Source organism: Opisthocomus hoazin, chromosome Z (assembly GCF_030867145.1).
Source record: "Opisthocomus hoazin isolate bOpiHoa1 chromosome Z, bOpiHoa1.hap1, whole genome shotgun sequence".
NCBI lineage: Eukaryota > Metazoa > Chordata > Aves > Opisthocomiformes > Opisthocomidae > Opisthocomus > Opisthocomus hoazin.
In genome coordinates, this window is record NC_134454.1 from 35,936,511 (window position 1) to 36,008,599 (window position 72,089).

The 72,089-nt window shown below is 42.5% G+C and overlaps 1 protein-coding gene across 6 annotated transcripts; it reads right to left on the minus strand.

The window, feature by feature from the left end:
• Positions 1-17,171: 17,171 nt before the first annotated feature.
• Positions 17,172-34,164, minus strand: C9orf72 (C9orf72-SMCR8 complex subunit). 6 transcript variants are annotated; one of them, XM_075411247.1, is made up of 12 exons: positions 34,083-34,164; positions 32,336-32,821; positions 29,264-29,323; positions 28,261-28,356; positions 27,538-27,602; positions 25,354-25,426; positions 21,894-22,010; positions 20,920-21,155; positions 20,351-20,408; positions 19,701-19,810; positions 19,506-19,618; positions 17,172-17,869 (listed from the first exon to the last, which is right to left on the minus strand). In XM_075411247.1, the coding sequence occupies exons 2-12, from the start codon at positions 32,795-32,797 to the stop codon at positions 17,790-17,792; spliced, it is 1,470 nt and encodes a 489-aa protein (XP_075267362.1). In that variant the 5' UTR covers positions 32,798-32,821; positions 34,083-34,164; the 3' UTR covers positions 17,172-17,789. The 6 variants fall into 6 exon arrangements, with proteins under 6 accessions (XP_075267362.1, XP_075267364.1, XP_075267366.1 ...); XM_075411249.1 differs by lacking the exon at positions 34,083-34,164 and adding an exon at positions 33,503-34,056; XM_075411251.1 differs by lacking the exon at positions 29,264-29,323.
• Positions 34,165-72,089: the final 37,925 nt, after the last annotated feature.

Consider the following 72,089-nt stretch of genomic DNA (forward strand, 5'->3'; position numbering starts at 1 on the left):
AATTGATCTTGGGACAGTGAGAAGGATAGAAGCATGTATGTAACTGCAATGCTATCATAAACTCCATTTTCTTGGGAAAGCAGGATAAAATTAGAGCCTGCGTCATTCTCTTTCCTTTTTCAAGTGGCCAGCTTATGGCTTTGGTCTACAAGAAATTGCTGTGGCTGTGTTAAACCCCGTTTAAACTCGGAGATAGTTTTTACTCCATCCTGTATGGAACTTACTGATTTACTTGTATGTCAAGGCCCTGTATCAGCTTAAACGAAGCCAAACAAAGCCATTGCTAAATAACGGCTGGTGGAGTCAGCTGAGACATTTAAGAAGTTAGTGCCACAGCAGCTTGTTTCTTCCCATTTTGTGGTGATTAACAGTCCCAAAGCTGAGTCCACTTCACTAAAAAACAATTCATCTTCCTTTAGCTCAGCCACCGTCAATGTCAGTTCAGACCAGCTGATTTTTCACCGAAATAGGTTATAGCAGGGTCTCGTGTCAGGGGCTGTAGGCATGTGAAACTTCAAAATAGTGTGACTAAAGTGAACTTGGAAATGTAACTTAAATAACTCAATCTGTTTTTGAAGTACGTCTTACTCTTTACCAGTACCCAATTCTTGTGTATTAGGACTGGCCTTACCAATGACTATAAGTTACAGAGCTTTACTAAAACCACAGGACTATGCCATGCTGTGCCCTCTGAGTGTGTAGCCAGTGACATGTAGCTAAGCTGCTGTCAGCAGTATTGTGTTTGAAAGATCTCTTACAGGTTAAATAAAAACCACTTTTTTTTTAAAGTAGTTTTTTCCAGCTATTTAAACAAATACACAGCATACAATGGGTGCCTTGTGATGTGAGGAAGGAAGGAGGAGAGATGACAGCAAAGTACCATAATAGAATGTGCCTACCTTTTTACCATTTTTGTCTCACTGACTTGGATGTGTTTATGCAGCAGAATTTCTTGAAAGAAGGAAAAGAACACTATGCACCCCTCACGTCTCTAGAGGAGATCTTTCTCCATGGTCACCTTTAAAGGAGTTTTCCTCTTTTCTAATCACCAGCATGACTTGAGTCCCCTGTGCCATCCACAGAAAAATAATACAGCAAAAAAAATTGAAAACAGGAAAACAAACAAAAAAAATTAACACACACAGAGAATCAATCAGTGAAATTCTGAATAGGTTAAAGACACAGTGCATGCCAAATTAAATATACCTTTTTATATTTTTATATCTCCCTGCACACCTTTCAGTTGCTAGCCCACAGGGTACTGCATGCCAGTATCCATCATGACTGGCTCATTATTTTAACAGCTCTTCATTTTTTGCAGCATAACTGCGCTCTACACAGTACCAAGCATTAAGTTCTGACTTAAACCCCGAATTACTGCACAGTAAAGGCCTGCTGCCATAAAGACAATGTCAACACAGTAATCTTCTTTCACACCGTACCATCCCATTAAAACTCCCATGTATGGCACAGACCTAGCGCAGTTGCTTCTCAAATAGTTCTGGCGACACAAAGAGTATTCGCTGACCTAGGGGAAGCCACAGCAGGCTTCAGTGGCTTGGGCTGCAAAGAGCTGCGGCTGCAGCGCTGTGATGCTTGCGCCTGCGTGGAAGGCGAGTAGATGCTGAGGGAGACTCTGAAGGGCAGCGAGGCCAGGGCTGCTCTCAGGAGCGGGTGCTAGCACTGTGTGGCTTGCACCTGCTGCCACAAACAAATGCGTCTCTTCCACACATTCATCCCTAGCTTTATTTCTGTTCCCTCGCCACCTGCTTTACAGGGCCAGAACAACTCAGACCCAGAAGTGTGGTCTCCACCCTGCTCCCATGCAAGACGGATAGACAATTTACCCTCCCCACCATACACATATGCACCTGTGATTACAAATAGGAAGAGGCTGTTTCTTACCCATAAAAAACAAGATGCAGATTTTTTTTTATGTGGCAATATATCTAATATGCTCCCAGATGCTGTAAATATTCTGAATAGAAAGTCTAAATACTCTACTTCAAAGTCCCTAGACTCACATGTTACTGTGCGTTTTTTAAAATATGGTGAACATACATTGAATTTGTTGGCATTAAGCACAAATATTACAGCAGTAGATCTGCTCTCTGTTCTATTTAGGAACTCTGCCACCAGGCCTGATTTTTCACTTGTTCCAAAGCATCACACCCTGGGAATCTCCCACTGATATACCTAGTAGAAGAACTTGGTTTGGCAGGGGGGATTTCAAACTCTGTCGTTGCCATTATGAGTGGACACAGAATCAGCTTTTTGATATATTGATTTATTTTCAATATTTTCTTTTTTTTTTTTTTTTTAACTTAATATGGCTTTATGCAATTTGGAGATGTTCCAGTATATGCAGTATGCTGGCAAGCAGCAGCAGTGAATACAGTGATATAAAACGCATTGTAAGACTAGCTTTGCCATTCTTACGAGTGGCTCTCACAGCATCCACAACCAGCTCCTGCATAATGGCTGCTAGTTGCAACCAGAGCTTGCTGTTCCCAGACCTGTCAAGAAGCAGGACACGAGAAGGAAAGATACCAGAACTCTGAATAAAGCCATTGGATGGCCACACAAGAGCTTCATTAGGGCTGGAATCCTTTTTTATTGATTTTGGCCAGAGATTATGATGATCCTGTCAAAAGCCTATTTTCTGGTTCAATGATTCAGAAAGACAGCTATTCCCTCTGCTGATCGTCCTGATAATTATAAGTGCCCATAGAAAATTCATTTCCAGCAGCTGAATGGCATCAGCAAGAACATTTGGTGGCCTCTGTGCAGTGATAGAGGCCTGAGCACATTTTGGCCTGCCTTTACTCCAACTCTGTCATAACTGTCTCAAAAGCATGGTACCTGGGCTGAACGTTTGGTGAGGGGGGAAAAGAATAACCCATATTTTACCGATACTTAGCTGAGGTCTGACACCAGTGACAACCTGAGGGTAGGATACTCAGATGCAGTTATTGCTGTGAAAAACCACAGCACTGTCTTGCAGAAGAAGACCTGTTTTGCCTGGAGAGCAGCTGAACACCAGTGGACTATATTTGCTAGTGGTTTCAGGAGTGAAAGAGAAACAGTGCTGAGGTCAAGCGACCTGCATGAACCATCTTGTTTGCCTCTGCTCCCTGCCTGTTACTGCTCACCTGTGGGGTTTTCTCACAGGTTTCTGTGGCTGATGGCTGATGGGGAGAGGCAGGGACTTGTGTATTTCTACAATAATGCAATCTCTTTGATGTTCACTAGGCGGTGTGAGTGATGCCAAAGTTAAGGAGGAAACACAGTACCTAGAGGGAAAAGGCAGCATGTGGCCAAATTATTAGCCTTGTTTCTGCGTTAAGAAAACTTTTCTAGAATCCTCCAATGCAAAATATAACCCTTCTGCTGGCATTAGGTAATGCCTTCCAGATTTCATCTTGAAGTGCATGGAAACAAGTTTTTCCCAGTCTTAGTGGCATAAACCAAGAAAATCTTCCTCTTCTAGCAATGAGAGGATTATACATTTGTATGAAGGTGACCAAGAGTGGAACTTAGTGCCCTTTGTCCCTTTGAGATTAGAGTATTGTTTGCCATTCCTAGCCAGCAAAAAGTAAACAGCAAAATCCAATTACCAGTTCCTCTAACTCAAACACTGCTCAAGGCTTCTCTCAGGACAATGCTTGTATTCAGGCTGCTCTCTGAACTTAATTGTGCTCTTATAATTGCGATATCTCTTTAGGATTTATTTGCCAAAAATGTGTGGATCAGAAAGTGCTATAATCTTACTGCATTTTGACAAAACGGAAGTCCCCTCCTTTTATTTTTTTGAATCCTTGCTTCCTCTCCCCTTCCCATCCAACACAGAAGATATAATTTCAGCTCAGGATTAAAATAGCAAATTACTCGTTGTATCAGAATCTGTCAGAAGACACAAAAATTAGCCTTCAAATGCCAAGCTTTTCAGCCAACCTGACCACCTAAATGGTTAAGATTGCTTGAGGAATAGCAGCAGAAACAATGCTTTGCTTGAACTAGTGGCAAATTTATATCTCCTCCTGGGATTGCTAGAACATTAATGTAACATGAAGGCACTCTGTCAGGTCCGCAAAGCACACATTTGCTCAGCTTCCAGCTCCATTAAGAGCTATTTGGTTGAGGATTTTGTTTTCAGCTACTCAAGTCACATTACAGAAAAGGCATGGCCAAAACCAGTTTTCCCCAGTGGTGTCTTATAGCTGAAGGATAGAATCGTGATCTCTCCATTACAGCCTTCAGAGCACCAGACGAGACTGGCTGGATGCTGGTTAACCTGAGGATGTCAGCTGCACTAATGAACCAAGCCCTGCAGAGTGAAGCCCCCTCTTTCAGCCCTTGCTGGCAGTGTTTTATGTGAGAGGACAAAATCCACACCAGCGTTTTCAGGAGGGGAAGCAAGGAGATCTCCAATTAACATCAACCATCAGACAAGCTTATATGCCCACCTAGGCCCAACCTACCCACCAGCATTTGCTATGGTAGGAAATGAGAAAGACAAGTTTTCTGTTTACCACAGGACACACAGAGATATAGCTGCAATGCTATGGAAAGAGGCAAGAGGAGCATCCCTCATGCTCAGAATCCAGCCTGGCTCCTTCCTGGTGTACAAGAGCTACTTAAAATACTTCCCTATGCATGGCTGCCACTAGATCTGTCTCCAAGTTTTTTCATTATTTATTTCCCTCTACTCTTAGAGGTTTCCCATGGAACTTCTCAGCTCCTGCTTAAAGCTACCATGAACCTTCCTCCACCTGTGCTTAGAGCAGATCATCAAAGGACTGTATGCAAAGTTCTGCAAATTGCCCTCTTTGCCCCTGTTCCCAGTTATCCCAGTATTTATCAGAGAATTTATACCCCTTTTTGAACAGACTCTGAATTTTGTGCAAAACCCAGTAAATCTATGCTGTATTATCTAGGCCAGCCATTATGGGGCAAATACCATAGGAAAAAAAGAAAAAAATGGAAATTGTGCAGAGTTTCACTACTCTTTAAACATGTCAGCCACAATTTGAAGGGACACCCACTGTGAACCAATGTCTGACATGCTTTGTCACTAAACACTTGAAAACATACATGGGATGTAGAAAAGGTCATGCTATGTCTTGGATACCATGTGTTATAAATGACACATCAGAACAGTTTGTGTATGAACACACACATTAAAAGACCCATAAAAAGATAATGATAAATATTTTTGCTTGGAGCTTAATCTTACCTGTTCAGTGTTGACATAGCACTTTAGCACTTTTCAGAAAGATGTATATGCAACTGGAAAAGCTGTGGATTAATGTTTGAGGCTGGCCTATTCCCTGTCTAGCCCTAATCTTTCCTTCTATTTAATGACACCATTTGGACGCCAAAGCTAATTTGGAACCTGGCAGCCCACTTACTAAGTGGGACTTTATGTCAGGAGGACATTACGCTGCTGCTCAGACAGCTGCACTGGCTGCCTGGAAGTCTCTGGGGAAAATTCAAAGCTTTCAAAGCTCTAATTGTTTTGGATCTGGGTTATTTTATCAGCAGAAGAGGCACTCAACTTGGAGAAGCCTTGATATAAAAGCAAAATGGGTGGCAAGGGCACTTGGGTATTCAGGTCTGTTTCTCCCCAGATTGAACTCCCAGATGTGTTATTAAGCCCTATTTTCCAGTCTGACAACTGGGAGAGGGAAGGTTAGGAGCAGCTCTTTGCAGCATACAATTTGTTTAGGTGCTGAGTGCAGTAGCATCAGCTGGTGGGATATCTAGATGATGAAATTCTGTTATTTTGAACATTGTTATAAATTAGGAAGACTATTCGATCCTTGGAAAGACATTTCTGGTGTTTATGTCTTGTAAAACACACCTAAATAAAACATGCTCTTGGGAGTTATTTTCTGACAGCCCAACAAATCCAGAACACTAAGCAGTTTAAATCTGAATTCAGAGTTTTTTGACAAGACAAACCATGGAGCACACTGTCATGTGTTTCCTCAAAAAAAAAAAAAAAATTACTATACCCTTAATTTACTCTTCTATCTAAAGATAACGCTACCATCTTCCATACAAGGAAGGTTACCTTACAGGCCAAAGCACGCACAAAGGGCTTGTTTGGTGAAAGAGATGCACTTGCTTGAACAGCAGGCACCAACTCAAATGGGCTGATGCCTCCAAGAAAGGCTCAGACCTGTGCATGCTGCACTGGGTGCAGAAAGTCATAAAGTTGATTCTTCGCCTGTCACCTGATTCTCTCACCCTGAAGGCTGCAGCCTCAGTGAATTTCAGCTTTCCACAAGGATGTGTTGGCTAACCTTATGTGCTCTGGCTAGCAGGGATGAGTAATTTTTTTCTGTTTGCACTCTGTTTCTCTGAGTGGATCTACAGGAACATCCAGAAGAGCACAATAACTCTAAATTGCACATACAGCAATATCACAGGGATCCTACAAGTTTTTCAAAGTTATTGCTACCACAGCAGCTGAAGGAAAGGCAAGGGCCTGTACTGTCTTCAAAAGTACTCAAGATACTCCTTCACTAAAGGAATGAGGTAAATACAGCTCCAAATCACAGTTAAACCATCAGGCTTACATTTTCCGAGGTGACTGTGCCCTTCAAACAACATCAAGGACTCACTTGATAGTAAAGGCAGTATTTGTAGTCTAAAATCTCATATTAAAGCACGTGACTTCCTTTTTTAAATTAAGTTACTGGCTTAAGTAATAGTCCCATCTCTCAGAGAACCAATTTCATAACCATAGGTAAAATATGATGTACTTATTCATTAAAGAGCAGGTAGCAGCACACCTCTTCATTTCCCTGAGATAAGGAAATGTGGGCTAATCCATCACAAGATAAGATAGTGCATTCCAGCTGGTGAAAAGGACTGATGGAAGGGAGTGCAGATTGCATTTCAAAATATAAAGCTAGTCTAGACATCCATGTGGATTGTCTGCAATGGTACAATTTACCTAGGAAATGTAATTCTCTAAGGAAAAGCAGAGAGGTTTGAATAAATTAAATAAAATGTGCATAAGCGGGCCCTGCCTGCATGCAGAAATCTTGGTGTAACCCCAGCGGGATTCTACAAACCTGAGTGTGGAGCCCTGTCCAGACACTTTAATTTGGTTTCAGGGTGGCTAAATTACCAATATTTATGTAAATGCATTCTCAGACTACATAAACTAATCACTGGTTATCCATATCCAGATGGCCAAACAACCGTTTACATCAGTCTAATGTGAAGGACTTCAAATCACACTGAACATGAAAGGAAGGTGAAGAACAAAAGTCAAGTTGCTGTTCCCAGTGCCATTTTTGCATCTTAACTGAAAAAGCTCCATCCACACTACTTTGTCCTTGCTGACTGTGCAGTACAGGCACAGTAAGGTAGAGAATGTGGTAATGCTTTAATTCTTTCTATCTATAGGCACATGACACACAAAAGATGGTCCTTTCTGGTGCTGAAAACCCGCAACGGCCTCTGAGCCAGAGACTTTATACTCTAGAAAAAAGATCTGAAACTGAAGAGAAAAAACGCTGCGTCAGCCCCAAAGTCTTCTTTCTATAAATTCCATATGCATTTTTAATCACACATACATGTATCACCATTAGTTACTAAACCGATGCAAGATGTTCCTGTTCCTCTCATCATGGATTACAATCTCACAGTTTTAGTTTCTGGGAAGCCACTATGGGACCACAGTTTTTGCTCACCGAGTTCTATCATGATCTTCAAATTCATGCATATTCCCCTGAGCCTCTGTGAATCTGCTGCATACAAAGATATGTGTCTTTTAAATCCAATCAAACCATGAATCTAGTGAGGTCTTCATTGTCTAATGAAGATCTTGAGGTTAGCTAGCTCATAACAAAATGTTCTTTACAGGGACCTCCAAAGTAAAGAGACAAAAGAGGTATCTGAAACACCCTGAAAGTGATGTCCATCCACAAACTAGGATCCAGACTGTGAAATCCCAAATCCACCTCCTACAGAGAAGGAAGAACCACAAGAAGAGCTGAATCCTAGTCTGAAAATGTTGGAGTTGACTCTTGTATTACATCAGAAACAAAGTTTTCTTGGCTGTTTTGCCAGGTGTATGTCATTCTGTGGTGTTTCTGTTTTTATATTCACTATATAACTTTCATGAATAACTTGAACTGGGAGATGGTTCCATCAGGACTGCTCCAGTTCAATTAGTTCTGTGATCTGGGGTCTAAGGGTATAGTAAAATGCATGCAGAAACACACAAGGATTCAGAATGCCAGAGATTAAAGAGCAGAGAAATTTCAGTTTGTCAGTTTGGCCCTTTGCAAGTGAGACTGCCACTTCTACAGGCCATAACACTCCTTGTAGAAATCAGACATCACAGAGTGTCAAAAATGTCCTTGCATGCACATTTGAAATGAAAGAGTAAAAAGCTTGAAAGAAGTTACTTCCATTACAACTTTCACAGCTCAGCACTTGCTGGGTAGACAATGAAGGGCAAATGAAGTAATCTCAACTGAAACAGCTCTTACAGAGAATTGTTCATCTGGTTTTCAGGCAACTGAATCAATCAAAAAAAAATCAGAAATCTGTCATATTTGTTTTCTTTTTGTTCATAGGTTGACTTTTTTTTTTTGGCTAGTAATTGTTTTACAAAAACTGTTACAATGATTTACAATTCTCATCTCACTGTTTCTGAATGCCTTAATGAAAACCAGTCATACAGCAGGTTTCCAGGAAGGTAATTAGTAAAAGCCTTGTTTACTTTCTCCTTTACCTTTTGCATCTACTTCTGCTTCTATTTCCCCTTCCTTTCCTCCTGAAAACAACTATGGCTGGAAAAGGGAGCAGGGAAGCTGAGTATCAGCAACATACATGCCACCTCACGTCAGAAAGATTCAAGAGTGACTGTGTGTCGTGGTTTCGGCATTAGCACTTTTGCTATGCAGCCAGCAAGGCTCTGTGCTGAACAGAGCAGCTTATCTGCAAGGGAGAAGAACAGAGAAGGACTCAGGCTGGTCCCTTTTGTCCCTACTAACTGAATAAAGATCAGCATTCTGGAAACACCATAGGGTTTCATTGCTGGCTTTGGGTGTCCAAATGAGTGACCCTGTCATTAGCTGACCATTAATGCCATGTTTGCATCATCAAGGCTATGAAATACTGTGCTGTAGATATGCCATCTAGAGCAAAGCCTGGCTTTCTTACTGACAAGCCATGACTTGGGTCAAACCGACTTTGGGACACGTCTGCACTTGGGACAAAAAACAGCTGTTGTGTTAACTAAAATTTTCTACTTTCAAGAGCTTTCTCTGCCACACTTTTGATAGAGGGGATTGTAAGAAACGTGAAACTATAACAAAAAAGCCTTAAAATTTTTTAGATTTTAGTAGTCTTTAGTACTGTAACTTGTATTTCTGCATGCATAGTGATCTGACGATGTAACTGTTACACTAATCCCTGTTTTCTCATTAAGGAATGTAGTGGAAGGACATGAGCACAAACTATCAGTCGTTAGACAAAATAATTAAGTGAAACAAAAATGGTCTTGGTTCTCAGCAAATAATTGGGATAATTGTGGGATAAAAGAGACTCCTAAGTAATTCCACTCCACACAGCTCGGCCTTGGGAGGGCAAATGTGCCAAGCTATAGAGATAAGGAGGCACCAAGAGAGCAACAAGACTAGAGCCAAACAACCTGAAGGACATGATATACGTGATGCTAGAACTGAGTTTGCACAAATGTGAATCAGTGAACAGCGTGATGAAGAGGTTGGGCCTTCATCTTGGGACCCCCGAAGACCACCCAAAGATGCTAACAGACATGCGTGAAAGATATTTACATATGCTAATTAGTTCATAGAAATACAATGAATATTTACATGTGTTATTGTATTTAACCTGAAGCAACAGGGTGTCTGGTGCGCACATTTGGAGGAGAGATCCCCCGTGTGCCCAGCGCCGCAATAAAGAATACCTGCGTAACAGTATACATTGTACTGTTAGGTTTTTTCCTACCAGATCTTCGAATCACTTTAGCCCAGAACACTATTAGGAGCAGTTATCCTACAGATGTAGCAGACCTTGAATAATTCCTGTTCTGGACCATCTTTAGCTGGCTTCAGGTGACTCACCACAATCACTTAACACTGATTAATGAGGTATAAACCTCATCACTCTATCGCTGCAGCCACCTGCTTGTAGAGTCATTTGTACTCATCAGAGCAATCTCTTAACAAGAAAAATAAGGCTAACAACCCGGAACATGAAAAAGCTGTCTAAAAACCACACTATCCAGATGACTGTACAGTCACCAGAGCCGTTTTTTCCAGTAACCCCAGCACACCAAGCTGAAACCCTGAGATGCTACCACAATGTCAGCAAAGTCCTTCCAGCTTGTGGTGGATGGCATTTAGCTCTCTGCTGCCTCAGGAATCATGGAAACACGTGGATCTTGCCCACGGTTCTCCTTCCTCCCCTCACCTACAGTGTCCCCCCCCCGACCGGAGCCAAGCAGATTTCACTAAAAATATCCTGGTTCTGAAGTCTGTGCTTCAGTCAGCAAAGTCTGCACTGCTTAGCCTGATAGACGTGGTCTCACACAGTATAAGAACCTTATGGGTCTTGCTTTTGTCGGAAAAAAATAACAGTGCTGTTTTTAACAATGGCTTTATTTTTCTCCAGCCATTGGCAAGATTTGACATGCAGAATAGTCAGCATTCTACAATTTCTGCCCACAAGCAAGCGTGAGATGGCTCCAAGATGCCTTGCTTCTCTGTACTGCAGGAGTTTTCTAATGAGAAGCCAAACTTCTGAAAATGGGAGATGCTGCAGCACAAAAAGCCCTTGGAGAAGAAGCCTGTAAAACTAAGTGGAAGTGGAACTAAATCAGGCTCCATTGGAAATGCAGGAACCTACAGCAATGAACGTAGTAATCTGTCCCCTTCTGTAGACTGTTTCAAACAAATTGTGAAAAACTTAAACTTACGAAGTTTTTCCACAACCTCATTCTATGGCTGACATGAATAGAGGTTTTTCAGTCCACTTCAATAACCTCTAATCAAGCCGTATGTCTTTACAAGCTTTTAGATGCATTACAATAGTTTTAAAAATTCTTCTCATGGTAAAGCACATACAGAAATATTTGCTGAGACATGTTTCTGCCTGTTTATTTTGATGCATGGTGCATTAATTTTTTGCTAGAAATAAAAACGCTGCCTGCATTCACTGATTAGCTGGGAGGGAGCAGAAGGGAGGAAGGAATCGTATAATGCATTTCAACAATATTCTACCAGTAGAGAGAAAAGTATAGTAATCCGAACCAGATGTGGTAAAAAAAAATAGAGGCACATAAATACAATCATTCTAATATCTGTTTGGTTTCTGCCATTCAGATTTTTTTGAATGCTGAAAATTCAAATGTGTTTATGACAAAAACAGAACATTTTTCTAACCAGAGGCACAGACCTCAAAATAGGTTAACTTCTGCCCCATGCCATGCTACCTTTGAACAGAAAGGCCTGTATTCCTTTCTCCTCTTCTTTCAGAGCTTCCTGGATGATTTACCCTTTCCTTTTTGCTCTTTTTGTTTTCCCATTTTCTGCTGTCTGTTGTCCTTCTACGCTTTTAGTTTCATTTGCACATTACTTGTGACCAGCTGCCTGGCCAGAGGGCACATCTGCAGCAGTGTTTCAGTTCACAGTGGGAACACTCTCCTGAAATCATTTACCTGGTCACCCATCCCTCCTCACTGTGGTTTGGCTCACCTAACGGACTGCATAGAATGGGTGGCATCCCATTAAACTGAGCAGGAAGAGGCACTCTAGCAGCTGGTGAGCAGTCAGTGTGTCGGATGGAACCAAAGCTCATCTGCTGAAACATGTACAGTGCGAAATTCAGGTCCTCAGCACCAACTATTTTGCTTTATGAAACTGCTCCTACAGCGTTTCGCAAAATGCTAATGCAATGTCACAAAGCAACAGGCGTGCATTTGTGTAAGCACACACCCTCTAAGGCTGTTCCATGTCCTGTGAATGCACCCGCTGGTTTTCATCTCAGTGCTGTGGTTGTCACACTTGGCTTTGACATTCTCAGCCTCCCTTTGCACCTTTCAATCGCTGGGCTTACTAGCACACCCGTGATGGTCTCTCCCCTGCCCTCCCCAGCATCCTTTCATTCTTGGTCCTCCCCTACCAAGGAGGCTTTGGCTCAGTTTCCCTGACCTCCACGGATGGATCTTTATTTTTTTTACCTTCCCACTTGGGAAGAATTTCGTGCCTAACCACTCCAAGTCCTCCTCCTTTCACCCAAATCTTTGCGCTGGAGTAAATGCTGCGCTTTCAGCACAGCCATAACCACGCAGCTTGCTTTTGCTGTGTCATTGCACTGTTCTTCCCAGCTTCTTCCTCCAAAGACGCTGTGAATTCTCTTTGGAAACAGAGAGCATTTGAAATCCCACCGGCTGCTCCTTGATTGGTTGGGCCGCAGGCTCCAGCAACTGCAGCAGAGCTGTTTCCAGCAGCCGCCCGCAGACAGACAGGAGGTCTCTATGCGCGGAGCCGGGCAGGGGATGGCCTTCTGACCTCTGGCACCCAAGTTGTCTAAAAGCCTCCTTTTCACAGCCCGAAGAATCGATCTTTCACTGCACAGCAGAATAACACTGGCTTGTGTTTCAGGAAAGAAGTAGCCTTGTTTGGTTTTAAAAGCAAAAATGTTTTCAGTCTCTGCACAATCAGGATCTTTGGAGTTCAAACAAACAGCCTCAGGTGAAAATTACTTAATTCTTCACCATTTAAACTGTTGCGAGGCCATGGGGACATTTCCCCCGCTCTGTAGGAAAACCTCTCCCTCCCTCACTGAGCTGTAGAGCCAAAAGGTAGTAGAGTTCAAACAACAGCGACTGGAGGGGGGCGAGCTGGGTTCCCGTCCTGCTTCTCTTCCTCAGCTAAGCCACCTTTGGGCTGGGGCTCACAACACCAAACTGTTGCCTCTTGGTTGCTTTCTTCATCCTCCTGCAAAATTACTTAATCTCTCTTCCTCTGTGCCAGACTCCAGCATCTTTTTTATTTTTTTCTTTTACCTCATTTTATAGTCTTGCCTGGAACCAGGAGCAGGCATAGGAAGCTCAGCAAACAGCTGAGAGCACCAAGCGCACCTGCCTCCTTGCACAGAGTGGGGCTGGCCTGCAGCCTTCAGAACAGGGGCGAAGCTCGGTTTCAAAACCGTTGCTATCATCAGGTTTCTCTTTGTAGCCTGTGGTTCCAGCATCACTCTGTTAGCCCTTGGCTGACCAAGGCTAGCCTCAAAATTGCTGCGACTGCCAAATATTAACCTTTGCAGAAGGGCTGTGTTTAATCCAACACTCACAATTTTTGGCATCTATCCCAATGCATTGATTTTGTAGTATGTGTCAATACTAAGCATCAGAAATTAACGAAAACAAGGGGACTAAAAAACGAAAGTTTTTAGAAAAACGAAAGGCACCGATGGTATTCAGTTTGTGAATTTGCACTCTCAGATAAAATTAGCAGCAAACATCACAAAGCCACATAAAATTCTGGAACATTTAATGCAGTCCCCACCAACATAACCATCTGCTCAAGCATGGCACAATTTTTTATGCGTACACACTCTTGATTAACAAAACTCCGTAATCAAAAGACTAGATGTACTCTGTGACACTAATGTGTAAAAGCAGTCCTATAGATTTGTCTGCTTTCTCTGTAATAAGCACATTTGCAAGCTGGCATTTCTCTAGAAGTAATTAAAGACATCACATTGTCACTATATCCATAAGACCTGTCAAACACATTTCTTTTTACATGTGACAGGGTTTATTCACAAATGGACAAAGAAATCTATTGAAATATGCAAAGCTGGGAACGAAAACTGGGTGATTAATTTGAAAATAGATATTCTGAAAGTTAATGGAATCTATTAGCTGTGAATTTTTTCATGTTCATTTTTTTTCTTAAATGCATTAGGTGACTGGAATGTTTTATTATATTATTGTCACATCTTCATAGTTTACATTTTATTTGTATATGTTTTATATCTATGTGAAACTTTTGCCTGAAATACAGATAGGAATGTAGCTCCGCCAGACACTACAATCCTGTGGGGTGCAACTATTCTAAAAAACATTCTGCAATATAGCTGCCTTTTTGTGGAGAACTTGAGGGATGGTGAAAGGGTCTAAAGAACAATTCACATTTTATGAAGCCACCGTGGCAGCTCCCAGCTGGCACCAAAGAGCATCTTTATTTGATGAATTCACCAGAAACCAAGCATCTTGAGCGCACTGCAGCTGGGACATGCTAGCGCCATGGAGCCCTGAACCACAACCACAAGCTCATTTCGTGAGGTGCTGTGCCGCTACCCCATGCTCCCGCAACCTGTAAGGAGCCTTGCGAGCGCCTCTCTGTTTCCCCATCCTGGAGGTCCTAGCACTGAAAGGTGCCTCGTGGCTTCGTTCGGTCGCCTTCCTGCACGCTCCGGAGCTCACACGGCCCTCGGCCTCGGCACACCAGAGGGCTGGTGGGGCACGTGGCCCTGCAGCAACCAAGGTCCTACAGGGACTCGCAGCAGCCCACGGCAGAAGTGTGAAAAACAAGTCGCTGTGCTGGTATGCAAACCGTCGATGCGTGTGGTAAGAACCTGTTCATGCTCAGTAGAAGGAATGGAGGCTAAAGTAAAGTAATGATATCTAGGAACTGAGAAAGTCCAACCAGGCTGGAGTGAACAAGGGGAGCCTTGGAGTGCAAAGCCACTCACACCGAGCTTTGCTGCAGGTAAAGCCACATTTGCCTAGTATTGCCTAAGTCACAGTGTCAGAAATACCACATTGATGTGCAGATGTAGCAAAACTAGGACCAATGGGGAAAAGCAATCAGGTGTGGGAAGCTGAGAGGTGTTTGGTGGGGGATGGAAGATGCAAGGATGGCAAAAAAATCAGCTTAAAATACGAAAAAATCGGGAGTAAAGTATGAAACAAGGCAGAGAAAAAAGGGAAGTGGCTCCTCCCACAGCGGGAGCATGAATGCCTGCAGACAGCAGCACTGGTGCCCAGGTGGCCAAGAAGGCCAAGAGCATCCCGGTTTGTATCAGGAATAGTGTGGCCAGCAGGAGGAGGGAGGTGATCGTGCCCCTGTACTCGACCTTGGTGAGGCTGCACCTCGAGTACTGTGTTCAGTTTTGGGCCCCTCACTACAAGAAAGACACTGAGGTGCTGGAGCGTGTCCAGAGAAGGGCAATGCAGCTGGTCTAGAGAACAAGTCTTACGAGGAGCGACTGAGGGAGCTGGGGCTGTTTAGTCTGGAGGAGGCTGAGGGGGGACCTTATCACTCTCTACAACTACCTGAAAGGAGGTTGTAGTGAGGCAGGTGTTGGTCTCTTCTCCCAAGTAACTAGTGAGCGCACAAGAGGCAATGGCCTCAAGCTGCATCAGGGGAGGTTTAGATTAGATATTAGGAAAAATTTTCTTACTGAAAGAGTGGTCAGACATTGGAATAGGCTGCCCAGGGAGGTGGTGGAGTCACCATCCCTGGTGGTATTCAAAAAACGTGTAGATACGGCACTTCAGGATATGGTTTAGTAGGAATTGTGGTCTTGGGTGGATAGTTGGACTTGATGATCTTAGAGGACTTCTCCAACCTATGATTCTATGATTCTATGATGCTGACCCACATGCTGCAGCCCACTAGTGTGCCTGAGGGACCCTCCTGGGACGACCTGCCATCAGGTCTGTGTCCCTCAGGTTTGGTGTGGTGGGAAATGGATTTGCACTTCTACACCAACAATTGTAATTTGATTGTGATTACGTGTTTATGTGTTTCGCTGGACTTCAAACCTGTAATTAACAGTTTCATAGTCAAGCCTAATACTCTGCATTGTTAATTACAAGTTGGTATATCTGATTGCCTAGATCACTTTTTGTTGTCCTACCCATTTCCTTCTGGTGTGATCACTAATCAACAAAGATGCTAATCAGTTTTCACCAGCTACCTCTCCAGTCTCCAACCTGAAGGGGAAGTGTCAGACCCTGACAGTAACGGTGCTAAAAGCAGACTGAACCCAAAACATTCCTCAGCCTGCCAGTGCCCAATTCTCTGCCAAAAATTTGTATGAAGTTGATAACTCATTACTTCTTGTCCAGGTGCTTTGTATTCTGTGTGGTTTGTCTGTGCAGCTGCCCTTGGCTATTAAAATCACCCCTGATGCCAGAAGCTCCTTCCTCCAGAATCTAGATTATCAAACGTTACTTCCAAATACTGCTGCCACAGAGACAGGGCAGGGAATGCCAGCAGGAGACAAAGTGATGCATGATTATTCTCCAGCGAAGAGGCAGCCTGAGACAGACATCTCAGCACGGAGAAACTGCTTTGCATCACTGTGGGTGAGTGCAGAAGGCTGAAACTGCAGTCTCATCAGTCAGCCACACTACCGAACATCTTGGCAGACATACTGAATTGCTGTATGTACGGGCTGCAGTACTAAATTTCAGTATTCCCTGACCTGTAATTTCTTACGTTGCTGCTTCTAGTGCAAACCAAAAGTTTGGCAACCGTTAGTCACATTTAACTGAATCTGGAAAAGACACTCTGTTGTACTATAACGAGACAATTTTTTAAATGGAAGAGAAGCTGGCATTGAACTTAAAGTTTCACAAATTAGCTTTTGGCTGTTGTATATTTTCAAACATTTTGGTTTATTGTTAGATACAGGTTAGGGGTGAAGCTTCAGACTTTGCCTTTGAGATATCACCGCTTCACAGCCTCAAGCTTTTACTTTGACACTCAGCCAAAAACATCTTGAGTGATTTTACCTAATTACCCTTGCCTGTATGTTTACATTCTTCTCTTAAAATTCTTTGCTTCCTTGCTACAGATAGAGGTTTCTACAAAAGGTCCTGATTAGCCCTCACATTTCAGTAAAGGATATGCTGCCATTAATTTTAACACATGTGCTAGTCCCTACAGATACCATATTCCGGATACCTAAACTTCTCTCTCCGGGATTCATGTGTTAGTGCACCTACAGTTTCACAGGTGAACCCAGGGCCACCTTCAAGCTTAGCAAGAAGGAAAAAGGTTTCTGCTTTATTTCAAAGGAAAAAAGATAATGATTCTCTCAAATAAAGAACAGAAATTCAATGGAAAAAATCAGCAGCTGCTGAAGTCAAAAATTGTGCATAAATTTTATTAGAATATTTTGTTTCTTGAGCAAGATTTACAATGCAACATGCAGATGTGTTTAATAATTTACTTCACTATACATTCTGGACTTGTTACAGTGCACTTGTGACAGCTGTGCAACAAAAGTAGCAATTGAGAAAGTTTCCAGCTTTTAGTAATTTCAAAGTGACAGCATTTTCAGTAAACAAACAGTAAACTACTGTTAGTAGTGTCAATGTTAAGTTTCCAATGCCTATCAAGCTTAAGTGATTAATTTCAGCAGCACAATTAAAGCTCTTTAGACTTCAACACAACTTCTACACTAGAAGTTTCAGCAGTGTTTATTACATTTTTTCCCAATCTTAGACACGATGGTAAAAACTTTGCACAATCTGGCTCTTTTCTAATGGATCAGTTGATTAAAAGCACATAGGAAATGATAACGGTATGAAGACAGAGTCTCAGCACAAGTCACTTATGTCAGCATAGTTCTGACAAGTTCTTCTGATGAAGGGCTGAGCTCATGGCAAGAGTCCTACATACAGTTAAAAAAAAGGGTTCCACAAAACATAATTACTTATGCAACCAGGTAATGCTGATGACGCTCATTCACAAAAATGGTGTGGCAGCTGGGGCTCAATCCACATCTTTCAGAAGCTCTGAATATTTAATTGTGAATCTTTGTCTTTCAGGAAATGTAAGGGAATTCTGGTCATCTAAATAAAGGACAGTATTCCTTTTAAAATCTGAGTATTGGACATTTCAGCAAAAGTTACGATTCTTTATTAACTTTTATGCCTCGCTGCATGAAAGAGACACTAAAACCTATCTTGAAAACAGAAACCTGTTCACCAAGCAGTGTTGTAAACAATTTAAGCAATAAAGCCACCATGGCTTCTCCAATCACAAGTACAGCTCTTTCATAATGAATATTGATTTATGAGGTTACGCTAAAATGTGACACAAATAAATTCCTGTGTTTGTCCAAAAAGAGAAGAAATACAACATCATGCAGTACAGATGTACCACTGATTTCAATGTAACACACACCAACCATGTGTCAAAACTCAAAAAAATGGGTCTGGATTAACCTGACACCACACCGCTCTACATGCTACTGAGAAAGAAAGGTTGAGGCACAGACATAGAAAAAGTGTCATTTCCAAGCAAAGCAAAGTTGGAGATACGCTAAGACGAACTAAGAAGACTGTGAAGATTATTGACTAGAATTCACTTACTAAATTGCTAATCACATTAGTTCATAGCTGTGCTCATCGCTGAATTAAGGATTACTAAACATATTAATGGCAATGTAAAAAAAAAAATTACTTTTATCTTTTGGTTTGGCTGTCACCTTGGTGTTCTTTGGGAAGGTCTAATACTTTAATCTAAACCTTATTCCAGCTGACAATGGAAAAAACAGTAGCAGTTTACAGAGAGAAAGACTGACAACCGCTGCTGAATGACACAAGTTTTCTGTTTTGAAAGAGCTCAGTTATGCTGGATCACTGAACGCTTCACCGCAGGAAGACCCAACAGTCTGTGACAGAGTATCCTGGTTGGCACTTACATACACAAATCTGCTTAAATAATGACCCAGTTCCCACGTGCAGCGTGCTGCTATTTAAGCTGCCAACAGTCAACAGTTTGCACACAAGAACAGCACTTTGTAGTATATTAACAATCCCACACAACTTTAAATACTCTAAATGAAGGAGCCAGTAGTGTTAAAAAGGGAGATGAGGGATGACATATTTCACATTTGTACCACATACGTAAGAACAAACACTTTTAAAAACTCATTGAAACTCTTGGAAGGCCCCTGTTCCACAATTGCCACAATTACAGAAGACGTATGTGTTGTTTGCTGTGGAAACACTAAAACTACTAACACAGCAGACAGAACAGGGAATACCTGACAGACACCTGAAGGAAGTCTCTGGGAAAGAAAATTAAAATGCTTCCCTTTATTGTACAACAAAACATGTTCAAATTTATCTATTAAGCCCAAAAGGCAAACAGACCTCTGGTAACATTTACTTTACTGTTAAAAAAAGCACACAGAAGATATGGATTCATTAAAATCATGCTTGTCTAGCTAAGCTGACATTCGCTCTAACAAGACTCCCTCCTGCTTTGGACAGGCTGTAGTGTTACTGCGCTCCTAAGGCTCCACCCTTGGTCAAGTCAATGACAGTCACGAGTGCGGCTGTCACACGGACAGACTTCTTTTCATGCCATGCAAGACTACAACATTACACGTTGGCAGTGGAGAACTTTAAAACGTCATGAGCATATCACGTTCTTGTACACTAGTGTAGAACGGCCTCCCAAAGATAAAGGAATGCAGACCTGGTTTAATCTTCTCAGCCAAAGCCATTATTATGTTCAGATCGCCCTCTGCTGTTAAGTCAAGATCTATCTTTAAGCTACGAAGAGACTTAAATGGTTTTTTTCCTTTTTGCCTGCAAGAAAATTAAAAAGCATGTCGTAAAAAAAAACAGAGGAAGTTTCTCAAAGTCTGCTTTCTATTATGAGTTCACTTACGTGTCATCCTCTATGTATTTTATTAAAGTTAAGGCTTTTCTGTGAAGAACTAGCATAAATTGTGCAAGGAAAGTACTCCTTAGAGACAAGCCAGGCTTCAGATGAAAAATCTGTTAAAAATTATACCAGAAAATTAGGTAGACATGGAAATTCAAGAATCATTTTAAGAATGTGGAATATAAAGAAACACTGCATACACATGTAACATACCCTTAACTATAGCAAAGCAGGCACATTAACAGCAGATTTGTAGATATGCTCAACATTTTTTCATAGTTTTCTAGCTGCTCAAATGCACTAAATTAAGCTGGTTTACAATTCTGTTTGGATAAAGTATTATCTTCCTTTTTAGAACGATCTAAAATTAAGCCCAGTCAGGTAGCTTTCTCAGTACTGTAATTGTAGACATTGTCACACAGCAACAGAAAATGTGCAATTGTTTTTCATACATAAGAAGGGGTTTCACTATTATTCTAACACTACGAATTACACAAGTTTTTTTTCTGTCTAGTTATGCAGAGAAGAATCATAGCACTCGTATGAAAAGAGCTACCAAGCCAACAAATTATCTATACATGTCAAATTATCTGTTGCTAGGGCTCAAAATACTGAACTTCAGCTCCTGTTCTTTCTGAAAAAGCAAGGATTACCTGATCCAGGAAGGCTTTTACTAATGTATCTTGATGCAGGATATCTTGAAAGACATTTCTATAGAAAAGAAAGCAAAGAAACATGTGAGGTAATGCCATGAAGGGACACTAGCTGTCCAGCAGTTGTATACAGCAACAACACTACTATTTACAGTCTAGCAGAAATTAAAAGTGAATTCAAAATTTTAGTGAATTACAATCCAGCTATTTTTAAAGCTAACACAGAATCTTAAAGCAAAACCTTCAGATGAAATGAACTGAACCCAGGAAAGCCATTGGGCCCCTGCAAATTTACTTAGTTTTTTTTATACCGCTATTTAAAACAGGCAACAAAATTAACATAACATGGTCATAAGTATCACTGAAAATGAATTGCAGTAATATTTAATGCAACAAAACTACTGACGGAACTGGTAAATTCCTCCAAAATAAATGCACCTACTGCAGCTGAAGGAGCTTCTTAAAAGCAGAAAAACCTCATGTACTTTATTAGAAAGTACACTTCGTACCACTTCACTCTCTTGTCCTAAATCAAGTAACTTCAAGAAATGTGAGAGAGGAGTACATACAGGTCAGGTGTGAAACTCTCATCTGTGTGGATAACACCATCTTGACACATTTCTTCATCTGAATTAGCTCTCCAAAACGCTGTCAGCTCGGATCTCATATATCGTCGTTGGTTATAGATGTGTTCATGACACGGGGGCATCTGCTTCACTGTATTGACATCTACATCTATATGTGTAGTAGGATATGGGGCATACATTATTTGACGGAAGGGCAACACAAAGCTTCCTGTTGCATCCTGTTTTAGTGAAAAAAAATACTCTTCTAGTTACTTTTTTTTAAAAAAAAAAGCTACATTGGAACAAAACAATATTAAAGAATCATGCCTAAATTTTAAATCCCATTTGTTTAGACATGTTTTGCTTAAGAGAGCTGTTGGTTGTATCCCAATTAAAGTCCTTCATAAAGTCCTTCATACTGGATGACTGCCTTAAAAAATAACAGTGAAAACAGGTACTGAGGTAACCTATGTACTACAGTATTGCATCATCTGCATTGTGAGCTCAGTAACATTACAGTATCATATTTATCTGGTAGGTTTAGACTGCTCATTAGAGGAAGCAGCATTTATTTTTCTATTCATCTTCACCCATGGCTACAGCCTTTTTAAAATACTTCGAAACTGTAGTACTGATGGATTGTTCTTTTATTGTTTTGGTACAACACAAAAACTTACTGTCTTTTGGGATTCTAGCCTCAAGTAGGCAAAAGGGTATTATTATTATACCTCAAAGCACAGGAACAATTCTGGACAATACTCAAGAAACAGATGTGTCAGAGAAAAGACTCGTTTGGAATTTTAATGTGCAAAATGCTACAAGGAAAGCTAAGCACCAGAAAGGAATCAAAGGAAGATTATATATGTCTTTAAACACGGATGTGTGTATGTGTGTGCATATCGTATGCACACAAATACACATACATTGAAAAATGCTCTTGAACTACAGAAGAATAGAACTCTCCTAAGTGCACTTACTTTGAGTAAGCCTTGAACAAAAAGTCCTGACTCGTATCTGAAAGAAGACTCAGTTCTACAAAGTCTGGAACACTTCCGCTCTGATGGCGTAAGAAACAGACACAACGTTCTCACAATCTGCATTAAAAAACACAGTTTTGAAAAACATGAAAACGTAAGGAATAAACTGATCTTCAGATGCAATTTCTGACTAGAATGTACTTGGCATTTCAAATGGTGAACAAAGAAGTTCATCATGCTTATTAGAAAAGCCAAAACTACTAAGGTCACAGAACAGTGAGATGCTTAAAATACTAAGCTGCAGCCACTTTAGTCCAACTTCTTGTCAAATGAAGAAAAAATCCAACACTTCTTGGCAAAGTTTGTTTTTTAGCCACTTATGTAGAACAAGTCTCTTTTGCCATCTGCTACCTCTTCCTATTACATAAAGATGAGTTACTGTGATTACTTTCCTAGCCTTTTAAGCCTCTTATTCATTCCGTATTGAAACATCAGCTATTGTCTCCAATCAGGCACAGTCAATTTCATAAACAAGTATCATGCTTATTTCCTCAGTAATTTCCTCAAAATCTCTATTAAAAGCACCAAAGGTACTTCATTATCCCTTGTCAAACTCCTGTGCTGCAACACCTACAGGTAATCATCTCTAAATACAAACATGTATTCCGTTCTGCTAATCTTTCATTCTTAACCTGTGGTGTCCTATCTGTGTCTAAGGTCTAAGGTGTTTGAGAAGGCTCTACCCTTGCACAATGTGTTTATGCAGTACCTAAAATTAATGACAACCTAGTTTCTGACTAATGCTTTTTGCCATTTCAGCAAGATGCAACAGTTGCTTTTTTACTTTAAGGAAAGCTAAAGTGTGCCATAAAGAAACCAACTTCACTTGCACCGTGACACAAACAGCACACCACTGATAAGAACCTGTGTAGAATTTATTAAATTTATGCTGCATGTGTCTTGAGACTTACATGCTTTTAGATTTTTTTTTTCATGAAGTGTCTAGCTTACCCATACATTATTTTACATACTCATAACCATTTAGACCTTAAAGCCTTTTAATGAGTTACTTCATGCACTATAAACTTTACCCTTTTTACAACCACTTAAGCCTTTAACATCTCCTCCATTGCACTAACATAATCATGTGCAAATCTCACACTCCTGAAACAATACTTATTAACTGTGATTAGCTGTCTTCAGCTAAGGACTGGGAATTTTCTTTTCTCTGGTTCCCCTGTTGCTCATGATTATTTTTGAGTATCGGCATTTACTGTTCATCTCATCAGAGGTGCTCTACTAACACTACCAACACATAGAAACCAATGTGTTTTCCCCCACAAATTTTTATAAAGCATCACAAGCTGCTTATTTCAAAACACAGGTTTACCAAAGGTGCCTTGAATTTTTTAAAAGACTATTATATTTCACTGCAGCAAAGAGCCCTACACGTAAAAAACTACATCATATATAATATGTATAGTCTATAATTAATATGTAATATATTCAGTGGGCCCACTGTTCTGAATTTTTATTTCACAGTGAAGTGATACACACAGATACATATCTATCTATCTCTCTATATATATCTCAAAAAGGGCATCAACTTGAAGAACTAAAAGGAGTTTTCCTCAAAGGAAATTTTCAGTCTTACAAAATAAACCACAATTCAATAATTAGTATGCCACAATTAAAAACATAATCAGACAGAAAAGCCCAATATACAAAAACATTCCCCATCAGAAAATTAAGTTATCTGAATATACTGCTTCTCCACATGTACCACTGTAGGAACTTTGTCATGGTCTCAGGACACAGGACAATTGTTATTGCACTGCCCAGAGGACCCAGTGTAAATTGAAAACTTACCATGCTACACAACTACACAGAACCTTACCCTCACAGAAGTATTGATATACTCGTTAAGTGCAGTGGCGCCTAATACCTGAAGGCTCTAGGACTGCACACTTTTATGAAGCCCTTCTTTTTATTCTCAGTTGCAGGGATATTCCAAATCAAAGAGGTTTATTAAAGGACTCAGCCATGAATGTAGAGAGGCAACTGACTTAGTGAAACACATTTTCTCAGAAAGAAAACATTTTCTTCATGATTTGTCTCTGAATATCCTAACTGAAAATTAACTTCAGTGTTTTATTAGGAGGGATGGAGAAACACCCTAATTAAATACAAGTTAAAGGGAAATCTCTCTGAACAAAATGCTGATACATTGCAATACACTAAAAATAAATATGTTTTAAGAAATATTTCAATGGACAGTAAACACAAGGGTACCTCTTCCAGGAATTGCTTTCAATTTATCCAAAACTATCATTTTGGTATAGTCAAAAAGCTGTATACAGAAAAAGTAGTTGGAGAATTCCGAATAAGGAGAAAATCCTCATTTGACTTTTCTTTCACATACTGGGTAAGCTTAAAATAAGCATCAGGAAACTCACAATTTACACCAAAATATTAGAGGAAAAGCAGTGCAGTTGATAATTTCATATTGGTTCAAAGAAGTATTTCATAAGCGTAGGAAAAAAATGCCTACCACAAAAATGTAATTATTTTCTTGTTCTGAACTGACAGCTTCCAAGAGAGACCCTTTTTCCTCCCAAATAGACCACCATGATGTACACACCCTTGCCCATTAAAAGGTACAGCTAATGCTGCTTATTGTTTCTAGACCTGAAAGCTCCTAAACATCATCCCTACTGATGTGCTCCAGCAAGTACGACACACTGAGTGTTTTGTTGTTACAGCACTCAGTTTTAGGGGTTTATATCCGTACTTTGCCTCTTTCTGATTCTTCTGCAAAGCTCTGTCAAACCTAATTTAAGATCTTCCAGTTAAATTTTACACTTATTTACCAATTAAGTTTTAAACACACTAAAGATGAATTCAACACAACACAGCTACGAAGAAAAAAATGCTGGAATTGCTGGAATGATTTAAGACCCTACTAAGACTGCCTGTTCAACGCGTGTGTGTGACCACAGATTCAACAGCTTTTGAGTTTCCATGAAATACAAGCAGTTCATGATACAGAAGTACATTTATTCCCCAGCATAAGTGAAATTACGCAGATACTAGGTTCTTAAGAGTACACAGACAATACCCACTGACACAGCTGAATTGGGCAAGTCAGTACAGACTTCTTCAATTTGTACATTTTAGCTAACTAACTTGATTTTAAAAGCTCAGACTAATTTGCTACTAGTTTATAGACAGTATCAATTAAAATGAATACATTAGTTTTCTTATATATATATAACTGATAAGGCAATTTTCACGCAGAATTATCAACTGCTAGACCAATCAGCTGAAGTAAGATAACCAGACAACAGTACTCCTTCCTTCTTCAGCCTCAAGTATGTTTATAGGCAAACCTTGCTCCAAATAACACACAAATATTCCCAATAATCAGCATTTAAGTTTGGTACATTAGAAAAACCATTACCTTATTAACTTTTTCTGCGCTGCTTCCTACAACTACAGAACAACCACAGGTCTGCAGGTGTGAACTAATTGCGCTGCAAATAGAAAGAAACATAGGTTAATACATTTAATCAGACTTTTCAAATAAAACAATTCTCATCTTCACAAGAAGAATGAAGTGATCCCAGTATAAATATAGGCCCATACCTATAGGCTTATACCTACAGGACCTCACACAGCTGTGTAGGTTACTGGTGAAATTCAGAAGTTTGACAGTATCTACATTTTCATTTTGATGTATAAAAAGACTGTCACTCAGAACTTCCAAACACCAGTTTTAGAGCAAACAAAAACTGTCTGCTGCTACTGTCTAACTGTATTACAGCATCTGTATACAATAATTCATCTAAAGTAACAGAAGACATATTAATAATGATGGATTTGAGAACATCTTGAAAGAAGATCTCTTCCATGATTGTCCTCATTTTCTGAAACTGTGGATCAGAAGCCAGTTTTGGGAGACTTGGCAGGCAAACTGTTCTGCTTTTGGTAACTACATGCTCAAGATCACGTCACAAGCTTGAGTCCCTTGGAATACACACAGGCATGCTGGCAGTTGCGTGATCTTGTCTTGTGAGTTGCCAGCAGCACAGATCTGATTTAGTTTATCTGAAGTTTGGAGGCTGCAGCAAATATACCTGAACTAACCTTGACAACTATGAACTTGTCCCTAAGAATCTTCTGTTGAGGGTTCTTATCCTCCCTTTCCCCCTACACTTTCTCAAACCAAACACCTGACCCACAGCTTCAAAAAGTCTAGAAACCCTAGAAAGTCTTGATACTATTAAAAATTTTTCTGCAATGTCTGTGAACACACGAAAGTACATTTATGCTGTCTTACTGGAGGATGCATTGAATGTGATTAACCAGTTCTAAAAGACACCCCTAATTGATAAGGACTATAATAGTTAGATTCCAACTCTGAAATTCTACAGGTGGATGTTCTAGTACACCTGCTACTATTTACCTTATCAAGTATATTCTGAGAGTTAAATTTCAGGCCATCTGAATACTTATGAATTCTTCCTTTGGGGCAGAAATAGATGTTCAGTTTGATTTAGAAGTTACTGAGAAAGCATGGCTGCTTTTCTTACTGGTTGGTATTGTTGATACATTTATTTAGTTCAACCCAACTTTTATTCAATTACATATATAAATCCACGCAACACTGTATTTAAGACTTGAAATCTGAACCTAGATCAACTGGTAATCTCTGCAGATAAGCTAAAAAGCAGACATTTGGACCCTTCACACAAATGGCCAAGTTATTCTTTTCTTTTCAGGACAAAATTTCCAGGGAGAAAAAGTAGCAAGAAGAGATAACTGACACCCTACAGTCTACTACCTGCCCAATAAATCTCCAGCTGGTATGAGAATAGCTCATTATTGTAGGATCAATGGCTCTAGTTGTTTGCAATAATCCAGTCCATGGTATGCGCTTCATTGTTTCCCAAATTCTCTGTGGAACTAAATACTACGTTATTGTGAAGAATTAGTTAATTTAACACATGCATTTCTGTAGTACTGAAAGCATCTGTGACAATGTATAAATAGATGGCACTAAGCACTACATAAATAAATGCAGTTACACCAGATATGTTCTGAAAGGTACCAGAACATCAGTTAAAATCTATGAATTATACTTTCCCACAGGAAGAGACCACGTTGCTTTCCAGTGCAACTACTTCTACTTGTACATTAAAAACAGGGGAAAAAAAGAGAAATGCACAATTTAATAATAATTGTTCTATATGGACGGCATACCATTAATGACTCTTATTTATGCAGTAAACACAACCAAACATTTTTGGTATTTCATAAAAATCTAAGACTTCGACTTATACTCTCATAAAATTAAATGTATCAAAGAAAAATTGATAGCAATTCTGTTTTCAAGCAAATGGCTGTGACCACAGTCTATAGAGATCCAGCTATTAGCCCAGACCTGCTGTTCTAAAAATACAGCAACTTCTACAGCATTGTATAGACAAAAATCTCAAAAAGTCAAATACATGTCATCCTTCCCCCTCCTATAAAAAAACCTAATCCAATACATGCTCACATGCACATACAGATAGAGAGAGATATATGCACACACAAGTCTAAGCCATTTTACTACAGCGTAAGTCAAAACTGAAATTCATACTTGAGGAGAAAGCCTTCATGGCAACTATCCCCAATGTCATCATCATTTAGCACTGTGTCACTTATCTGAAATGCAAGCAAATACAAACAAAGGTTAGACAAGTATCTGCAACACCTTCCAATTAACAGATTTTTGTTTTTAAGGATAGGTGGGAACCATTTCGGAACTATTTATGCTAAGTTCTAAGACTGCCCAAAAAAGCACCACCTTTAAAAGACCTTCTGACTTCAGCCAAAGGATATTGAAGATGAGAAAGTCACTCGATTATTAAATGTTCTTCACCAGTCACAAGTCAGATTCCTTCCAGTGATTTTTTCTATAACCTTATCCAGAATACTGGAATAAATTAGTGCACCTGTCATCACTTCTTCCATAAGAGCACTAACCCAAGCTGAAACAGGTATCAACATTAAAACCATTTACCTCCCCATCCATTTTGTTTTGCATCAAATAGCCTTGCCACTCCACTCTTAAAAATGGTATCCTACGCAGTCGATGTTGCTAAGCGCTGACCATAAAACCCGCTGTCAGTACTGTTATATTCACCAAACTTAACCAGTTACGTTAAACCATTCCCTACACGACTTCGGAGAACTTGATGTAAAACTACTGAAGCATGAAAGAATTTATGCTAGCTGTGGGGTTTTGTCTGCTGAAGAGAGTACCAAAGCAGAGAACCAGAGACACTTTTTTATTCAGAATGCAAAGAGCACCAGAACTTACATCTATTTCTTCCGGAACACTGTGTGATTTCATAGATGAAAGGAGCTCCATTACAGGAATGACTTCTCCTGTCAGCATTGGAATGATGCTCTGACCCTGTGCAATAAATAAAGTGCTTGAAGTAAAAGCACATTATGAAGTGTTTGAAGTTAGCATTACTATGAACTTGTAATATTACATGCAAAACAACTTTGACTTCCTATTGTTTAGAAGTGTGGCATGAGCAGAAATTCATGTACAGACTTCTTGGGCTTTGCTCATCAATTATTATAAACTGGAAACATACATTTTGCGTCTCGACATCATGTCTAAAATTTATCTTTGGGGTCCTATGCTAATTTTCACCATTGGTTTGATCGGCCTAGACAAGAAATATTTGGAGTGAGATAATTTCATCATACTGTATTACGTGCAACTACTGTTAAGCATTTTAGATCCAAGTCTGCTGTTTTAAGAATGACAGGAAACCAAAACCAGGCATATCAGTTATTAACACACAAAATTACTTCTCTATCTATCACAAGAAACTGAAGCCACAATTTCATATTTACAGTTTCAGAAATCAAATTCTTGTCACAGTCTTATCCATTAGGTCTCCGACCACATTGCAACGTGACAGACTCCGTACATCTCTATAACTCGAAAAGGTAATGACCTAGCAAAAAACCATCCTCGATAGGAGGCCAGCATGAATCTATGGAAGCTACTACCTTTACAGAGCTTCAAGTTCAAGTCAATGCCTTTCCTTTTCTGAAAGGTAATATTCTTCACAGATTTCCACTTTACCCATAAAATGATGAAACATATTTTCCTTCAACTTGTTCACAGCTTCCATCATGCTGTCTTCAGAAACTTTGCCTCCTGTGCATGGCAGGACATCAGCCAGTCCAAAGTATCTTCCTGGATCCCAAAAATAAGAAGCAGCACCAACTTCTACAGTCACCGGATGCAGCCAAATAGGTTTGTGATGGCATGCCACAAGCATCAACCAGATGACCCTTACCTGATCCTCCATTCTCTCTGTGCCTTCCAAGACAATCTTCTGGAAATGTTCTTGCCTCTCCTGAGCAAGAGAAGCAGTTAAATATAAAAGCTCTGGTATTTGTCTATATATGTATGCACACAACAGTCAAATGGTACAGTGTCTTCCCTGCGGAGTCACGCTTCTTGGATTCAAATTTCGATGTTCAAGTCTTTTTTCTTTTACAGAGTTGACAGCAGGAAGTGACGTCATTCTAAACAGATCAGTGCTCCCTGCTCTGCCCCCCACCAAACCTCTCACGCGCTTGGGCAGGAGTAGCAGGGAAGTGAGGGTGTGATGACAATGACAAAACATTAAGTTTCTTCATTACAGATCACGAAAATGCCACATGATCAGATTATAGTGCAGAATTCCACTTTATGTATGGATTTTTATTTTCAAATGGATAAGGTATGAACTGATGGTTCCTGATGCAAGAGAAAAATGAGATCTCCAGAATGAGAAAAATTATTTGTTTGGGGAGGGTAAGACTTTTTTTTTTCCGCACATCTTGAGACACTGACAAGTCTTCAAAACACTGTTTTATACCCAAGTACAGGAGACATGAAACCTCAAAATACACAAAACACAATGTACAAGAGACTAGACAAAGTTCTCACAACAGACTCATCACCAGCTGAATAGCAAACTTACAATGGAATCAAGTTATTATTCACAAAGAGGATTCGGCATTAATCACTGAAACAATCGATATAACACGCAAAAAATAGATGATGCTGTGAAAACTAATGGTATCTTTTGCGAGATGCTGACAGGTGATTGCATTCTTATTGGTTACTCATTAGTTTCCCGTGACTGAACTACTCAAAAGTTGATCAAGTGGGAAAAGAGTTTACGTAACTTCGAGCAGATGAACAGCGAACAAGCTACAGTAACTTGCCCTAAAACAGTAATAAAAATTGTCTAACCATCTAAAAGAAGCATCTGTGAAAAACAGCACTGGAATGAGGCAGATTCCTTAAGGCTACCTTCATCCTTGAGTTCAGCGTCAGTGAAGTCAGACATGCATGACAATGAAGTTCCTTTAAAAGAAGCCAATCTTCATGAAGATAATGCCAAACAAATGGTGTAAACCACTTCTTTTTGGAAATATAACTGCTCAGAATTATCAGACAAACATCTGGAACCTGAAATTGAAGTAGATAAAAGGGGTTTCTAATCCCATGTGGATGATTTGCTTGGAGTCGCTTGGCTTTCTTTGCCAGTCTGAACACTGTTCCATTTTTCTCCTAGTCCTCGAGTTCAGGTTTCTTCTCTTTTAAAGTCTAGCTGGAACTGTTGTCCAACTCTGCACAGAACTCATGAGAGCTGATAACCACAACCATTAGAAATTCCAGATCAGATACACAGTTCTTTTCAGATATGACTCCAACACTTCTTGTTCCGTTGTTGCCATAGTTGCTGAACTGTTTCAATGCGCAAACTACAAAATGCGTGTGTTTTAATTTTATATTATAATTCTACAACTTATGCCTAACTTTTAATCTACATTTTCAAAGCAACTCTCTCTCTTATAGGTAAGGGTGCAGAACTGCAGATATATGCTGGGATCTTTGATCTTCCTCAAAAAGAAAAAAAAAAAAAGAAAGAAGAAAAGGAAGACAATAAATGTCTATTTCAGAATGTGTCACTGTCTCAGCTAACCCAGCTGGCCTATCTGCTTCAAGAACATCTGAAAAAGAATGAAGAATTTAATGACTAATTTCTAAGGAAACTAGTAGAAAGTGTTTCTTTGTCATTCTCAATGCCACTTGAAGACTATTTCTGGTGTGGAAACATACTGATATGGATCAACGTCCAGAAAGAGAGAAGATGTACTACAGGTAAGAACGATGGACAAGTCATATTTGACGACTCACGTTAAAAGTCAGTACAAAGGGCACTAAATGACAGAGAAGCAATGTAATCAAGGACATGAGATAGCATTCACTTACGTCAAAAGTACTAATGTCCAGCAGGCTTTTAGTGGACTAGATTTGGAATGAAACATTTGTGTTGCTACTATACTGAAAACAAAGGTTTATGTCCTATCATTCCTCTGAAAAACAAACCCCAGAAGTATCAAATGCCAAGGTGACAGAAAACACTGCCATCCATCATCAGGCAATGCAGCAAAAATCAGTGGAGTTTGTTCATGTAACAAAAACTAAACACCACCACAAAAATTAACATTGGCTCATTGTTTCTGGAATCTTAATTCATTCAGATAAGAGCACTCAAAAAGGGAAGTTTAACATATGTTGAGGAGAGGTCTACAAACAGAAGAGGAACAAAAACTTTATCAGACAAACATGCATCACACACATTACAGCTGACATGCAATCTACTGCTCTAAGACAACTTGTACTCCATGAAGACGACAGAGATTTTAATCTTTATTATTAGAAAGTCAAACAATACATGACAATTTTCACTTAATAAGGAAATATCCATAATGTACCCAAAGGTAAGAGCTGCAATTCTTCAGAAAAACTTAGCATGTTTTCCTTTTTGAATTTCAAAAGTAGAAATACTTGGACTAAAGTACATGTATTTTCATGGCTCTCTCCTTAGTTTTAGACAAATTTAACACCTGCCAAATTGTTTGTTGATACCCTTTTTTTTGAAAAATAAACAACAACATTAATTACATCAGTTCCCTTTTCTGGGACCTCAATAGTAAAAACAATGATTTGAAACACAGTAGATTTACAATTCTACCTAGTTTAAACACACTAATTAATGGTTAAAAGCAACAATGTATATCGAATTCAGAGAGATGAAAAACTGTACAGGATACCTATTTCACCTAGGTAGCCTGGTGCAGGTTATATACTATTACCGGGATAAATCACGTGGCTAAAAACCTCAGCCCTGAATTTGCTGACATATTGATAACTTTTAACCTTCAAAACTGTATACCTGTAGAGAGGTCAGCCTCCTCTTGAGTTTTTGTGTCTGGATTGCTACATAACAGGTGTCACAGAATCTTAATTCTTGCTTTTGCTCAAGACAACTTGGACAACTGTTTTTAGTAATGAACAATAAACCTACCTTATGCATCCATATTCTTCCTTTCCTTATAATATGTGTTAACCTATCCACGCACACTCTGTGAAGCGGGAGGTAGAAGCCAAGTTCACTTTGTGGAAGTATAATTGATAGTCCGTATGTGCTCCTGTCTCCATTCCAGTTTCCATCAAAGATTAACGACACAATAATTACCCTTTTTTCTGCTAAGACGAAGAATTTCACATCTATTGCACCACTTTCTGCATTCCGAAGTATTTCTCCATTCAGGGTGTGATTAGCAAGAAAAGTTATTTCACCATCACTGAGAAGTACCTGTTCCGTCTTTGGGGCCCAGATATGTCGCACTCGGGGGCCAAGAATGTTGTCCCAGTAAGCGAAAGTGGCAGCTAATAAAGGTGACTCGCCATTCAAAGAGATCTCTGTTTTAGCAACTGCAGGAGATGGTGGTGGACAAAGAGCTGACATGCCTACTTCCTCTCTCATGTGCAACTGAAATGCTTACATTACCTAAAATAGAGTTTTCATAGAAAAAAAAAAATTAGAGCAGCACTCATTATCTTGTTTCCAAATAAGACTTCAAGAGACAAGCCGATTTCTGCACGTGACATTTCATTGTAGACTTCATTCCGGAAGGAAGTGTATATGCACACGCCCCACATAATGAAGTGGTATGCTTTACAAATGTTAGTCAGTCAGACCTCAAATACCCTCTGCTCACTATACAAGTATGACGAGCCTTCACAACATTCAACTTGTGTCAGAAAACTGACATACAATAAATATACCCTTTACATCATGGTGACATGCAGGGTGCTGCGGTACAAGACAAATGCTTGGCACTTTACAGAATGCGCTGATGGAAAATTCTTCATATTGTGTAGACACAAACCCTTAAACATTTTCCCTAGCAGTTTCCAACAACCCTACAGCTTCCCCATTTTGATGGTGCTGCAGCAGACAACAGGAAGTTTCACCTTCCCTAAAAGTCATGCTAGAGTCACAGGAACACATTAAATAAAAAAGTTTTATGAACTCCGCCCAGGATGGAAAAGCTAAAACAGATCTATCTCGACAAGATAGATCACGACCAGAGCTCCGCTTTAGCCCCGCCGCCTGCAGCACCCCGCGTGAAGGCAGAGGAGCAGCAGCACCCGTCCGTCTCACCGACACAGCTGCAAGCGCACGCACCTCTGGCACCCTTCCGTTTCACGCATCTCAACTTTTTTCTTTCCATGTGAGCGTCCCTAGTAAGCCTGCCCAGGAGAGTGTCCTCACAGCAACAGGGTATAAAAGCGCCTTTCTCTCCGGCTGCTTCCCCGGCCCGACCGACCGACGCTCGGCCGTCCCCCGCCAGCCGGCCACCAGCCCGGAGGCCGACGATCTCTGAGACTCCACAGGCGACTTCGCGGTTTCCAGGGAAGGCGAGAGAGCTCGCCAGTCCCACCCCCCGCCTCCTCACGCTGACGGGCTGACGAGAGGCGTCCTCTCACCGCAGTCCTTCCACCAACGCCAGCCGCCGCCACCCGAGGCAGCCGTGGCACACCACGACCGCCCGGAGGCTGCGCCCCCGCCTTCCCAGCCCGGATCAGGCCCGTTTCGCAGCCTCCAGGTCTGGTCCCAACTTCGGAAAGGACCCCACACCCCGGTGAGACGAGCTACGAGGAGCCCCGGCCCCCTTCCTCCGCCACCAAGAGGGGCCGAGAGCAGCCCCCGGGGCGGACAGCGCTACGCTCCCCTCGGCCCCGCCGCGGCCCCGCGCCCGCCTCACCTGCGCACCGCCCATCGCCCCGCGCATGCGCTCGCCCCCTAACCGCTGCCCACACAGCGGCGGGCCTCAGCGGTGCTCCCGCGCAGGCGCGGCACCGCCCCTCGGCGGTGCGTGGCTGGTGGCGGGGGCAGCGGGGGGCGGTGCTCCCTCACGCGTGGCGGAGGAGGGGAAATGGCGGCCGCGGCGGAGCCTGCGGGGAAGCGCTTCGGTGCTGCGGTCGCTGCCGGGGCCGCGGCGGCGGGGCGAGCGGCGCGGGTGTGCCCTGGGACGAGTAGCCCGCGTAAGCCAGGTCACGGCCCCAAACCAGCCCGAAAACCCCGCTTAGTCCTGGAGGGGGGCCCGCCGAATGCGCAGCCGCCTGTAGCCGTGGAAGCATCGTGGCACGGAGGGGCTTTTATGCTTACAACAGGGAGTTGATAATGGCGGAATTAGGTTGGTACCCAAACACACTGTATGCAGGGCAGTGGAGGAGTTCGTCTTCGAGCTTCATTTAGTTTTACAGGTACACGGTGAGTACCTTTACATCCTATTACTTCTTTAATCCGTCCTGGAGAAAAATCACCGTAGTCACACGTAAGAGGCATTTATTTAGTTAGAGCCTAAAAAGGAGTAAGACCGCTCTGATGTAACGACACAGCTGTAGTCATGCAAGCTCCCTCACCTCTGCCGTGCTGTGGAGAGCCCTGTCTCCAGCAGCTTGAACAGGCCCATGCAGGAGGTCTTAACCGGGCACAGCAGACCTGAAGTGTGGTTTTGTGGCTCATACCCTCCCAGTTTAACCACAGAAATTGCCCTTCTCGAAATGCCTTTGGTGTTAGGCAGTGAATAGCTTCACATCGAAAAATATACTCTTCAGCCAGCTAAAATTTGTCTGTTAGATTGCTTTTATTAATGATTTTTAAACAAACACTGAACATAAAAATGTTTTATGTCTGTGTATTGGATTGTAGTTATACTTCTGAGAAGCAGAGCTCCGACAAAAGTAAATGACCACACAAAATGTATGTAATGATTGTACAAGAGCTTGGAGAAACAGCAATTAAACTCTAGTTTTGAGTTTCATTTGCTGAATTTAAAGTTTAGTCATCAAACTCAGTGGAATTTCACTACCTATCTCTTGTCTAAATGTAAATCTCTGCAGCTGATACAGAAACGGGTTTTGTTCATTTAGTTTGTGTTTGAACAGTGTAGATGAATGTAAACTGCTTCTCATGTAGACACTAAACTCTATGGTAAGAAAAGTGTATTGATATTGAGTAATGGTGTAGCAAAAGCGGGCCTCAGGGGTTGGGAACTAGAGTTTATATTGCCACTGAATTGTCATGTAGTCTTACATAAGACACTTGGTATTGCTGCATTAATTTTTCCATTAGAAACTGCTTTGAGAATTTTACGTTAAAAGTGAATCACCATGTTATATGCAAAGAAATGTTAGCACCGATTACAAAGACTTTCTTTTTTTCTTGAAGTAATATGTGAGTCTCCGTAATTGCCTCAGTGGTATTAGTGGCAGAGTACATTTTCTGCCTGTTGTAGCAACATTGATAGTTGTCTTTTTTTTTCCTCCCTTTTTCATGCTTTCTTCAGGCAGAGGAGAGAGTAACAATCTCATTGCATATGGTTTGAAGAGACTGACAGCATTTCTGCAGGTGCCTTTTGTGGACACATCAGAGAAGTGGTGACAGACTGCAGTGTAAGCAGATTTTTTTCCCCTGACGGAGAATATGTCTGGCTATGAAGCCTAATGCTGCATATCTGCAAAGAAATTAGAGAGTGAGAAATGGAGAGGATGAAAATAAGCTCATGGTCTGAGCTCAAGCAAAAAACACATTTCAGTTTTACTTATTTATGTTTCTAGTGTGGCATCCTGAATCATCATCATGACTGATGTCATGCTTTAAAATAAGGGAGTACATAGGCAGAAAAGGAAAGGGATGAAACAAAATGTAATGGAATTCAGCTGCTCAGCCTGGTGGAGAAAGAGCATGGAAACACCAAGGCTTACCTAACTGCCCTGCTGCACTGAAACCATGCACGCACTCAGGCCAGTGTAAGTTTGCACCATGGCAAAAAACTGATCTTGAAGAATATGAAGTTCACAGTAATAAAATCAATGTTTTCCAACCAGATCAGATTGCCACAGAATTAAAACACAAGGTTAAATAAGACCAAATGGGAAGTATTGGTTGGGGTTGTGAGAAGCAGGAATGCTTGGTGGTGGTGTAGAAATCAGTGCCAAGATTACGCCTTGTGCACATATGAGCAACATAAAGCTAGATTTAGGCTCTAAAAGTTTGCACTCTGCTATCCCAAATTCTTCATTGCTAAAACAGGGGATAGATGGGACTTTCCACAGAATCTCTGATTGATAGTCTAAGGCTGTAGTTTCACTTCTGTGTTAAAACCAGTGAGGTATGCTTGCACTGTGATGTTTATGGAGTATCCTGTTACTAGTTTTAACTTGTTCTTAAAAACACTGGCTTTAGTAAGTGCTAGGGACCTTGCAAATTTCAGATTGACCTGTGAATATAAATTAATTTCACACAACTTCTGGTATTGATTCTAGCTGCATGCCAGCAGTTTGTGTCTGAGTGGTGCTATCCCAGGCTGCTGTCATTATTGTGTTAATAGTTCACAGATCATTAAATGCACAGACATGGCAATGTAGGGACCCATTAATTACTGTGACAGAAAGCACCCTGCAGTTCTCGAGCCACTGGGTGGAAGTTAACAATTTTCAAATGGAAGTTAAGGATCCAGAATTTTTGAGCACTGGGGAATTTTTTTCTAAGAGGACTCCCATGGCTTTTCTTTTTTTTTCATGATCCTCTTACACATGGAAAGGGTGATTTTATCTCTTAAAGAAAAGTATTATATCTCTTCAAGCCCATGAGACAATGGTAAAATTACAACAAAATAGCTATGTAAATAAATGATAGGAGGCAGAATATACGTGACTAAAGAGCTTTCAGATAGTAGCTGCTTTGGAGCTTGGAGAGCACTGGCTTCCTCTGTCTGGACAGATGCCCCTAAGTTTTACACTACAGCAATTCAGTTTTGTACAGGTTGGATAGACAGACTGGATTTAGGCAGTAAAGGTAATTAACTCTTGCTTGGCTGCCGAAATCACACTGTCAGTTCCTCCTAAGCTGCCACAAATTTAAAAAGTGGAAAACCAACTTCAGTGTCTTTAAAGATGCCTAGCATTGATTAGAAATACTTATAATGAAAAATTTCCCAAGGTATTGCTGTTTTATTTATGGTGGAGTAGTGGTCACATGAGCTCCGAGTTTTTTGTTGATTCCAGAGTTGTTTTCCAAACACAGCAAGATAGCATCTGCTATAATAAGCACCAGAGTTGTTTTGACTTGTCAAAATGGTAGGAATCTGGAGTCCACACCAGATTGCTGCAGTATCAGTTAAAACTAAATAAATTATGAATCTCAAGAAAAGGAGAATCCACTGCTGAGGTATATCCAGCTCTGTTGTTTTGTTCTAACACCACTGAAGGAGAATGCTGTCTCAGTAAGATAATAAGTGATGTTAAAGCAAACATAAAATAATCCATGTAGACTTTGGCTGGAGTGTGGAGATAGACATGTCACTTTCGATAAATAACAGGCAGTGTTCTGTGATTTGTATCTGTCTCAGATGTGCTTTGTAAAACAATGTTTCCCATAGCTGTAAGAGCTTAGCTAAGGCAAGTTTCCATCATCTACCTTACTGTGCTAGTTGTGTTTGCCTGATGTCTTTCTAAGACTCAAAGGCATTGTTCAGGTGCAGTTACACAAAACAGCTGTTGAAAACAGTTGGTCAAGTCTGGCCTCTCCTCTCTTCCCAAACCCAGGTGAGTGTTCCCACTTTTCTTTTCCTGCTTGTATTAACATTTGTGTGGGTGAGATAACCTAGCTGTACAACAGATTAGACTCATCTGTCTGAAAACCTGTTTCTTTTTTTGTTTGGCTAGGTAGGCAGGCAAACCTAACTTTGGGAATAGTGTTCTACAGAAGCAAGCATGTATCATGATGTCATATTAAGCTTTATAACAATAAAACAAAATTAGTCGTAACCCAAGACCATGTTTTAAAATAGGAGATGTATATATTGGGAAATTTTCAAGTCTGAAAGTTGCTGGAAGAACAACGGAAAGCTGTCTTCAATACATGTTACAAATGGAAAAGGCAGGAGAAACTGTAGCAGTACCTCTTGTTAGGACCATTACATAAAGAACTTCTTCCTCAAGTTTCATTTCTTCCACTAAGTTTTACTTCACTTATTGGGGAGGGCTGTGAGAGGTATTGATGAAAATTGGTGGCAACATGCTGTTTTTAAAAGCTGTAGATAGCCCTTGTAGTTTAGCATGGTCGTGCTTGCTGCTGGAGGTCAAGACATCTTGAAGGAGTTTCCAGCAGAGGAAATCTTGTCCTTTCCTCCAAGGCTTATGAAAATGGCCCAGGACTACTCTGGTAGGACAGGCAGGTTTGGGAAATGTTTAAAGTTGAATCTTCTGTAAGAGTGCGTTAGGAGTTATCTGCTAACGGGCAGAAGAGTGTAAAGTTCTCTTATGGACCGTCCACTTTTAATGAAAGGCATTCTTGAACTTTGGATAACAAAACAGACGAGGTGCCTGCCATCACCGAGCAGACAGTGCTAAGGAATTGCATTCTCCCCACAGCCAGGTATGGCTGAACGGGGTTAGTCAGGAAGTGCGATGCTTGATGGACACTCCTGTACCCGACTGTTTGTTCACATGCTAGTACTTTTATTCGCTGGAGAAGGGACATCAGGAAAGCCAGCAAAGACAATTTATGATTCTTTTTTGTTGTTGTTGTTTTTTGATGTCCAAAGATTTTCATACTAAAAGTGAAAATGGAGACTTCAGTTTGTTCAAGTTTTGAATCACATTGTTTGCAGTGTCTCGCCCAGCTGTTTTCATGGATATACAGCATTTTCATGAGCCCTGACATAAAAACTTTTGACACACAGTATTCTGTACTTGAAGTTCTTTCTTCTTCCACTTTTAACAGAATATTAAAGTACACACTTTTAAAAAACATTGCTTTTCTACTTCGTTATTTCTAATATCAATTCCGCTTGAAAAAAGGCAACTGATTTTAAAGACATCTGCCTTACTCTGTCAGAAATGTTACTGATGGGTTTGCGTGGCAAGGTTTTGGTAGCGGGGCAGCTATAAGGGTGTCTTCTGTGAGAAGCTGCAAGAAGCTTCCCCCATGTATGGTAAAGCCAGTGCCAGCCGGCTCTAAGATGGACCCACCGCTGGCCAAGGCCAAGCCAATCAGCAACAGTGGTGGTAGCACCTCTGCGATAACATATTTAAGAAGGGGAAGAAAAGAAACCTCTGTGGTGAAAAGGCAGGGTAGAGAGAGAGGAGTGAGACGGTGAGAGAAACAACTCTGCAGACACCAAGATCGGTGAAGAAGGAGGGGGAGGAGGTGCCCAAAATGTTGGAGCAGAGAGCCTTCCCTTGCAGCGCGTGATGAAGACCATGATGACGCAGGTTGTCCCCCTGCGGTCCATGGAGGTCCGCGGTGGAGCAGATCTCCACCTGGAGCCCGTGGAAGGGACCCCATGCCAGAGCAGGTGGATGCCTGAAGGAGGCTGTGACCATGTGGGCACCCCACGCTGGAGCAGTTTTGCTGGCAGGGCTTGTGACCCCATGGGGGACCCACACTGGAGCAGCCTGTTCCTGAAGGATCGTGCCCTATGGAAGGGGCCCACACTGGGGCAATTAGTGAAGAGCTGCAGCCCGTGGGAAGGATTCACTCTGGAGAAGTTTTTGGAGAACTGTCTCCTGTGAGAGGAGCTTTCACACTGGAGCAGGGGAAGAGTGTGAGGAGGAAGGAGCAGCAGAGACAACATGTGGTGAACTGACCACAGCCCCCATTCCCTGTCCCCCTGTGCCGCTGGGGGAGGTGAGGTAGAGAAACGGGAGTGAAGCTGAACCTGGGAAGAAGGGAGGGGTGGGGGGAAGGTGTTTTAAGATCTGGATTTATTTTCTCACTGTCCTGCTCTGATTTGATTGGTGATGAATTAAACTCCTGTTTCTCCTCAGGTTCCGTCTGTTTTTCGTGACAGTTATTGGTGAGCGATCTCTCCCTGTCCTTGTCTTAACCCTCAAGACTTTCATCTTACTTGCTCTCCCCTGTCCAGTTGAGGAGGGGGAGTGATAGAGCGGTTTTGGTGGGCACCTGGCATTTATCCAGGCCAAACTAGAACACTGTATCATACTAGATGTAGGGAGTGCTTATTGCTTCTGAAGAAAGTATGTAACTTCTTGTAATATTAACATCATGTTCTCTAAAGATATATTAATGTACACTTTTAAGTACCATGGCAACATCCAGTTTCTATTTTAGCTTTGGAATGGGTCAGAAACTTGCTGCAGAGTCAGCAGAAACTGTCTGGGAGGTGGGTAACAAGCCCAAGACGGGTAAAAAGTTTTCTCTTGTAGCATCAGAGGTCAGTGGTTATAGGTTTGGTGCAAGTTTTTCCAGGGAAAAGTGTCGGGGCTTTCCAAAGTCAAGGTCTGTGTTGAGGTAAAGCAGCAGGGTTATTCTCTTATCACTGCTGTTTTCGTCCAGCCTTACCAGGTCTGCTTAGTGTCACCGAAGAACGTTGCTCCGTAAGCAGAAGCAGTTTCCATAAGGCTTCATTTAAATTGAAGGTCACTGGGGACAAGCAAGTTTCCTCAGGAGTCATCCAAGGTCAGATCCAAACTTGAAGGCAGCCACTAGGCTCATCCTAGTGTTGTCCAGTTTGAGACTCAGTGCTAAACTATGCTCAGAGGTCAGCCAAGGTCGCAGCTGCCACCAAAACCAGACATCATAAGTCTTCTGGCTGAATTCTCCGTATATGCAATTTTCTGTAGTCAGTCAGTTTGCTTGAATCATTGACTGTTATGCATCTGCTTTTGAATGTTTTTCCAATAAGAAACCATTTGCTTTTCACTTATTGCCTTGGCTACATCTATATCCTCTTAGTACCACAGCACGTTAGTGCAATGTACAAAGCTGGCATGATAACCTTTGGTGGCATGATGCGTGCTTCACACAAGAAGACTGCACTCATGAAATAATGAACCCTAGGGTGCAGCTTCGCTTGAAACATAGCAAATAATTCTGCAAGTAAGAGGCGGGGTCGGCTGTATCACAACTACTCTTGACAGATTTTTCACCATCCTGATCAGCCATGAAAATGTGGCCTAGGTTCCTTGTTGGTCATTACAAAAAAGGATTACAATGAGGACCTGCAGGGGGTTTGGAGGGCTTAGCAGCTGGCAGAAGGCAGATGTCTACATAGAAGTTGTGAAAATCTACTAACACATATGGGTCTCATCCCCACTGCAAGAATAATTTTGATGATCTAGGTATTTCACAATGCTCTTTTAAGCATAAGTTGCTAGACTTGTTTTGTAATCACCCGCTGCTCTAGAACATGCCATTCAGCGTGACCTGGATAGGCTGGAAAGCTGGGCAGAGAGGAACCTGATGAGGTTCAACAAAGGCAAATGCAGGGTCCTGCACCTGGGGAGGAACAACCTCATGCACCAGTACAGGCTTGGGACGGACCTGCTGGAGTGCAGCTCTGCGGAGAGGGACCTGGGTGTCCTGGTGGACGACAGGTTAACCATGAGCCAGCAGTGTGCCCTGGCTGCCAAGAAAGCCAATGGGATCCTGGGGTGCATCAAGAAGAGTGTGGCCAGCAGGACGAGGGAGGTTCTCCTTCCCCTCTACACTGCCCTGGTGAGGCCCCATCTGGAGTACTGTGTCCAGTTCTGGGCTCCCCAGTTCAAGAAAGATGAAGAGCTACTGGAGAGAGTCCAGCGGAGGGCTACGAGGATGATGAGGGGACTGGAACATCTCCCCTACGAGGAGAGGCTGAGGGAGCTGGGCTTGTTCAGCCTGAAGAAGAGAAGGCTGCGAGGGGACCTAATAAATGCTTATGAATATCTGAAGGGTGGGTGTCAGGAAGATGAGGCCAAGCTCTTTTCAGTGGTGCCCAGTGACAGGACAAGGGGCAATGGGCACAAACTGAGGCACAGGAAGTTCCGTCTGAACATGAGGAAGAACTTCTTCCCTCTGAGGGTGACGGAGCACTGGAACAGGCTGTCCAGGGAGGTTGTGGAGTCTCCTTCTCTGGAGATATTCAAGACCCGCCTGGACAAGGTCCTGTGCAGCCTGCTGTAGGTGACCCTTCTTCGGCAGGAGGGTTGGACTAGATGACCCACAGAGGTCCCTTCCAACCCCTACTATTCTGTGATTCTGTGATTCTGTGACAACTTCGAATCCCCATTGTCAAACCATGACCCAAATGTTCCATCGTATTTAGTGGCGTGAAATTAATTGGCAATCAATGAACTGTGCATTCAAGATCAGTGTAAGCCATACAACAGATAAACTGATACTGAACGCTTGCAAAACACTAAGAGCCACTTACAAATTTTTAATGCCTATCTATAATCCCAAAATGTTACAATGACATCCACGTGTGCTATCCACCCCTCCAAGTTAGGTGGGTGGTGGGGTATGTAGGTTGCAAGCTCACGTCCCCTTTCCTGAGTGCTGTGGTGTGGACAGGACGCTCCAGCTGTACCTGCCCCTGTGTCACCCTGCAACCCAGACCCACGTGCCACTGAGGCAGCCTCTGCCAGGTCCCATAGGCGCATGCCGATGGCGTGTCACTCCTCTGTGTCTTTAATACTGTTGGGGCACGGGGGCCCAGCGGTGCCCTGCAGGAAGGCTGCTCCATCCGCCCCAGCACCGACAGCTCTCTGGGTGTCCCTGGGCTGCCCTGGCTCTGCTGCGCTCTGCTCTCTGTCTCCACTGCTGCAAATGTTTCTGCAGCATTTATACTGCTTTTCAGGGTGATTCCTTTGTTTTTTTCAAAGTCCCTCTTAATTGCCTGATTGCTGTTGAATCCATCTGATAGTCATCTTCCTCTTTAGCATTATCAGTGTTGGACAAAAGCCCCCTGAGACAGTTTTGGGTGTCCCATTCATTTTCACTGTTACACTGATGTCCCCATCTGATGCACTCATGTTATCTGGCTGTTTGAACAGGAAGAGGGACCTCAGAGGCATCCCAACAATCACTCTCATACTCTGGCTATCAGAATTCTGAGTGGGGAATTAGCGGTAGAAAGACGGCTTTGTGGCTGAAAGGAAATGATGAGGAGCTGGAAGAGCCAAATTCTGTCCTGTCTGCCTTCATATTTGTAGCTTGCCATATGTTCAAATATAAGTGTGCAAGGCGTTGTAAGAGTAAAAAGCAAAGCATGGAATCTTAGAACCAGGACAGGCATACACTTTGGATGAAACACACTGTCACCTTGATTTCCAGGTGGAAAACACTTCCACACATACAGTGGTGATCACTTCTCTCTTCTGGGTGCATGACATAGCATCCTGTATTACACATCCAAGAACTAGTGGGGGATAGCTTGACTGTTACCCATACTGCATGGCCAGGTCAGGCTGGCTGTCTCTCTCACTGACTTAAGAGCACCTAGTGCTAGAGGAAAACAGACAGTAACCATAAGTTCCTGTTCAGAAGGGTTAGGGGGCAATTCCCACGAGCTAGATAATATCTTTTTGGTGCTCTGGTAGTGTTTTGAACATGCAGTCCTTTGGTTAAAACACTTGAAAAGAGTAATAGTGACACTGGTGTCTTCTGTGGCTGAAATGGCACCAGCTGAAGGGTTGTGACAAGTTTCTGGAGCTATGAATGTTGAGCTAGTCTACCAAGCTGTTTAGTTGGCTTCATTGTCCCACTACCAGCTCATTTTAATCACCACATTACAGTTCTTTTGCCATTTTTAAGGCATTTACAGGTGTTGAAGAATCTGGTTTTTTTCTTCCGATACAAATGTTGTGGTACCCAAAATTCATGTGTTGTTAGAGCAGCATGCTCATCTCTGCTGCTTTTCTATGCATGTGTGACAGAGGACACCTCAGCTGGACTTTGTGCAGAGAATTCTTATGAACTCTTAGGTGCTTAAACTTCTTTGTTCCTCCTGTTGAGCTAAACAAAATTACTACAGCTATTTTCCTACAGCTCCAAGGCCAAAGAAGTATATTCCACCTCAGCCAGATTAAAAGTGCATATCCAGGTCTTCCCAGAGCTTCAAGACATGTAGCATCTACCTCCAAGCAGAGGTCCTGAGAGCAATTTGCAAGCAGAAAACAGCAGTAGTTCTTACTGAGGATTCACTGGAGATTCAGTGGGACAGCAAGTCCGTGAAGAACTGGCACCGTCGGCATTCTCTGCTAGCTCACTTGCTTTCGGAGTTAGGCACTTGATTATCCAGCAACCCTGTCCTCTCGTCACCTTGCTGCCATTGCTGGCTGTAGCTTCAGCACAAATAGTGTGCTTGAACTTCCCAGAGCTGCATGTGACTCAGGAGCCTGTCCTACAGACAGTTTGACTGAGCAGCGAAGAACAATGCTGGTTTCTTAGGAGGATGGGTGTTGCGAAGTCTCATATCCTTTCCGCATGGGAAAGTACTTAAAATCCAGACACAGCTCAGCACTTTGTTGTCAGCTGGAAGGAGCCACATGTGAGAGTGTGTCTAACCATATCACAGAATCACAGAATCACAAAATAGTAGGGGTTGGAAGGGACCTCTGTGGGTCATCTAGTCCAACCCCCCTGCCGAAGCAGGGTCACCTACAGTAGGCTGCACAGGATCTTGTCCAGGCGGGTCTTGAATATCTCCAGAGAAGGAGACTCCACAACCTCCCTGGACAGCCTGTTCCAGTGCTCCGTCACCCTCAGAGGGAAGAAGTTCTTCCTCATGTTCAGACGGAACTTCCTGTGCCTCAGTTTGTGTCCATTGCCCCTTGTCCTGTCACTGGGCACCACTGAAAAGAGCTTGGCCCCATCCTCCTGACACCCACCCTTAAGATATTTGTAGGCATTTATTAGGTCCCCTCGCAGCCTTCTCCAGGCTGAACAAGCCCAGCTCCCTCAGCCTCTCCTCGTAGGGGAGATGCTCCAGTCCCCTCACCATCCTCGTAGCCCTCCGCTGGACTCTCTCCAGTAGCTCTTCATCTTTCTTGAACTGGGGAGCCCAGAACTGGACACAGTACTCCAGATGGGGCCTCACCAGGGCAGTGTAGAGGGGAAGGAGAACCTCCCTCGTCCTGCTGGCCACACTCTTCTTGATGCACCCCAGGATCCCATTGGCTTTCTTGGCAGCCAGGGCACACTGCTGGCTCATGGTTAACCTTTCGTCCACCAGGACACCCAGGTCCCTCTCCGCAGAGCTGCTCTCCAGCAGGTCCGTCCCAAGCCTGTACTGGTGCATGAGGTTGTTCCTCCCCAGGTGCAGGACCCTGCATTTGCCTTTGTTGAACCTCGTCAGGTTCCTCTCTGCCCAGCTTTCCAGCCTATCCAGGTCACGCTGAATGGCAGCACAGCCTGCTGGTGTATCTACCACACCTCCCAGTTTGGTGTCGTCAGCAAACTTGCTGAGGGTACATTCTAACTCTTCATCCAGGTCGTTGATGAAGAAGTTAAACAAGACTGGGCCCAGTACTGACCCCTGAGGGACACCACTTGTCACCAGCCTCCAACTAGACTCAGCGCCGCTGATGACAACCCTCTGAGTTCTGCCATTCAGCCAGTTCTCTATCCACTTCACCAACCACTCATCCAGCCCACACTTCCTCAGCTTCCCTAGGAGGACATCATGGGAGACTGTGTCGAAAGCCTTGCTGAAGTCAAGGTAGACAACATCCACGGCTCTCCCTTCGTCTACCCAGCCAGTCATGTCATCGTAGAAAGCTATCAGATTGGTCAGGCATGATTTCCCCTTGGTGAATCCATGCTGACTACTCCTGATAACCTTCTTTTCTTCCACTTGCTTGATGATGGCCTCCAGGATAAGCTGCTCCATCACCTTTCCCGGGATGGAGGTGAGGCTGACCGGCCTGTAGTTCCCTGGGTCCTCCTTCTTGCCCTTTTTGAAGATTGGAGTGACATTGGCCTTTCTCCAGTCCTCGGGTACCTCTCCTGTCCTCCAGGACCTCTCAAAGATGATGGAGAGTGGCTCAGCAATGACATCCGCCAGCTCCCTCAGCACTCGTGGGTGCATTCCATCGGGGCCCATGGATTTGTGGACATCCAGATCACTTAAGCGATCCCTCACACAGTCCTCCTCGACCAAGGGAAAGTCGTCCTCTTTGTAGGCTTCTTCTCTTACCTCTGGGGCCTGGGATTCCTGAGGGCCAGTCTTAGCACTGAAGACTGAAGCAAAGAAGGCATTCATTAGCTCTGCCTTCTCCGCATCCTCCGTCACCAGGACACCCGCCTCATTCAGCAGCGGCCTCACGTTGTCCCTAGCCTTCCTTTTGCTGCTGATGTAGTTGAAGAAGGCCTTCTTGTTGTTTTTGACATCCCTTGCCAGCTTCAATTCCAGGTGAGCCTTGGCCTTCCTCGTCGCATCCCTGCATGCTCTCACCACGTTTCTGTACTCTTCCCAAGTGGCCTGTCCCTCTTTCCACATTCCATGGACCTTTCTCTTCTGCCTGATCTCCGCTAGAAGCTCCTTTTTTAACCATGCAGGTCTCCTGCCTCCTTTGCTAAATTTCTTTCTCAGGGGGATGCATTGCTCCTGTGCATGGAAGAAGTGTTGTTTAAAGAGTGACCAGCACTCATGGACCCCCCTGCCTTCGAGAGCCCTGTCCCACGGGATTCCTCCCAGTAGCTCCTTGAAGAGGGCAAAGTCAGCCCTCCTGAGGTCCAGGGTTTTGATCCTGCTTATCGCCCTGCTTCCTCCACGCAGGATCCTGAACTCGACCATTTCTTGGTCACTGCAGCCGAGTCTACCTCCAACCTTCACATCCTCCACCAGTCCCTCCTTGTTTGTTAACACGAGGTCCAGCAGCATGCTTTTCCTTGTTGGTTCCTCCACCACTTGCATCAGAAAGTTATCATCGATGCTCTGTAGGAACCTCCTGGATTGCGCCTGCCTAGCTGTATGGTCTTCCCAGCTGATGTCAGGGTGGTTGAAGTCCCCCATGAGAACCAGGGCCTGTGACTGTGAGGCTGCTTGCAGCTGCCTGTAGAAGGCCTCATCAGCCTCCTTCTCCTGGTCAGGTGGCCTGTATGCAAGCAATGCCTGTATGCAAGGTGGTGCAAGCTAAGGCTGTAACCACACAATGAAGGGGCTGCTGGCTGCATAGATTTTAGGACTGTTGAAGGTGACCAGGTTTCTTCAAGAAACCACACGACTGGCTAGTGGTCATGTCAAATGCAATTGGAAAGCCCTCTGAACTACACATAAATAGTTCTGGTCAGTATATGTCAGTTTAGAAATACAAACACGATTTCAGGATACTTAAAACGATTACGGATACTCATCTCTTACAGTTAAGCCAAACACTGGCATGTTAGGTAGACAAACCTGAAGTATCAGTAAGGTGTCTGCAGGAATAAATCTGTGCTGAAAATGTTCTTTATATTTTGCTGTGTCTTTTTGCTTTCTCTGCATTCGGTTCTTCTTCCACTGGGATCAGTGGCAAAAGTTTCCTTTAGATTTCCAGAAGAGGAGAACTTAGCCTTGAGGCACTGCAGGATGTTATTTACTGCAGCTGTCAATGACAGCTTTATCTTAGAACAACAATGTCGATACATTTCAACACTGTCTCATAACATGCATGATTATGTTCACTGGAGAAAAGATTTGGTAGCTTTCTGCACCTCCTTCGTTTGATCCTGCTCTGAAGTGTTGCATACAAAGCTTGGTAACAGACTCATGCTTCATGTCTGTGGTGTTCTGTCTCGACTTCAGTATTTATTTTCTCTGTCGTTATCTTTCAGGCTTGATTATCTTGTTTGCTATGTTCAAATATTAGAGAGTATTTCTGAGTGATAAAAATATGTTGCGATTCATCAAATATTTATTTTAGTGGTTGTTTGACTGGCTAAACTTGCAGTGGTTTATGTCTTACAGAATCTTCTGTCTGCATAAGCTAGTAATGCATTTTTATTAGGTGTTTCATTTCTGCTTTATTTTCATGTTTTACTGTCATGAGCATGACAGAGAAAACATAGTGTGTTTGCATACTGGGGTTTGAAGAACTGATGATGTTGGCACAGTTATCCTCCTTGATAATTTCACACATACACTCTCACCCATTCCCAAATTCACATTCACTCAGTCTTGAGTTCCTTCTCATTGGGGAGGTTGCAGCTGGTCCTGGAGAGATGGGGAGAAAGTGTTGATTTTGTGCTTTTCTGGTGCTTGTGTTTACTGATCTTGAGTGTCAGTGGCCAAGTCCCCAAGCATCCCTGGGCTTTTTTCAGTGCATTTCCAAGGAATTTCCTCCATTTCCAGGGACTATTCCAATTTTACACACCTGCTTTTCTCCATCTAAATATGATTTATTTTCAAACACATGTGATCTGCCTCTTAACTAAGGGTTTTGCCTCATGTTATGGCATGTATCTTTTTATTCTTTGGAGGATTTGGTGTATGTTGCTTCTGTTTATTCCAGGTGTTACTACATTTTACAGCAAGCCCGTACAGGTTGTAGCTACCAGAGAACAGACGTGTGCTTGAGAATTCAGAAGTTTAGTCTTGAACATTCGCCCCCTCATCCCTACAGTTATGTCCTGCCTGTTGATGTTCACAATCTAAGGTATTTCTTGTCCACCACATTTACTAGTATCAGCATTTAAAAGGTCAAAAGAACACAAACTGTTCTATGGTCTGCTTTCAATTTTTGTCTTGTCACTGAGGATTCTTATCCTTACTTTCTTATCCATTTTTTCTTGTGATGTGCTATTAATTTTCCACTTGGGATTAAAATCCTACCAGGCATTTTAAAGCTACTCCGCTATGTGTCTTGATGCAAGGGGGATAGCCTTATGTGGCCTCATGGTCATTGCCTGATTGCAAAAAGCAGTTGTACTTTTAGATGACACTGAAAATAATCAGCAGTCTCAGACAAAGTTCAGAATTTCTAAGGACTGGTTATAGCAGTGAGGTACCACATCCAGTATAACAAATGCTTATATTTAGGAAGTATAAGAAAATATTCAAATAGATAGAAACAACGAAGAGCATATAGTATTCTGTTTCCTCTTCACAAGCAAAGAGAAACATGACTCAGAAACAGGGTCGTTCTTCATCCTTTCTGCTTTGGCAGAATAGTGGAACTTCAAGAGGGAGTTTTGCCTGAGTAAGTAGTGTGGATTAATATCTAAAGATAGGAACACAACTAGGGAGCAATAAAACTGGTGGCTTAGAAATATGGATCTAAAAGCAGTCTTCGTTGCCACTTTGGGACAGGAATTTATCATTTCTGCAACACTTAACTTCACAGGAAGTTGTCCAATATGTCTCTGAAATTTTCGAGCACAGTGTAAGCCCTGTACATCCCCACTGAAGAGGTTAGTAATTGTTTTCTTTCCAAAGTGCAGGACAAAGTAGCTGGTATCCTGGGCAGAAAGGAGTAATAGAGATATGGGATATTAAAGCATGAGAAATTAAAGTTCAGGTGCTGATGAATAAACTCATTTCAGTGAGGCAGTGAGTGCATATGAAGTCATTTTTATTGTCATAATAACACCTAAAAAAACTAAAGGAAATGTGGAATTTGATGAGGAAAAGGCAATATATTTTCTTTCCAGTACTGGTTATTTTTTTTCGGGGTGTATTAATGACAGAGGCAGTAGACTTGTGTTGGAAGCAAGGATTAAAAGGCTGTCATTTCCATGTGTTATTCAAAATCAATCAACATGTAAGATCAGAAATTGTGCTTTTTTTTTTTTTTTTTTAAATAGAGACCTTGAGAGTTATTTTCCTCTTCGCAGCCGGATGTAAGTAATCCATCAGTCATCATGGTTACTGAAGCAAGACAGGAGAATTGTCCCGTGGTTTTTGCCCTGTTGTAATAATGCACTCAACAAGAAATTTAATACACTGCAAGGCTAAATCTGCAATCCTCATGCTAGCCAAATACTTGTGAAAGACGCCTTTTCGTATGTTTACTGTATTCTGTCAGAAAATGTAACAGAAGTGTCAAGGAACAAGCTCATCTCTTATTAAAATAAGTATTTGAGATCAGAATCTGTAGCAGGAGTTAACAGTCTTTGCAAATAAGTAAGATGGGTAAGTGACAGCTCTTCATGGCAGTTAGTACCTGACGCTCAAGGGCTTGTTTCAAGGCTCGGGGAATTTGAGTGCACTCTCTCTTGTGCTGCAGTGCAGCTAAAGAAGCAGGGAGCGGTATGTCTTGACCTCCTGGTTGCAGCATGTTTTTCCCCTAGGGAAGAAAAAAAATCTGTTCTTTTGGATTCTTTTTGCTAGCAAACCTCGGAGCACTTCCAGGACTCACATCTTTCCTAGCTGCTTGAATTCCGTTACAATAAGCAGACACTTTTAAATTGTAATACCTTTTTTGAATACACACAAGTCAAGATACCTATCTGGTCAAAGGTATATTCAGTAACATTGCCACTATCATTTATGTTTGTAATTACTGTGCAGTTGCCATGGGAGCTGATACGCAGCAGAACAAATGACAGCAGAGAACTAGCATCTCTGCCACAGAAGTTCATATATGAGCCAAATACTTGGCCCACACTGGTGTCATTATATGAATTGCAATTGCACTTTAGCACCTCTCACGTTTGACATGTCTGTGGCAAGAAGGTCACTTAGAAGAAACACAGTGGTTCCATTTGGAATCCCCTTTACAGTGTGGGAGGCCACTGCCAGGCTCCCCAAACAAGGGTCGCTGAATTTGGTGTGCAGAGAGGATTTGCAGTCTCTGATGGAGTAGGTGGTGTCCTACTGATGTTCAGGGCTCTCAGCAAAAAGACCAGGAGTGTTCCATTTGCTCTTATCTGCTCCTTTGGTGCCATCTGTGAAGTGATTTTGGTGGCCTAGCATGATTTTCCAATGGCTAGGTGTCAAAGACCAGCATCCATGGCTACTGGAGGAACACTGCCAACAGCCTAAAGATGCAGGATGGTGACTAAGTTACGTGCTTTCACTCTGAAATGACATTTCAATCAATGTTGAGACATGCTTACTGCTAAACTTTTCTGAAGATAGAAGTTCGGTTTCCAGAGCATCTTTCAGAATGCGTATTCAACACAAAGATCAAAAAGACCCCCGTGATGTTACCTGATGCCTGCATATCTGACAGAGAATAGACAAACAAACAGAGTTATTTTAAATTATTCAAAAATCCAAGAATTTCTGCAACGTAAGAACATTTAGAAAGTTGTTGAATAAAGTGAGGTAGGTCCCTCTTGGCCTGTTTTCCAGTGTGTTACAGGTGCAGTCTATTAACAGTGTCTTTGAGGATGGTAGGAACTCACCAGTTCTTTGATTGCCACTTACAGCTTCAGATGTAATGGAGTTTTGTGTGCTGTAGATCTGAGGATTGTTGCATTTGACCTCTCATAGTGAGGGGAGGTACAGCAGATAATTATTATCGTCTCATGACCCTTACTCCATAAGTTCTACAGCGGTGTTAATGAGAGGTTGCCCAGGTGTTTTCATGTAAAGCATGAATCCGGTCTTGATATGTGTATCTGAGAAAACTGTCTTGTACAAATAAGACACATGTAAAAGCCAATGAAGTTATATAGTTGATAGAAGAAACAATATGAAATTGTAAACAATGCTAAAGGTGTGGAACCCGAGTGAAGAAGACGGGAAGCTGCACCATGTTGTAATCTATATTTTGTAGTTGTTATGCTTTCTCAAAGAGTGTGGAGGAGGTCAGCCATACGAAGCTTAATGTTATCCTGCAGTGATTAATTATGGTCATGTCTAATCTCAGTCAAGAGCCGGTAATGAGCCACTTGCATTTTCCCATTCAAGTATTTCTGTTTAGCATTTTGTCAGTGTGCTAAATATTGTGCTCAACAGATGAAGACACTTCACTCTGCAAAAGCAGCACCCTTAGTCACCCAGGTGGGAGGAAGAAGTTGTGTGTGACGTCAAGGAGTCAAAAAGTTGCATAGACAGAATGAATGTCTTGTGGTCCAATCTCAGAACATTTCCATACCCAAAGAAACTAGTAGAACTAGCTATGAGCAGGAAGATCTTCCATCGGGAGGTTTCCTCTAATACATGAAGCCTGAAACGTAAGGGATCTATGTGTGATCATGGTGCAAATATATCCAGTATCCACTCTAAAAGCCCCTGTCCCAACTCCACTTGCTTACTTTATTAAGCACATTTGTGATGATGCTGTGTTAGAAGTTACGATGCTACTTTGTCTTTCACTTCAAGCTGGCTTGTTTTAAGGGTGATTTTGCATGAGCTATATAACGAGGGAAGTATTTCTTACATGGGGGAGTGGTGTGGTAAATCTGTAAACTGAAAAAATGAGCCATCTTTGCAATGTGTATAAACCCCAGATAATGTGGTAGGTAACAGAGCAGGCTGGCTGAGACCCGCTGTCCCTGGAATCAGGGAAGGTGCCTCGCAGGGACTCAGTTGGCTACCCTGGCATAGGATGAGAGAGGGAAGAGTATACGTGAATCCTCAGGGTTTAAATGAGTTACTGTTATTGGCTAGGCTTTCTTTTGTATGTTACATCGCACAGGATTGTAGGGAAGAGCAGAGGAACATTTAACAAGCCAGAAGGGAGGAATTCTAGTCAGCCTCTAAATCCCAATGGTACCGAGGACCAGACAAAATGTCATGTGTTTCACAAGGTCATAAGCATTAGATCCACAAACACCTACCAAGTCTCACAGAAATTATGGTTAATGCGTGCTCAGAGAAGTTAAGCATGTTCCTAATGGTATTACAGATACTAATATGTATTTTGGGAATTGAAAATTGTCTGCACTATCAGTGGAGTCTGAAGTGGGACAACCAAGGCACTTTAGTCAGAGCAAGGGAGTGATGTAAACAGCTAATAAACTCAAACGAACTCTCTGTTGCCTAGTACTGCATAACTGGTTCTAATCTCTACTTCACAGAAACATAATTTGGGGATCTTTTGTTACGTTGTTCTATTTCAGCCTGCAAAGTCACAGGGCTACTTTGAGTGCATTATTAAACATTTTAAGGTATTACCAACTTCCTGATACCTAATAAAGTATAATTTTACTTTTTGTATATTTTAAAATGAAAATTACAAAAACGATCCATTGTATGTGGTGTTAGAGGCATGCTTGAGCAATGTTTCAGGTAAACACAAAAAAATTATAATCCAAGCATTCAGGCAGAGAAAACTTTCAGTTATAGCATCAGCTACAGAAGTGTAACAGCAATGGCATCTGATGCGGACTAGCAAGGTTATATCCTTCTGATATCAAATTGAAGAAGATGTGGTGTCTAACTAAGAAGTATGCAAATCAAATGCTCTAGGCAAATAGGCAGCACTGCCGATTAAACACAAGACTGCTGTAATCAGTCACTGCTATCTCCATTTGAAGTTTATGAACAGAAGTTAAAAGAAAAATGACTTCAGACATATCACAGTGGAATAGGAGGAGGAGGTGAAATTCTAGTTGTATCTTTATAAAGTGAAGGACAGCAAGATGCACACATCTCCTGTGAAACTACAGGGCTGCTAAAGGCTATGCTTTTTGCAAAATTAGGGGTGATTAAAAATGATGTAGAGCACGTGTTGACAGCAGCAGGAGATTCCATACTATGTACATAAGCAGTGACACCTTAAAAATGACACAAACAGACAGAAGATTAACTGCTAAAGTTTTCAGAAAGTACGTTTTGCTAACAAGTATTTGAGAAGTGATCAAATTGCAAAGTATTAGCTTTTGTGAGTGCAACCAGTATCTCAGCTGAGTCTGATGGACTGCCGTGGAGATTAGCTAATTTACACCAGAGAAGGACACGTCCTGCAAAGAACATATCAGCAGTCAGTTTACACTGAAAACTTAGATGTTTTATTTATCTGCAGTAGTTATGGCGCAAGCTGCAGCCAGGTGGGCGCTCTCTGGTCATTAAGATGCTCTCACTGCTATACGAATTGCCGCACTGAGAAAGAGGCACATGTCCTGGCAGGACTCAGACACAGTACTCATAGAGCAAGGAGGAGTTAAATTTTGTAATCAAGGACACTGGCACCTGTAAAAGATAATTGTTCACGTTTATGCTTTGTGATCATTAAAGCTAAAAAGCGTAATCGTGCAACTAAATATATGTTTACATACAGGGAATTAGAGATCATCGTGGTTGGGGTTTTTAGCAGACTGATAAAGCCGGCCAATTTTAAACTGAAAAGCTTTTATTAAATTCATTCATTAACAACTCATTTTCTGCTAGCATTTAGTGCTTACACAATATGAATAAACTTCACTACATATGTAAAACTCTTTGTCCGTAAGACTGATACCCTAAATTACCTCTGTGTATGTGATACCACAAAGTCTGATCTTATGCGGGCCTGTCCTGTTCCTCCTCTGTCATTCCTCTCCCTGCCTGATATTTGTGTGCTCTTTGCTTGCCTCCTGAAAGAAGGATCTCATCTGCCTCTCTTGCTGCTTACCTCGGTTCAGGTTTTGTCAGTCATCCTGCATTTGTGTGCAGCAGGATGTCGTGCCTGCTGCAGCCTTTTGTATTTATCTTGTCCTTTGGCAACTTTTTCTTGGATGGAAGCTTCCTGTGTGCAGCTGTATGTGTACTTGTTTGCCCTGCTGGTGGTCACATTGCTCAGACACGTATGTAAAATGCTTATGCATTGTGTGTGCTTGTACTATCACGATAGCACAAAACATGCTATGGTTGGTTACACTTTTTAGTACGCTTGTATTGGGTTCAAGGCAAGCTAATGTTGGTTATACCTTCAGTAGTGCAGTCTCAGTTTCTAGGTGTCACAAATCTCTGCTTTGGCCACAACAAGCTTAGTCTTTCTCGAAGACAGGAGTAACGCAGCATGCCCATCCATTTTGTCAAACAGAAAGCTAGTTTGACCTCATGATCACATCGGTCTCTACAGGAGCTAGCAGGGGTTACAGGCAATGCTCTTGAAATGGTATGCTGGAATCCAGGAATTCTTATTGCCTCCTTGAGACCAGATCCTGGTTTTGTTTGTCTTGAAAAGGAGTCTTGTTGAAGCAAAGTGGGAAGGCAAGCTAAAAATATGGCACGATTCTCATGTGTTCAGCCCTTGGTGCGACTAAACTACTTAAGGAAGACGGACATCTGAAAAAGGATGCAAAAGCTATACACACATGCAAAAGAATGCCAGGCATGTCTTGTCCAAATTCAGATCAACAATCCCCAAAACAGTGAAGAGAATGAACGGGGAAAAAAAAGGAAATGTGGATGAAATTTTGTATTTTTTAAAAGGTGTTCGGATTTGTTGCAACTCAGTCATCCTTAGATACTGTTTTACAGAATCTCAGAATCACAGAACAGTAGGGGTTGGAAGGGACCTCTGTGGGTCATCTAGTCCAACCCCCCTGCCGAAGCAGGGTCACCTACAGCAGGCTGCACAGGATCTTGTCCAGGCGGGTCTTGAATATCTCCAGAGAAGGAGACTCCACAACCTCCCTGGGCAGCCTGTTCCAGTGCTCCGTCACCCTCAGAGGGAAGAAGTTCTTCCTCATGTTCAGACGGAACTTCCTATGCTTCAGTTTGTGCCCTTTGCCCCTTGTCCTGTCGCTGCGCACCACTGAAAAGAGTTTGGCCACCTCCTCCTGACACCCACCCTTGAGATATTTGTAAGCATTTGTTAGGTCCCCTCGCAGCCTTCTGTTCTTCAGGCTGAACAAGCCCAGCTCCCTCAGCCTCTCCTCATAGGAGAGATGCTCCAGTCCCCTCACCATCCTCATAGCCTTCCGCTGGACTCTCTCGAGTAGCTCCTCATCTTTCTTGAACTGGGGAGCCCAGAACTAGACACAGTACTCCAGATGAGGCCTCACCAGGGCAGTGTAGAGGGGAAGGAGAACCTCCCTCAACCTGCTGGCCACACTCTTCTTGATGCACCCCAGGATCCCATTGGCTTTCTTGGCAGCCAGGGCACACTGCTGGCTCATGGTTAACCTGTCGTCCACCAGGACACCCAGGTCTCTCTCCACAGAGCTGCTCTCCAGCAGGTCCGTCCCAAGCCTGTACTGATGCATGGGGTTGTGTGGCCAAAAGGCCAACTGAGATCACGTTGTTATTATGCAGATGAATCAGTTGTATGCTTAATTTAGGCAAGATCTGGATGCATGGCATATTTTGTATATATTTAGACAACAGGCATGGCACTGGATGCTGGTACCATTCAGTACCATTGTGATACTGCGGACTATTTTTGATGAACACTTGTGTATAGCTATGAAACGCAAATCCCTTCCTTTCAGAAAGCTCCGAAGGAGAACTCTGTACTTGTACATCTGGAAACTTCCAGTCATGGAGGCTGTGATTCACAGTTCAAATGACTTGCAATGACCTAGGCTTTAATTTTAGCTAGTTCTAAAAAATGAACTTTACTTTTCTGATGCCAATTGAAAGTACTTTAAATGATAAGCCCTCCCGAGTATCTAATTGGGCATAAACACTCTGGATTAGGAAGATCTCAAACTGAACATCAGCTTAAATGGAATATATAACCTTAATCTTCTTAAGTCTTAATATAATAGAGAAAAAACGCATGGCCACCTTCCAGAGTGATGTGACTGAAGGCAGTATCACAGCATGATGCAGGGAAATAACCAGTTCCTCAGGATGGCAGTAAAAAAAATATATTTTGTTTTCTCAAAGGCTAAACAAAGGTATTCTTAATAGATCTGACTAGAGGTATAGAGAGAATACAGGAGCTGCTAGTATTATCCATCTCACAGGTATTGTAAGAGAAAGATATGAGTGTTATATATATTCTGGGGAAACTCCCTAGAGAAAGCAATAATGAAAGGAAACAAAATCCTTTCTGCTATGTCAGCAACCAAAATTAAAACAGATGCCAAAGCATGTCATTAAGGGAGACATTTTCCAAGACAACAGTAGTTCAGTGCCCAAGTTACACCGAAAGTCTCCTTTTCAAAGGCTGTTGCAGCTGCTGCAATAACTCTCATCCTCCCCTCACTCAAAAGGGGAGAAAAAGGTCTATAGTTCAAGTCCCTGAATAGTTGCACAGATAAACAGATGGGAATAAAACAGAACAATTCAATGCCATAGCCTATAAAAAGCTGAGGTTTTGTGTTATAAAGTAATACCTAATTCACTCAGGGGAAAAAAAAACATGTTACCTTTTTAAGGAAAAGCTGCAAGGGCACTGACATCACAAAATCACATCATTGTCTGATCTACAAAATGTGCACTGACGGTAGTGAAACATGTATTGTCCTCATGACACTGTCAGCTGGAGGCTTCAGGGTGGAGCACACCCATGTGGAAAGCGGAGGGTTTTGGGGAACAAGGGTGGTGTCTGCAGAGCCGCATCATCTTGCCCACGAGATTAGCCCACTCGACCTATAGACATTAATGTCATTCTGTCTCTAAGTGATCAGCATTGGAGTGCTGCTTCTTTTATTCCTATCTAGCAGCAGTTCAGATGAATTCAAAGCTTGTTCCTCCTTATTTATAATCCTTATTCCTTAACTGCTTACCCATACAGGCTGTGAGTTAGGAGCTCCTTCAGTTATTTGCTCACTGATCCATTTGACCTTTTCTTGAATTTGGTATGTGCCTAGCTGTAAACGGCATGAAATACAAAGGAAAAATAACATCCCAGGATCCATGTATTTATTTTTTTCATTCTGCCAGGCACACAATGTCCACTGTACTTCCAAAGATAGTCCACGTACATTTTATTTTTTCTTGCAGTTCTTTAGAACATCTGACTTCTTTCTGGTTAAGACCATTATTTGTGTTGATTATCTAAAGGTTAGGCGAATGTGTGCCAAATCACCCTAGATAAGACAGGCCACTCACATGTGAACTCCAAGTAGATTTGTCAGAGTCCTGCCAGAGCAGTGCACGTAATACTGTATGGATATCAGGATGACACAGTGTTATGAGTGCAATGAGGATGTGCTACGATGCAGGCATACATATGCACATGAAGTGGAACGCATAGTTTTTGTAGGACACACACCTCCAATTAAAGTTTTTTCCTGTGTGGTTATAGGAGAAGTATGGGTATGGACATAGCATTTGGGAAGAAAACTGATACTTAGAATAAAAAAAAATAGAGGGTAGAATGTCAGCCGCACTGAAAGGAGGGGTTTTGTCTGGCTAAAGATTATAGGAGGATTAAAACAATACTCAGGATTATATCGAGGTTATCAAGATGGGAAAAAACCCCACCCAGCTGTCAAATGGATACATAAGGTCATCATAAATTCCTGAAAGTACAGTTAGCTTCAGGAAAGCAAGGATTCTGGAATAACTATTTGGAATAATTCCAATTAATTTTGGAATAACGAGCTGTAGACAATCCAGGAGACTCCTGGAGAGTCCCGCCTGGACAAGGTCCTGTGCAGCCTGCTGTAGGCGACCCTGCTTCGGCAGGGGGTTTGGACTAGATGACCCACAGAGGTCCCTTCCAACCCCTACCATTCTGTGATTTCTGTGATTCTGCATGAAGGATAACTTCTTAAGCCACATAATAGACAGCCCTACAAGAGGGTGTGTGGTACCGGAGCTGTTGGTCACCAGTGCAAGTGAGCTAATCAGTGATGTCAAGATTGGAGGAAGCCTGGGCTGCAGTGATCATGCACTGGTGGAATCAGAGTTCTGAGGGATAAGGGTCAGGCAATGAGTAAAGTCAGGACCCTGAACTGTAGGAAAGCAAACTTCCAGCTGCCCAAGGAGTTAGTCAGAAGGACCTCCTGGGAGACTGCCCTCATGGACAAAGGAGCAGAACAGAGCTGGCAGATCTTTAAGGACACTTCCCATAAAGCTCAAGAGCTCTGAATCCCCAAGTGTAAGAAATAAGGGAAGGCAGGCAAGAGACCTGCATGACTGAGTCGAGACCTGCTGGTCAAACTAAAGAGCAAGAGGGAACTTTACAGCCAGTGGAAGCAGGGACAGGTATCTTGGGAAGAGCGTAGGGACGCTGCCCGGATGTGTAGGGATGGGGTCAGGAAGGCCAAAGCGCAGCTGGAGGTGAACTTGGCAAGGTGTGCAAAGGATAATAAGAAGGGCTTCTACAGGTATGTCAGCCAGAAGAGGAAGGTCAAAGAAAGCATGAACAAGAATGCTGACCTATATCATCAGACGAGGAGAAGGCTGAGGTACTCCACAACATTTTTGCCTCAGTCTTCATTGGCAACCTCTCTTCCCACACCTTTCAGGGGGGCTGGACCACAAGGAAAGGATGGGGGAGCAAAGTCCCTCCCACTGTAAGAGAAGATCAGGTTCCTGACCACCTGAGGAACCTGAACATACAGAAGTCTGTGGGACCTGATGGGATGCATCCCAGAGTCCTGAGAGTTTTGGTTGATGTAGCTGCCAAGCCACTCTCCACGATATTTGAACAATCATGGCAGTCAGGTGAAGTCCCTGGTGACTGCAGGAAGGGAAACATTGTGCCCATTTTTAAAAAGGGTAGGAAGAAGGACCCTGGGAACTACTGACCTGTCAGCCTCACCTCTGTGCCTGGGAAGATCATGGAACAGATCCTCCTAGCAGCTCTGCTAAGGCACACGGAGGACAGAGAGGTGATTTAAGACAGCCATTATGGCTTCACCAAGGGCAAGTCCTACCTGACCAACCTAGTGGCCTTCTGTGATGGAGTGACTATGCCAGCGAACAAGGGAAGAGCTACGGATGTCAGCTGTCTGGACTTCTGTAAAACCTTTGACATGGTTGTAATCGATGGCCTTGCTGGACTTGTCAAATGCAAGACAAAAGACAAAGGGTCTGAGGTTGTCAAGAGCCGAAGAGCTAACAAAAGAAGTAAATAACTGGTGCTTATCTTATCAGACAAAAGTAAGGGGGGATAGCCCATCACTGTAAACCCAGTGATCTGTGGGGCGCTGTGGAGGCTGCGCAGCCAGAGATTGCTTCAGAGATTGCTTTGGATAAAGCACAGATGGCCCCCGAATACACATACCAAGATGCCCGCTCCGAAGGCATGTCACACTGCTGAGTCCCGCTTCTGACGACACGACATTCCATGCCAAGAGCCAATCGACACACAATAATTGACTTAGTCCCACCTCGCAAAAAGATTTCCAAACATATAAAAATTGGCACTTGAAAACTCTCTTTGGGAGGAGGAGCCAAGCGAGAACTTCACCTGACGGACGGGTCGACAGGCCTGAACCTGTCTTCCCCCCGCAAGAAGGGACGCCTTTTTGGTAAGAGTCGCGCCTCTGACTTTGTCAGACGTACCCCCGGGAACACATTGTTAACTAAAGCGCTAAACTATTACTTTGAGCTCAACTTTTGTAGACAGTGAATTTATCAACAGCAATTCCGAATCTGTGATAACTGTTGTAATAAATGTATACATATAAAATTTGTTCTCAAACCAGCTGATGGAGAAAGAGGAGAAGCCCTGTGATGAATAGGTTAACTTTGTTCATGAAATCGCATGTGAATGTTGGAGTTTCTTTGTAACTTAAGCTGGAGCCACAGACATCAGGAGGAGTAAGCAAAGTAAGCAACCATTTGCTGAAGGGAGATGGCCCATCTGCTGATAAGCAAAGCAATGACTTGGGGCATGAATGAGCAGACAGCAGGGCGCCTGAGAAAGACTTCGGCCTTCATCCGAACGACCACCGAGAGGCAGACAACGACCACCTGGCAATTAGTTGCGCAAGCGCAAACACAACGCAGAGAATACCAGAAGTCACGTATGCAGGAAATGGGAACTCTATAAAAAGAGGGGTTGCATCTGTTATTGGTGCGAACCGTTGGTGGAGCAGGAGGCTCCCCGGCCGCCCAGCACTGTTTTGCTCTTTAATCGCTTGCTAATAAATTCACTTTGATTAATGAAAAATTGGCTTCTCAATTTGATTTGAGCACGAGCGTCTATAACAACTGTCGCTTGAATAAATTACCTATTGTTTCAACTTTGCGAAACTGTTTCAGTGAAAGTCCTTGGAAGGGCTCTGGCAGGCTAGTTGAATATCAGACTCCCCTTACCCCCCCTTTAACATGACAATGGTCCACACCAACATCCTTCTCTCTAAATTGGAGAGATATGGATTTGATCGGTGGACTGTTTGGTGGATGGGAATTGGTTGGATGGTTACATCCAGAGGGTAGTGTCAATGGCTCAATGTCCAGATGGAGATCAGTGACAAGTAGTGTCCCTCAGGGGTCCAAACGGGGACCAGTGCTGTTTAATATCTTCATCAATGACAAAGACAGCAGAATCAAGTGCACCCTCAGCAAGTTTGCAGATGACACCAAGCTGAGTCGTGCAGTTGACACACCAGAAGGACGGGATGCCATCCAGAGGGAACTGTACCAGCTGAAGAAGTGGGCCTGTGTGAACCTCATGAGGTTCAACAAGGCCAGGTGCAAGGTCCTGCACCTCTTTAGGGGCAAAGCCTGCTATCAATACAGGCTGGGGGATGAAGGGATTGAGAGGAGGCCTGTGGAGAAGGACTGGGGGGTACTGGTGGATGAGAAGCTTGACATGAGTCACCAATGTGAGCTCTCAGCCCAGAAGGCCAACCGCATCCTGGGCTGCATCAAAAACAGCGTGGCCAGTAGGACGAGGGAGGGGATTCTGCCCCTCTGCTCCACTCTGGTGAGATGCCACCAGGAGTCCTGCATCCAGCTCTGGAGCCCTCAGCACAGGAAGGACATGGACCTGTGGGAGCGGGGCCAGAGAAGGCCACAAAGATGATCCAAGGGCTGGAGCACTTCTGCTGTGAGGAAAGGCTGAGAGAGTTGGGGCTGTTCAGGCTGGAGAAGAGAAGGGTCCAGGGAGACCCCATTGTGGGCTTTCAGTACTTAAAGGGGGCCTATAGGAAAGATTTGGGCAGACTTTTTAGCAAGGCCTGTTGTGGTAGGGCAAGGGGCAATGGTTTTAAATGGAGGGTAGATTCAGACTGGATATGAGGAAGAAATTTTTTATGATGAGGGTTGTGAAACACTGAAACAGATTGCCCAGAGAAGTGGTAGATGCCCCATCTCTGGAAACGTTCAAGGTCAGGTTGGACAGGGCTCTGAGCAATCTGATCTATTTGAAGATGTCCCTGCTCACGGCAGGGGGGTTGGGCTAGATGACCTTTACATGTCCCTTCCAATGCAACCTATTCTGTAATTCTGTGAACTACAAGGAATCATGTTGCCACTTAAGCATTTGTAGGTTACTTTAAGAATAAAGTCTAACTCAGGATCTACTTTATTCATATATGTGGATTTTCTTTTTGATTTATTTACTCCTATATGGCCTTCCTGTACTTATAACACCCATAAGATAGTGCAAGATACAGTAAGAGGATGTAATGAAACTGCAATAACTGAAAAGACAAGTTTATAAAAAAACTAAAACTGGTCACCTTTCTTTCATAATGAAAGACATCAGAGAACTGATAAAAATTACTGCAGCAAAAAATGATAATTTCTGCAGTGAATCTGTCCCTTCCCTCTCTCACAATGGATCCATGGTGGATAGTCTTAAAAAATGAAGTCATGCATGTCAAAAAGAATGCAGGAGTGAAGGTTAACAGTGAAGTGGCTTTTTTTAAAAAAAGGCTATTCTATGGAAATATTTTGATGAAACTAGTAATTTGGCCTTGCACATATCTTTTTGACACAACTTAAAGTTTTAATACTGTGTTGAAAGGAGAAGGTGCAATTTTTTTGTTATACCTTCCATTTTGCAGAGAAGGAAGAAAATTTTGTGTGGTATAGCTGACCCTCTGCTTTTGTGCACTCTGTCTTCTGTATTAGATATTTGCCTTTTTTTCAGCAGTGTTTGTGAACCGTAACAACAAATAGCAATTTTTGTTTAAATGAAAGCTGTTTAATACCTCTCCCCTTCTCTCTGCTGTGGTGCGTTTCTTCCCATGGCAACAACCATGGTGCTGTATTTCAGAGGCCTGGGTAGGCTGTGGTGGGGGAGAAAACAAGCCAGGAAAGGAGGTTATTGCTGATTGAGAAGTGTGGGAGAGAGTGCGAGTGAGAACTTCGCTGCCTGTGTGCGTCTTCAGAGCTGGGAAGGGATGGGGATATGCTGCCATTACTCCTGCTTCCCAGAAAAGTGATCCTACTTCAGGCACCCCATTAGTACTGAGTGAGCTCTAAGTGCAGCCGCTCTGGGAGCTTGGAGAGTCCTCTACAGAGTCATTTCACGATACTGATGTGCCTTTTCATGTCCTCCTTTTCCTTATTTGATTTAGTCTGATCGTTTCAAATGATGCTGTTGGAGGTGCACTGCTCCAAGTGAGAATCAGCACAAGGGCTTCAAGCTTATAAACTCAGTCAATGCCTTGGGGGGTAAGGATGCTTTCAACCTACTTTTTTACACATGCAAGAGGACCCATTATATGCCCCTCTTAAAAGGCATTCTTGTCAAGGAACATGTACCAATCATTAAAGCTGCTTTTTCCTGAAGTTTTAGGTTAGGTTTCCTTTTTAACACAATAATGAGCACTTAGTTTGGCAATATGTCTTTTCTCATCCAATTTTTTTAACCCAATGTCCTGCACCTGATCTAAATGTGAAGGAGGTGTCATTTCATTAAAAAAGTGAATATTGGATAAAGTCTTGAAATGTGGGTGCTCAGCCATGGCTATCGGGCTGTGCAATCAGACAGGCAAATGTCTCCAATCTGAGATTTTGTTTTTGTGAAGGTTGTGAGTACCCTTCTTTCATTAGCCATCACAGCCTAGACCTGAAGTTGCAAAGGAGTGAAAACGGCTAGAAGTCCACTGACAGGCACTTCACCGTTATACTAACACTGAGCATAACCCGTGTTCTTAATGTCACTGAATACCAGCCAGCAAGCGGTGCGGATGCTTGTGCTTGGGCACAGAAGGGCTGGCCCTTGTCAGAAGGAGGTTGCTGCCATGTGCCCCACTCGGGGCCTCGGGCTCCCCTTTCTGACACAGCTGCTGCCTGGCAGCGTCCTGGCAGTCTTTTCAATACCTGAAATGCATTTACAAAGACAAAGTTCATGCTCCACGTGCAAGGTTCTTCAGAAAGGGAAAATATGCATCATCCTGTTTGGAGAAAGGACAGAAAAAAGATCAGTGAAGATGTGTTTCAGCTGACTATGAAGTGTCAATAATAAGTGAACATAAAGAAAATTAGTAAACTTAGGAACACCATTTATTCTTATCTTATTCTCAGCAATTACTCCCTTTCTTATTCTTGTTAAACTGAAAACAAGCAGTCAGTGATGATAAAAGGTCTGTAATATTTTGTAATAATGAAGCTTAATGCATGGTCTATAAATACAGTAAAGTTTAATAATTTCCTTAGGAAACTAAGAAAAAAGGGAAGATTTTATTCATTTACATAGCTGCATGTTACTTTTCTCTCTCGAATTCTTGTTTGTTATGCAGAGAATGCATTACTGAAGACATGGTGGTAGCTGGGTGCGTGTCTTTGGAAAAAAGCATTAGCCGTAGTTCCTGAATTGCGGTGGAAGACTGGCTGTGGCAGGCTTTCACAGCTCTCCATCAGTGACGAATGTCCTCTGAGGATCAAGGTGAAGTGTCCTGGTACAGAAACCGGTGCTGGGAGACAAAGTTGAGAGGGAGACAGAGGGAGGGCGGGCTGTTTTCATGGTGCCAGATCTGAAAGCATGTTAGGCTGACAATGTCTGAGACTGGGAGAGGGAGAGGAAGGTTTTGTAAAATGTGCTAAAGCTAATGCAACAAGCACGAGAACAAACAGTAATTTTTGATATCTAGAGCAAGCCTAATCATTTTTAATATCTAAAGTAAATAGCAACAGTTGAGCAATTACTATTGGTATCTGGAATAACACTTTGTATCTGAACTGCTGTGAAAATAACAGTTTTCCAAAGTCCCGTTTGTGATATTGACCCAACAAAACTGAATCCCAGAATTTTTAGTTCTAATATTTAATATGACACAAGCTTAATGGGACCTATATATCTCTATGGTGTTCCATTGTTTTTCCTCATCAAGGGGTAAATAAGCTTCAAAGCAATTTTTAATCTATATGTAAATTAGGTATTATTGTAGCATCTGTAGCAAGAATCAGTGAACACATAAGGACAGGGGACATTTGCAGCGAAACAATACAAAAAGAAGACAAGTTCTTGTCCAAGAGTGGTTGGACGTTGATGGAGATGGTAGATATGATTTGGTTTAAGGACAGTTCCAATTAGTTTGTTAGCAGTGTAGTGGTTTATTTTTTCATCACTCACTGTTCTTGCTTAGCAGGAGGGTGCTGTTTCTCTCCTCTGAGGCACATATTGTACACCTGTTGGTAGATCTATACTAATGCTCATAATGTTGTCTATTGTTCATAATATCATTAACTAGGTGATCCCAGGAGCCACCCTTACCATCGCCACAGAAATCAGTGAATATGACATGATGCTACCAGCCTCATAGGGAGCTAGGAACTGCTCTGCTCATGGCTGTACTTCAGTATGGTCCTGGCCAAGCCGCCCTGTTAGCTGAAGGCCCACTCAGTGGCGTGAGAAGCCAGCCAGAACCGAAGTTGCTATGTATGGCACCATTTCTGAAAGGGTTGCTGCTCAGTTCAGCTATAAATGAAGCACTGTCAGTCATGCAGTCCTACTGTGAATGAATGCTTTAAAATGTACTTGGAGATTGGCTGGTATGGTAGTGGTAGTGGGCAGTTATGTGAGTAACACAGCCTGTTCTAAGCCCTGTAATTCTTGGGGGAGGAATGTGTTGCCCGTCCTGGAACATCACATGCGAAAGGGGAGCTGTGCTGGCAGAAAGGCAGCTGAGCAGCTTTCACCCTGACTGCCAGGGAAAGGTGGCAATTGGGGCCACTGCAGCCAGCAGCCAGCTCACTTCAGAGTCTCTCTGCATGCCCAGCTCCATCCTGTACTGCAGCGGAGCGATGGGAGCCATCACTAACAGCTGTTGTCTCCAGCCTGCGAGTTGTCCTGGAGTTCGCTTCCCTCTGGGCTGCACGGCCTGTAGCTCTCTGCCATGCAAAGATTTTGGTATGAAGCATAAGGCCAGTATGGCTTCCCAGAGCAGCGTCAGCAGTAGGATCGTATGCACTGGCAGTGTGAGTCCGTTACAAAATTTCATGTCAAAAAGATCTTCACATCTGATTTGCAGAAAGACTTAGTAGCAGGATACTTTGTTTAATAGTTCTCTTAATTCCACAGTTGTTCCATTTTCAGCATTGGCTGCCTGCTGCAAAACTGCAGAGGGCTGAAATCTTCCATTTGAGAGAGAAATGAAAGGAGAGGGGGTGATTTCTAACCCCATGCTGACAAAGAAATCTTTCCAGAAATGAAGGGAGTATGAAGATCTATAGGGATGTTTTTCCAGAAGTCTGCAAACAGTCTGCCATAGTATCTCACAACATCATCCAATAGCTTAAACAGTCCTGATCCTTCCCCAGTGTTTACCCTGCTGTATTCAGCGACAAGCACATCCTTGCTTAAAGCCCATTTTTGCTAGCTGAAACAAGCTGAGCTTCTTCAGTCCTGTTGCATATAGTTAGTTGTCCATCACCGAGCTCAGAAGGTGTTAATACAAACTGCAGAATTGGAAGGGAGAGCTACGAAGATGAAAACATAGGGCCGATTAGTGCAAGAATGCTATGGCTTCTGCAATGCTGGATTTTGTAACAGTCTTTCAGACATTTTGGAAGGAATAGATTTCCTCTCTGGAGGGCTCCATGTGACAGACAGTGTTTGTCAAAGAGCAGCATGGTGTCCCATTACAAGTTCTGGCGTTGTCCTGTCCAAAAGGTCTTGGTTCTATACAGGCAGGCAGGTGGGTTCAGTCATATCTATGCATCTGATTAAATCCAGAGGCATCTCCAAGGTATGGTTGTTATGCTGTTGGTTCATACTGTGACCCCTGCCAAGCTGCACAAGGTGATGGGAGTGGAGCTGGCGCGGTTCAGTGGAGCGGTGTCAGGGTGCAGATGCAATGCTGCAGGGACACTCTGCAGTGCTGATGTTGGGCAGGTGCAGGGACAGAGCACTTATCTAGCTGAAGAACATTCGGAAGACTGCCCGTGTTGTAAGAAAGAAACATACAATCTTGCAACAGCAATGACAACTGTATTATTAGGGGAGGTTAAAGAAATCAGTAACTTTGCCAGATACCTTTTGTTGGGGAACCCCCCCCACCCCGAACTCTTTAAACATCTCTAAAGGATATTTATGTAGGAGTGGAGGGAACATGGCAGTTTGCAAACCAGGGCCTTCAGCGCTAATGCAGCAGGTGGCCCTCGTTCGGGAGATTGATTGAAAGTGTGATAAACTTTGAAAAAATTTACATCCTGCTGGAACTTGAGCTGATGCACAATTCCCACTGCATCTGAGTACACACTTAAAACCTGATTCAGCAAAGCTTATTTCTTGTGACATTTCTTGTTCAATGCTTTCCATCCTTGACATGAGTTACTCTGCTCTTGTGAACTTAAGAATAGCATGGAGAAGCTATGACAAGTCAGTCTCCCTCTCCTGCAAAGCTCCAGAAGTATCTTCTTTACATTAGATACCTTGATTAAACAGATTCATTTGTGAAATTGCTGGCTGCCATTGACTGGGCAGTCAACTAGAAGGATTCTTGACAGGTTCACTATGTTCTGCTGCACTGTTGCAGAAAAAGAAGGCAAGGAGCAGAAAGTATGATACATCTGATAACAATCAGAGCAAAAACTCAAAAAAGGGGAGAAAATATGTTAACTTGTAGTGTCTTAAACCTGAGTCTCCCTTAGACAGGTTCTTTGAAGTGGGAACACCTATAAAAATAAACTTCTATCGTGTCACCTGTTTTACACTTCTCATTTGGCTGAATATTTGTGGAACTGGGTGCTGGAAGTTTTGGGGTCTGTATTTTTAAGAAGCATTTTTTGCATGTTTACAGTTCACCTTAAGCTGCAAAATGCTGTTGTAGGCATCCGAGCACCTATGTCACACTGCAGGATCAGGACACTGAAATGCAACAGTGGAAAAAAAATCTGTACAATATTAATGCTGTTTGGTTTTTAATTTATATATATTTTTGTTTATTTTTGATAAAGAATACTGTCGGATTTAAAGAAGAAAAGGATTTTTAAAGCTAACTCCGGAGCCAAATCAGGATTATTGGGTTCACCCCTTTTTGTATTTCACTTACGAGAATACTGCAGTACAAAATACTCTGGCAGTGGTTGTTATCTAGAGATTTTCCATTAAAAGTTTTCATGCTCCGCAGTCTAATGCAATAACGTCGAGAAGCAAACAGAACAAGGAAATCTTCATATAGTTAGCAATAAAACCCAGGAAAAAATTTACAATGACAAATCATATCCAGTTTGTAATTTTTGACTGTTTCAAACTTTTGACTTTATTCAAAATGTTTTTCTGCCCCCCCATTTTTTTTAATAAAACATTCTACTGCCCGTTTGAAGGAAAACTGAGAAAAAAGATTGAGATCCTAAACCTAGAAGCTGGTGGACTTGAAAACAGGCAAGCATACTTTAAAACAGAGCTCTTGGTGCTCTGGAGATACTATAAACATCATCAATAATGCTCCAAGGAGCACTGACATCCTTTTAAAACCTCAGCATACTTCACCATTTGGGAAAGTTGTGGCAGCAGTACATGGCCTAATGATATTAAAATGAACACACATCAAGAGGATTTTCCAGTATTTGAAACACGTACCATCCCACATGCCTTTTGTCATGAAATAAACTTCATTGGATGGCAAAAAGCCCATGAGGGTCTGTCATGTATTAGTAAGCCATGAAATTGCCTTTGGCAGCAATGGGGCGTTCTTAACAGGATCTTCAGGAAATGCTGCTCCTCCTCATTTCCAGCAGAGGAATTAGGTCCTGAAAGAGTCTGGGGAAAAGCTGATCCTGCAGTAGATGAGAAACAGGGAACAAATCATTCTCATATTCATACCCTCTTTTTCACAGTGAATGTAATCAATGAGGAACCATCTCAATACCGGTAAAACAGCAAGAAAAGAGGAGATTTTGTCTCCCACTAACTTCAGACCAATTGCTCTTAATGGGGTCCTGACAAGTCAGTTTACATACTTTGTCTGGTGCGTTTAGGTGAAGAGTATCAAGAGCTCTTTCTCATCTGTCTCGTCTAGTCCCATCAGCTGTCTCGAGGAGCATCGTTTCAAGCTATTCTGGCCCAAATATAGCTTTCCGAGTTCTCCTGTCCCATCTTTGGCTCAGCCGTGGCAACACCTTCCGTTGAGGGTCTTATGCCATGTTCTCCATTAACATCTTCTCCCTAGCCTCAGTTAAAAGATCTGCCTGTCCAGGATGTGCTCTCTGCTCACTGCTTCCCTGGCTGTCGTGGCCTCCCAAAATGCTGTGGTATGTTTCAGCTCCCACTGAAAACACTTGGCTGCACTTGTAGCCTTTGCTTGTAGCTGTCACAGAAGAACAACCTTCTAGACCTCAGAGACAGGGTCTGACATCTGCAGCAGGAAAGCGGGGAAAAAAGCAAGCAGGAAAACTTGCACTCTCTGGCTTGCCACTGCAACTCAGGAGAGACAGAGGACAGTGACAAACACCCATCATTCGTGTGGGAAGGACTATCACAGCTCTTTCTGCAATGACCAGCCCACCTTAGTTGGCAGGAGGCAGCAGCTCTGGCCATCTCTCCGATGGGTGCACACTATGTCTGTGGTGTGCTCTGTTGGCTGGCTCTCCGTCTCCCAGCCAGTGATGTTGTACTAGCCACCCCCAGAGATCGAGCCTGACATGCAGTGTTGGCTATGAGAAGGCGGTAGTCAGCTGGGGCGAGTGAACCCAAGCCACTTAGGGGTAGGTATTACCATGGAAATACCTGTCCTCTGCATTCATGAACAGCAGGCTGACAGAGTGGCAGCGTTTACAGCAGCAAAGGCGACTCTGCCTGAACAATGGGACTAGTTTCTGACATTATCCAAGCCCTGGAAGAAACCACTTTGGGAGGGTGTGGACTCTGCTGTGGAGCTCTGGGGGAGCAGGCTGGATCTGCACCTAACTGGAGTGACCACGGTGGTGCTGCTTCAGCTTCAGAGCAAGGGAGAAACTAAATTGATTGTGGCTTCTGCTAGGCTTTATGATTTTACAAATGTATTGCAGTGTGTAGAAGAAAAAGAAGCTCCGCAATATCACAAACCGTAAAGTGTTCCCACTGGACCCGCGTCTAATAATATCAGCCCCTCCACTCCGTCCCAAAAAACCCACTCAAACTAGCAAAAAGTGAAACCAAATGCTGGAACAGCACTGAGGAAGCAAAGCTGTACTGATGAAGAAATGTTTTCACTTTGCAGAGACAGAATGTCTCATGCCACTCCGGAAGAAACAACAGATTTTTTGTTTAGAAAGGCATAAATTTTAAAGGCTTATCAAGTGAAATGAAATGGTGGCATGCCTAGACGACAAGCTAGTGGCCTGCAAAAATGAAGACAAGAGCAACAAAGAATCTACTCAGGATTTTAATTTCTAGCTATCTTGTATATTAAGTTTACTTGGAACTTCATTACAGTACTGGGATTATGACCCCTCTGCTTAAAAGGTACAGTCTCCTGCCTGATAAATTAATGAAGACTGTCTCAGAGCAGGAGTAGAGAACGAAAGCTCTGCAATACAGATCATTACAATCAAATGGTCTTGAAAGGTGCCATTAAACTTTTAAATGGCATTAGGGCTCTTAATTCAGAAAGAAAGAAGCAAAAGCAAGGATGGGAGGAATGAATTTGCAAGAATGAAAATTACAGTATTGCACCTTCAGAAAGAAAATAAGGAGTTGTTTGGCAGGTATATATTGCCTGAGACTCCTACTTATAGTCTTTTCTATGTTTAGCACAGGTCTGAACATCGATTCATATTCTCTAAGTAATGCAGCCCAGCTAAAAGGCATTGATCTCGGTTAAATGATTTTTAGTGTTTAAAAAATCAAGAGTACTCGGAGATGTCTTAATAAAGCAAGGTCAGGAAGGAAGCTAGACCTTTATGAGAGACTCCTTTTTTCCACTTGTGCTCCTCAAATCACGACTGAAAAGTAATAATTTTTTATAAGCGAAGTATTTCATACTAGAAACGACAGTTTGAGCGTGGTGTGAGCGGTACAGAGAGTTTTCCTGTACGCACCAGGAGGGGTCACTGTTGAAAGAGAAATCATCTTCACCAAATCTACAGCAAGAAATTGCAACTCCCTGAGCCTGTACCTGCAGAGCAATAAAAATCTGCGTAACTGCTTTTCTCCATCTTCCTAATGCATAATGCTCTGTCATGAAATAGCTCTAAAACGTCCAGTCTTAACTAAAAGTTATGCTACTGATCTTAAGAGGAGTAAGTGCATGTTTAAAGGTTTTAGATGGAAAAACCCACCCAGCCCTGCCTGGATCCGGAATGATTGTTTAATAGTTAGAAAATATTTGTATGAAGCTGTAGAAATGCTAAGACATCAAACACATGCAGTAAGCTTGCAGCCTTTTGTACATGCATGTGTACGTGATTCTCTACTGTGAAGTAGTCAGACAAATTTGGGAGATCATTCACCTATCCTAAAACAAATGTGAAACTTTTGCTGTGGGAAACACCTTTTGAATCTACAGAACACGTATTTCTGCAGCATTTTGGAAGGGAGTGAAGACAAAGATCCTTGAAGTGAGGTACCATATTAAATAGAGTTTCTTTGGAAACACTGTTCTTTGCATATTTTAGTTTCCTTTAAGTCACCATAGCTACTGGACATCATTGACTTTGGCAGCAACCTGCTGAGGATGACCAGCGCTTCAAAAATCATTAGTCAAGTAAAATGCTTTAAAAATATTCAAGAATTTTGCCAGAGATTATATACTCAGACCCCTGCATTATCTTTTCACTGAACATAGCGTATCACAAGGGGCATAAACCTTTAATATACAATTTAAATTTCAGTGATTGAAAGTCCACCACAGTCAAGTAGGTCATTCTTCTAGGAACACTTAAGAAAACGTGAACACTTTT

What these genes read in the sequence shown, in the direction of transcription:
- C9orf72 (XM_075411247.1), bottom strand. Translation starts at nt 32,797, where the DNA reads ATGAGAGAGGAAGTAGGCATGTCAGCTCTTTGTCCACCACCATCTCCT. An exon ending in CATGAAGGCTTTCTCCTCAA is followed by an intron (nt 25,427 to 27,537) that starts GTATGAATTTCA and finishes TTCTATTTGCAG; the next exon opens with CGCAATTAGTTCACACCTGC. An exon ending in TAAAAGCCTTCCTGGATCAG is followed by an intron (nt 19,811 to 20,350) that starts GTAATCCTTGCT and finishes AATTTTTAACAG; the next exon opens with ATTTTTCATCTGAAGCCTGG.